The following is a 72,089-nucleotide window of genomic DNA, read 5'->3' as shown; positions in this document are numbered from 1 at the left end:
TATTGCTGAAATCTGTTTACTAATATTTTGTTGAGGATTTTTGCATCTCCATTCTTTAGAGATATTGGCCTATAAATGTCTTTTTTGAAGTGTCTTTGGTTTTGGTAATGTTGGCTTCATAGAATGAATTTGGGAGTGTTCCCTCCTCTTCACATTTTTGGAATGGTTTGACAAGGGTAGGTATTTTCTCTTCTGTATATGTTTGGTAGAATTGACCTGTGAAGCTATCTGGTACTGGACTTTTATTTTTTGGGAATTTTTAAATTATAAATTCAATTTCACTACTAGTGATTGGTCTGGTCAGACTGTCTGTTTCGTCCTGATTCAGTCTTGGAAAGTTGTGTGTTTTTAGAAATTTGTCCATTTCTTCTAGGTTGTCCAATTTTTTGGCATATGATTTTTTGTATCTCTGTGATATCAGTTGTTAGTTCCCTTCTTACAGTTCTTATTTTGCTTTTCTGTGTCCTCTCTCTTTTTCCCTTGAGACTGGCTAAAGGTTTATCAACTTTGTTTATGTTTTCAAAAAAACAGTTCTTTGTTTTACTGAGCTCTTCTACTGTTTTGTGGGTCTCTATTTTATTTATTTTCTCTCTGATCTTTATTTTTTCCTTCCTTCTGCTGACTTTGGGCTTTGTTTGCTCTTCTTTTTCTAATTTATTCAGATGGGAGGTTAGGTTATTACTTGAGGTTTTTCTTGTTTTTTGAAGAAAGCTTGTATTGCTAAAAACATCCCTCTTAGGAATGCTTTTGCTGCATCCCACAGATTTTGGAAAGTTTTGTTTCCATTTTCATTTGTCTGAAAGTATTTTCTGATTTCCTCTTTGATTTCTTCATTGACCTTTTGGTTTTTGAGTAGTGTGCTATTTAGTCTCCACATATTTGTGTTTTTCTCATTTTTCTTCTCATAATTGATTTCTAGGTTCATACCATTGCTGTTGGAAAAAAAATTCTTCATATAATTTCTTTCCTCTTAAATTTGTTGAGATTTGTCTTTTGGCCTAGCAAGTCATCTATCCTGAAGAATGTTCCATGTGTACTTGAAAAGAATGTGTATTCTGCTGTTTTTTGGATGGACTATGCTGTAGATCTCTGTTAAGTCCAACTGGTCTAATGTGCCATTTAAGAGCACTGCTTCCTTAATGATATATTTTTTTTTTTTTTTGGCCTGGATGATCTGTCCATTGATGTAAGTGGGGTGTTAAAGTCCCATACTATTTTTGTGTTATTGTCAATTTCTCTCTTTCTGTCTTTTAATATTTTACATATTTAGGTGCTCCTATATTAGGTGTATATGTATAAAGGAGTGTTATATGTTCTTGTATTGATCCCATTATCAGTATGTAATGTGTTTATTTGTCTTTTATTATAGACTTTGTTTTAAAGTCTATTTTGTCTGATATGTGTATTGCTAGTTCCATTTTCTTGTCATTTTCATTTTCATGAAATATCTTTTTCCATCCCCTCACTTTCAGTCTGTGTGTGTCTTTAGCTCTGAAGTGAATCTCCTATAGGCAGCATGTAGACGGGTCTTGCTTTTTTATCCAATCAGTCACCCTATGTCTTTTGATTGGAGCATTTAGTCCATTGACATCTAAAGTGATTATTGATAGATAGGTACTTATTACCATTTTGTTACTTGTTTTCTGGTTGTTTTTGTAGTTTTCTCTTCTTTTCCCTTTCTTTTAGTTTCTTCCCTGTGGTTTGATGTTTGCTTTAGTGATATGCTTGCATTCTTTTCTCTGTAGCCCTTTTGTATCTATTGTAGGTTTTTGATTTGTGGTTACCATGGGATTAATATATGTTGACCTATAATTATATCTACTTGTTTTAAATATGTAGTCATTTAAGTTCAAACACACTCCAAAAAATCTACATTTTTATGCCTCTCCCCTACATTTTGTGTTTTTGATGTCATATTTTACATATTCCTGTTTATTTCTTTACTGATTATTGTGGTTTTAGTTGATTTTACACATTTTTGTCTCTTAATCTTTATACTAGTTTATTTAAGAGGTTGATCCTCAACTTTTACTATATACTTGCCCTTACTAGTGGTATGTTTTCTTTCTTAGAGATGCTTCCTTTTTGTTATAGCCTTTTTTTTTACACTTAGAAAAGACTTTTAAACATTTTTTAGGGTAGGTTTAGTATTGATGAACACTTAGTTTTTGCTGTCTGAGATGTTCTTTATCTCTCCTTCAATTTTGAATGATAATCTTGCTGGGAAGAGTATCCTAGGTTGCCGGTATTTCCCATTCAGCACTTTGGATATATCATGCCATTTCCTTTTGGCCTGCAAAGTTTCTGCAGAAAAATCAGCTGATAGCTTTATGGGGGTCACCTTGTATATGATTCTTTGTTTTTCTCTGGCTGCCTTTAAAATCCTCTCTTTATGTTTAACTTTTGCTGTTTTAATTATGACTCAGTGTGGGTCTCTGTTGGTTCATCTTGTTTGGTATCCTCTGTGCTTTCTGTGCCTGGATATCTGTTTCCTTCTTCAGGTTCGGAAAGTTTTCAGCCATAATTTCATCAAATACAGTTTTGACCCCTGCCTCTCTCGCTCTCCTTCTTCTGGTAATGTTATAATGCAAATGTTGGTTCGCTTAATGTTGTCATAGAAGTCCCTAAAACTGTTCTCATTTTTTTTAAAATTTGTTTTCGTTTTTGCTGTTCTGATTGGTTGATTTCATTATTCTATCTTCCAGATCACTTATACATTCTTCTGCATCACCTAGTCTGCTGTTAGATTCTTCTAGTGTTTTTTTTTTTTTTTTTTTTTCATTTTAGTTACTGTAATCTTCAGTTCTGGGTTGTTCTTTTTTATATTTCCTGAGTTTTTGTTAACATTCTTACTATGTTTTTCTATTCTTTTCCTTAATTCAGTTAGCATTCATATTAGTAATGTTTTAAACTCTTTTTGTTTTTCTTTTTTTTTTAATATCTTTATTGGAGTATAATTGCTTTACAATGGTGTGATAGTTTCTGCTTTATAACAAAGTGAATCATATATATATATATATATATATATATATATATATATATATATATATATATATATATATCCCCATATCTCTTCCCTCTTGCATCCCCCTCCCTCTCACCCTCCCTAACCCACTCTTCTATGTGGTCACAAAGCACGAAGCTTATCTCCCTGTGCTATGTGGCCGCTTCCCACTAGCTATCTATTTTACATTTGGTAGTGTATATATGTCCATGCCTCTCTCTCACTTTCTCCCAGCTTACCCTTCCACCTCCCCATACCCTCAAGTCCATTCTCTAGTATGTCTGCGTCTTTATTCCCGTCTTGACCCTAGGTGATTCATTACCATTTTTTTGTTTTTGTTTTTTAGATACCATATATATGTGTTAGCACACGGTATTTGTTTTTCTCGTTCTGACTTACTTCACTTTGCATGACAGACTCTATGTCCATTCACCTCACTACAAATAACTCAGTTTCGTTTCTTTTCATGGCTGAGTAATATTCCATTGTATAAATGTGTAACATCTTCTTTATCCATTCACTGTTGATGGACACTTAGGTTGCTTCCATGTCCTGGCTATTGTAAACAGAGCTGCAATGAACATTGTGGTACATGACTCTTTCTGAATTATGGTATTCTCAGGGTATATGCCCAGTAGTGGGATTGCTGGGTCATATGGTAGTTCTATTTATAGTTTTTTAAGGAACCTCCATACTGTTCTCCACAGTGGCTGTATCAATTTACATTCCCACCAACAGTGCAAGAGGGTTTCCTTTTCTCCACCCCCTCTCTAGCACTTATTGTTTGTAGATTTTTTGATGATGGCCATTCTGACCAATGTGACATGATATCTCATTGTAGTTTTGATTTGCATTTCTCTAATGATTAATGATGTTGAGCATGCTTTCATGTGTTTGTTGGCAATCTGTATATCTTCTTTGGAGAAATGTCTATTTAGGTCTTCTGCCCATTTTTGGATTGGGTTGTTTTGTTTTTTTGATATTGAGCTGCATGAGTTGCTTGTAAATTTTGGAGATTAATCCTCTGTCATTTACTTCATTTGCAAATATTTTCCCTGTTCTGAGTCTGTCTTTTCATCTTCTTTATGTTTTCCTTTGCTGTGCAAAACCTTTTAAGTTTCATTAGGTCCCATTTGTTTATTTTTGTTTTTATTTCCATTTCTCTAGGAGGTGGATCATAAAGGATCTTGCTGTGATGTATGTCATAGAGTGTTCTGCCTATATTTTCCTCTAAGAGTTTTATAGCATCTGGCCTTACATTTAGATCTTTAATCCATTTTGAGTTTATTTTTGTTTATGGTGTTAGGGAGTGTTCTAATTTTATTCTTTCACATGTAGCTGTCCAGTTTTACCAACACCACTTATTGAAGAGGCTGTCATTTCTCCATTGTATATTCTTGCCTCCTTTATCAAAGATAAGGAGACCATATGTGTGTGGGTTTATCTATGGGATTTCTAACCTTTTCCATTGATCTATATTTCTGTTTTGTGCCAGTACCATACTGTCTTGATTACTGTAGCTTTGTAGTATAGTCTGAAGTCAGGGAGCCTGATTCTTCCAGCTCCATTTTTTTTCCCAGATTGCTTTGGCTATTCGGAGTCTTCTGCATTTCCATACAAATTGTGAATTTTTTTGTTCTAGTTCTGTGAAAAATGCCATTGGTAGTTTGATAGGGACTGCATTGAATCTGTAGATTGCTTTGGGTAGTAGAGTCATTTTCACAATGTTGATTCTTCCAATCCAAGAACATGATATATCTCTCCATCTGTTTGTATCATCTTTAATTTCTTTCATCATTGTCTTATAGTTTTCTGCATACAGGTCTTTTGTCTCCTTAGGTAGGTTTATTCCTAGATATTTTATTCTTTTGGTTGCAGTGGTAAACGGGAGTGTTTTCTTAATTTCACTTTCAGGTTTCTCATCATTAGTGTATAGGAATGCCAGAGATTTCTGTGCATTAATTTTGTATCCTGCTACTTTACCAAATTCATTGATTATCCCTAGTAGTTTTCAGGTGGCATCTTTAGGATTCTCTATGTATAGTATCATGCCACCTGCAGACAGTGACAACTTTATTTCTTTTCCAATTTGGATTCTTCTCTTTTTTTTTTCTTGATGAGTCTGGCTAATGTTTTATCAATTTTTTTTTTATCTTCTCAAGGAACCAGCTTTTAATTTTATTGACCTTTGTTATTGTTTCTGTCATTTCTTTTTCATTTATATCTGATATGATCTTTCTGATTTCTTTCCTTCTGCTAACTTTGTTTTTTTTTGTTGTTGTTGTTGTTGTTGTTCTTTTTTAATTGCTTTAGGTGCAAAGTTAGGTTGTTTATTTGAGATGTTTCTTGTTTCTTAAGGTAGGATTTTATAGCTATAAACTTCCCTGTTAGAACTGCTTTTGCTGCATCCCATAGGTTTTGGATCATCGTGTCTCCATTGTCATTTGTTTCCAGGTAATTTTTTATTTCCTTTTTGATTTCTTCAGTGATCTCTTGGTTATTAAGTAGTGTATTGCTTAGCCTCCATGTGTTTATAGTTTTTTTCAGATTTTTCCTGTAATTGATATCTTGTCTCATAGCGTTGTGGTTGGAAAAGATACTTGATCCAATTTCAGTTTTCTTAAATTTACCAAGGATTGACTTGTGACCCAAGGTGTGATCTATCCTGGAGAATGTTCCATGAGCACTTGAGAAGAAAGTGTATTCTGTTGTTTTTGGATGGAATGTCCTATAAATTTCAATTAAGTCCATCTTCTTTCATGTATCATTTAAGCCTTGTGTTTCCTTATTTATTTGCATTTTGTTTGATTTGTCCATTGGTGAAAGTGGGGTGTTAAAGCCTCCTAATATGATTGTGTTACCGTTGATTTCCCCTTTTATGGCTGTTAGTATTTGCCTTATGTATTCAGGTGCTTCTATGTTGGGTGCATAAATATTTACAACTGTTATATCTTCTTCTTGGATTGAATTCTTTATCATTATGTAGTGTCCTTGTTTGTCTCTTAAAATAGTCTTTGTTTTAAAGTCTGTTTTGTCTGATATGATAATTGCTAATCCAGCTTTCTTTTGATTTCCATTTGCATAGAATATCTTTTTCCATCCCCTCACTTTCAGTCTGTATGTGTCCCTAGGTCTGAAGTGAGTCTCTTGTAGACAGCATATATATGGGTCTTGTTTTTGTATCCATTCAGCCAGTCTATGTCGTTTGGTAGGAGCATTTAATCCATTTATATATAAAGCAATTATCTATATGTATATTCCTATTACCATTTTCTTAATTGTTTTGGGTTTGTTATTGTACGTCTTTTCCTTCTCTTGTGTTTCCTTCCTAGAGAATTTCCTTTAGCATTTGTTGTACAGCTGGTTTGGTGGTGCTGAATTCTCTCAGCTTTTGCTTGTCTGTAAAGCTTTTAATTTCTCCATCAAATTTGAACGAGATCTTTGCTGGGTAGAGTAATCTTTGTTGTAGATTTTTCCCCTTCATTACTTTAAATATGTCGTGCCACTCCCTTCTGGATTTCAGAGTTTCTGCTGAAAAATCAGCTGTTAACCTTATGGGGATTCCCTTGTATGTTATTTGTTGTTTTGCCTTTGCTGCTTTTATTATATTTTCTTTGTATTTAATTTTTCATAGTTTGATTAATATGTGTCTTTTCATGTTTCTCCTTGGATTTATCCTGTATGGGACTCTCTCTGCTTCCTGGACTTGATTAACTATTTCCTTTCCCATATTAGAGAAGTTTTCATCTATAATCTCTTCAAATATTTTCTCAATCCCTTTCTTTTTCTCTTCTTCTTCTGGGACCCCTATAATTAGAATGTTGTTTCATTTGATGTTGTCCTAGGGGTCTCTGAGACTCTCCTCAATTCTTTTCATTCTTTTTTTCTTTATTCTGCTCTGCAGTAATTATTTTCACTATTTTATCTTCCAGGTCACTTATCCGGTTTTCTGCCTCAGTTATTCTGCTATTGTTCCCTTCTAGAGAATTTTTAATTTCATTTATTGTGTTGGTCATCACTGTTTGTTTGCTCTTTAGTTCTTCTAAGTGCTTGTTAAATGTTTGTTTTATTTTCTCCATTCTATTTCCAAGATTTTGGATCATCTTTACTATCATTATTCTGAATTCTTTTTCAGGTAGACTGCCTATTTCCTCTTCACTTGTTAGGGCTGGTAGGTTTTTACCTTGCTCCTTCATCTGCTGTGTGTTTTTCTGTCTTCTCATTTTGCGTAACTTACTGTGTTTGGGGTCTGCTTTTCGGAGGCTGCAGGTTTGTAGTTCCCAGGTTTTTTGGTGTTTGCCCTCAGTGGCGAAGGTTGGTTCAGTGGGTTGTGTAAGCTTTCAGTTGGAGGGGACTAGTGCCTGTGCTCTGGTGGATGAGGCTGGATCTTGTCCTTCTGGTAGGCAGGTCTACGTCTGGTGGTGTGTTTTGGGGTGTCTGTGGCCTTATTATTATTTTATGCAGCCTCTCTGCTAATGGATGGGGTTGTATTCCTGTCTTGCTAGTTGTTTGGCATAGGGTGTCCAGCTCAGTAGCTTGCTGGTCGTTGAGTGGAGCTGGGTCTTGGTGCTGAGTTGGAGATCTCTGGGAGATTTTCACCATTTGATATTACATGGAGCTTGGAGGTCTCTGGTGGACCAATGTCCTGAAGTTGGCTCTCCCACCTCAGAGGCACAGCCATGACACCTGGCTGGAGCACCAAGAGCCTGTCATCCATATGGCTCAGAATAAAAGGGAGAAAAAAAAAGAAAGAAGAAAAAATTAAATTAAATTAAAAAGTTATTAAAATAAAAAATCATTATTAAAATAGTTTTTTTAAAGTAATAAAAAAATAGAAAAAGAAACGAGGAAAGAAGAGGGCAACCTAACCAAAAAACAAACCCACTAATGATAACAGGCGCCAAAAACTATACAAAACAAACAACAAAAAAAAAACGTACTGACTGAACCCTAGGACAACTGCTAAAAGCAAAGCTATACAAACAATATCACACACAGAAGCATACATATACACACTCACATAAAGAGAAAAAGGGAAAAAAATGTATATATCTTTGCTCCCAAAGTCCACCTCCTCAATTTGCGATGATTCATTGTCTATTCAGGTATTCCACAGATGCAGGGTACATCAAGTTGATTGTGGAGATTTAATCTGCTGCTCCTGAGGCTGCTGGGAGAAATTTCCCTTTCCTTCTTTGTTCGCACAGCTCCTGGGGTTCAGCTTTGTATTTGGCGCCGCCTCTGCGTGTAGGTCGCCTGAGGGCAACTGTTCTTTGTTCAGACACGGTGGGGTTAAAGGAGAAGCTGATTTGGGGGCTCTGGCTCACTCAGGCTGCGGTGAGGGTGGGGTACAGAGTGCGGGGTGAACCTGTGGAAGCAGAGCCCAGTGTAACGGTGCACCAGCCTGAGGCGCACCGTGTGTTCTCCCGGGGAAGTTTGCCCTGGATCACGGGACCCTGGCAGTGGCGGGCTGCACAGGCTCCCGGCAGGGGAGGTGTGGAGAGTGACCTGTGCTTGCACACAGGCTTCTTGGTGGCTGCAGCAGCAGCCTTAGCATCCCATGCCCGTCTCTGTGGTCTGCGCTGATAGCCACAGCTCGCGCCCATCTCTGGAGCTCCTTTAGTGGCGCGCTTAATCCCCTCTCCTCGTGCACCAGGAAACAAAGAGGCAAGAAAAAGTCTCTTGCCTCTTCGGCTGGTCCAGACTTTTTCCCGGACTCCCTCCCGGCTAGCTGTGGCACACTAGCCACCTTCAGGCTGTGTTCAGGCAGCCAACCCCAGTCCTCTCCCTGGGATCTGACCTCTGAAACCGGAGCCTCAGCTCCCATCCCCTACCCGTCCCAGAGGGTGAGTAGACAAGCCTCTCAGGCTGGTTAGTGGTGGCTGGCACCAATCCTCTATGCGAGAATCTCTCCTCTTTGCCCTCCACACCCCTGTTGCTGTGCTGTCCTCCGTGGCTCCGAAGCTTCCCCCCTCTGCCACCCGCAGTCTCTGCCCACAAAGGGGCTTCCTAGTGTGTGGAAACCTTTCCTCCTTCACAGCTCCCCCCAACTGGTGCAGGTCCCATCCCTATTCTTTTGTCTTTGTCTTTTCTTTTTTCCTTTGCCCTACCCTTTGGGAGGTCTGAGGTCTTCTGCCAGCATTCAGTAGGTGTTCTGTAGAAGTTGTTCCACATGTAGATGTATTTCTGATGTATCTGTGGGGAGGAAGGTGATCTCCATGTCTTGAAGCTCCTCTCACTTTGAACCCTTTATCTGGTAAATTATTTATTTCTGTTTAATTAGTTGTTTTTTTCAGGGGTTTTCTCTTGTTTTTTTCGATTGAAACAAATTCCACTGTCAACTCATTTGGCTTAACTTTCTCTGTCTCTATGGAATTAGGTGAAACAGTTACCTATTGTGGTGTTGAAGCAGTGTCCTTGTGTGAGAGCATCCCTACACAGTCTGTGTGTGCCCAGTTGCTTTGATGGGAGAGCTGGATCTGAAGTGAACATAAGTCAGGTCTTTCTCCAGGTTGTGCTAGCAGCTATCACTTGGTAAGAGATGGTAAGAGATGGGGTTGGAGATTGGGTCGGGGGGGCAGTGCTAGAACCAGAGTCAGGTGCAAGCCAGGGCTTCTCCTCTGCTCAGTGGCCAGCACCAGCCTAGTGGGGATGAGGATGAGTCCAAAGTTGCTGGAGCAGAAGCTCTGAGGGTCAGGTCTGAGCTGACTCTATTCCCTTTAAGCTCTCTCCCCATCCCAGCATCAGCACCCTGGTCCCAGAAGGGAAGAGTGCTGGGGCAAAAAAGGCTGGTGTGGGCACTTGGTATGGATCTGGGTGTGGGCTGTGGTGGCCCCAGCTGCAGTCAGATTCCCAGACTCTTTCCCAGTGCTGCGTCCATAACCCCCAGTAATGGCTGCTCCTTCTCTGCTCAGATGTTGCTCTGGTTCTGAGCTGCTTTTGTCCCTCTCAACTGAGCTTTCCCTTGGCAGTGGCAGCCCTTGCCTTAGTGTGGAGCTGTGTCATGAAGCAAGTGGGTCTGGAGTGGGCAATTGGCTCAGGCTGAAGCACGTGTTGGAACAATTGCAGGAAACAAGCCAGCATCCCATATAGTTTCAATCTGCCCTCTCTGCCCTGTTTTGGGAGTAAGCAAACGAGTGTGCACTCCTTATGAGTTGTGTTCAGGCTTCCCACAACCTTCTTGTTAGTCCTCTTGGCTGTCCAACCAGCTAAGGGTACTCATCTTCCTGGTGTTGGACTTCAGGGCTTAGGTGACCATATATGGCTTGAACTGCTCACTCCCCAGGTGGGATCTCCACCAATGCATTCTCCCTCCTCTTCTGAGTCCTCTCCCAAGGGCAAACATCCCAACCTGATCACTTCTCTTCCCTTGCTACCTGATTCTCTGTGGATCTTTCTTACAGCATTGGTTGTACAAGTGTTTTTCTGCCAGTCTCCAATTAGTTTTCAGTGGAAATTGCTCCATGTGTAGATGAGTTTTTGATGTGTTCATGGGGGGTAGGTGAGTTCCACATCCTCCTACTGCACCATCTCCTAGTAAGGGTGGGTCATTCTTGCTCTTGGTTCCCAAAACACCTTCTGCAAGTGATCTCTGAATGGGCAATGAAGGCTGTTTACACTAGTGCCTGTTTGGGACCCTTAACTAAGAGAAAAAGCTAGATAGTTTGGGCACTGTGGAGAGAAGATAGATTAGAGAAGAGAAAGCCATTGAGTTTACAACTCAGAATTTATCAGCTATAGAATAAAAGAGTTATCTCAGCCACTGCTGGTTATCACTGGGGAAACCATGCTGGAATGGAGAGCAAGATGAGGTCAGGAGCCTCCCAGTAGATTACAAGCATGAGGTCAGCTCTCAGGTCTCAAGAGAACTGCTGTAAATGATGAATGCCTTATAGTCACTGACGTGGATAAAAAGAAAATTTGGCTGGCTTCCCCTGTGCTTATCAGTGAGTTTGTATGTCAGAAGCTGGCTGAAAAAGGGGGAGTAGATGAGGAGGAGAGTTACTGAGAGCACCCCTGAGGGAGATGGCACCAGGTAGTCCAATGCCTCTCAGGGTCTTCTCTCTTCCACCCTTCCAAAAAGTTTGGCCTCTCACCAGAAATCTGGTTTCTCTTTTCCCCTGTGTTTGCTCAGAGGGTAAGATTACAAAGTTTGGAAGTCATCAAAAGTAGAAGGGATTAATGGGTATGGTGTACAAGATCATTTGTCTCAGCCAAACAGTTCTTGCCTAAAACGTAGGATTTCCTGACTCAGGCACAGATTGTATTCGTGTATATACATGTGCATGTATCTACTTTTTAATTAACCTAATTCAGAATAAAATAATTTCAGCAATTGCTTTGTCTTATTTATGTATTTATGTTACTTTTCTTCTCACCTACTTCCAATTATATTTATGGTCCAGTAAGTAAAAACCAGAATATACACTCTCTGCTAAATGATGAAAGTCAACCCAGTTAGTGTTTGGTATAGACCATGTATATTCTTATTACTGGACTGCTTTTACTCTCTGAAGTCAAATCCCTCCCACAGGAATCTAATGCTGGGCAAGGGTTTAAGGCATTTGAACATCAGCAAAGTGATGAAAGAATTAGATGAAAACAGGGAACTTCCCAAGCAGTGAGAGGCTGCCTGGTTTCCCACATAGCCCCTCTGTCACACTTATCTCTGGAAGCCTTTGTAATAATAACTGTCACTTTAACCACAAACATCCTCCAGCCACGGAGCCTGACATTTCCCAAGGAAGGTGACCTATTTCACAACCTTGAACTTTTTTAACAAAGTTCACAACCTCAGGCTTTCTCAAGATAGGTTAGATTGAGACTGAAAGAACTAAATTGCACCATGTAATAAAATAAAAGGAATTTTTATAGTTTTCATAGACAACCCATGAGGGAAGAGGGGGTACAGTTCATGAAATGAGGGGACGATAGGATTATTAGAGGGGTCTGGGGCCCAAAGGGTGAGAGATGGATAATTCAGGATGGATGTGAGAATGGTTTGTGCATTTTTAAGAACACAGCTGGCTTATACCAATGTTAAGATGTTTTCTGTTCTGTGTTCCATGATTTCTCCTCTCCTACCATTATCCTCACTCTTTGATACAATTCTAGTACATAAATCCTGCCTCTTATGAGTGACATATTGAGGAAATCGATTAAGTAGATCAGCATTTGGGTCAACATGGGAAAGAATCAAATGGCAGCTGGGGGCCATGAGATAATAGAGTTCGAGAATACATCAGAAGAAGAACACTGGGACAAAAGATGACTAGAAGAAAGATACGCTAATCCACCTCCTGCCCATCTACCATTGCCATGGAGGGATCTTCAAATATATGGAACATGGGGATAAAGGAATTTGAGTTTGGGACATCCTTTTAAAAGTTGTGGATTTGGACATCCTTTTAAAATATTGTGCTACAGGATGACTTCTTGAAGTCTGGCAAAGTTAGGGGATATCCAAGAGGTGATATCAGCTTTATTTTTGTGTTAAGCCATCATTTTCTTTATTTTTGAAGACACAGAATGCACGCATATATAAAATAAACACAATATAAAATAAGCTCTGTTGGCTATGCTTCCAAACAAAGACCATCTAGTGAACTACTTTTGGTAATTCACTTACCTTATATATTTCAAATTCACCTGGATGTTCTGCAAAATGTCAGTTTAGGTATGGATACTGTGGGCTTCTGTCTTCTCAGTTTTTTATTTGCATTTTTTTGTTTTTATTGTTAGAGCAAGAACCAAACCAAGTGAATATTACAAACAGCCTGGTTCATCTTTGGGATTTGTGGATGAGTAATAAAAATGTCTGGGTTAGTTAATTCCAGCTAAAATACCCCAGCTTATGCTCCAAATTGTTTGAGATCCCACAAATCACTCAACGAAACTTAAACAACTTGGGGAGGAATGCTAGAGATTCAGGGCTGGAGAACTGGGGGCAGCAAATGTAGTCATTAGGGACGTTGGCTTTATAGTCAAGTAGGTCATGGTTCAAATCCTAGTTCTTACTAATCGTGTTAATTATGTTGTTTACCTCTGAGTCCCAGTTTCTTCATCTGTAAAGGAGGGTAAGGATGCCTAGGTTGGTCTTGAAAATGTAACGAAATACATTTGGCACATTCCCTAGCTTATAGAATGCACTCAACAATAGTAGCTCTTCTTTGATTATTGATAATGTAATTATTGTGATTTAATTCATGCTCCTCATTTCAAAGTGAGAAAATTTAGGCCCATGCTGGCTTGACGAAGGGTACATAGTTAATTAGTTAGAGTCAGAGCTGGCATTAGATATCCCAAGCTTGAATCCAGCTTTCACTCAATTACTTTGTGAAATTTCTCACAGCGCTTGCCAAGCAATGATTCAGTTCTACCTTGCACATCTGTATGCTTACCTGGGAGATAAGATGATGCAGACAGACGTGGCCAAGTGGGTCTGTGAGCAGTGGATGAACAGGCACATGCTGTGTTGGTGAGCTCACTGGGGAGCCTTTCTTTTTGCCTTTCTGATTCTGCCCTTCCTGTTGAAACCAAACGCTCTCACCTGGAAACTATGCATCACCCTTGGACATGATGTTCATCCCACACTCTCTGTGGCTGAGAGGCTGTTTACCTTCCTCAGACCTCTACCTAGTGCTTTGTAATGAAGGAGAACATGCATTACTGTGATGTAGTGGAAATAACAGTGAGATGAGTTCTGGTATAGACATTCTCCAATGGTTTATTTTTCTAAAAACTGAGGGGATTGGATTACGACATCTCTCTTAAACAAGAATGTATGAATTTATGAAAAGGAAGAAGTGAAGACATGCTAAGTATACAGAACAGATATATTTAAACTGCTGTTTGATATTTCCTTGTTTTATTAAAATGGGGAAAGGCAGTGTAGTGATTTTTTTAAACAAATAGAAATTTGTTATATTGAGGTGAATTTCAAAATTCTATTAAATACATGATTTTTGGCCAGCCTTTAAAAGATAATAGGCATAAGTATATCTTTATTTTGGTAGATTTTTGTGTAGCAAGTAAATAATTTCCTGCATAAAATGAAGGTGCTAGCCCTTCTCTTTAGGCCAGGATTTCTTAACCCCAGCATGATTGAAATTTGGGGCCAGATAATTCTTTGTTGTGGATGCTATCCTGTGCATTGTAGGATACTTGGCAGCATCCCTCTCCTCTGCCCACTAGACATCAGTAGCACATCTCCCCACCCCCAGCTGTGACAACCAAAAATGTATCAGATATTACCAAATATCCCAGGGCAGGAGATACATGTACCCCTTGGCAGAGAAGCACTGCTTTAAGCACATGTATATGGTTATTTGAATGGAATGCTTCTCTTTGCCCTAAATCAATGTATTTTTCAGTTGTATTAGTCAGGGTTATAGTAACAAACTCCACATGTCAATAGCTTAATGGAACAAATTTATTTCTTGTTCCAAGGCAGTTGTCCCCCACGTGGTGATTGAATGGCCCATGTTGCATCCATGTGAGTTCCCTCATCACAACATGAGGCATCTGTGATTGTGGAGACAAAAACACACAGAGAACTCACACCAGCTCTTATATGCTTTGGCCCAGAAGTGACACATCTGCCATCCATCCACAGGTCATGATAAGATCTAGTCACATGGCTCTTCCCAACTGCAAGGGGCCTGCAGAATATCAGGAAGCATATGGACCATTTCGTGAACATTGTGTACCATACCAAACATTCACAGCTTGGAGAGTTGGCTGCAGATGGCAGAAGCCCAGAGGGAATTTTCCGTTTAACTCTTATCTTTCACCTTGGGAGAGGCCAGTCATAGCTAGAACAGAGGATGTCCTCAAATTCTTCTGCATGCTATTTTTTATTCTTCATTAAATAAGTGCTAATGCTTCATCGTGGTGATATTTTATTAATTCATCCCATTTTCTTCAAATGAAAGTCCCCAGAGAATTCCAGAATATAAAGCAATTAAAAGTCCAGCTGGAGTGGTTGAAGTGGGGATGGTACCTTGCTTTCCTTGTCCTCCAAACTCATGCGTAAAGGGACGACAGAACATAGCAAACTTGTGATCTAAAACATTTTAAGAAACTTGCTCTGAATAAATATAACCGATCTGATCTTGTCACAATAGCTGTTACTCTGCTTGGAGAAAGGCAATGTGGGTATATGACATGTCATTTGTTTGCTGTTGAAAACAATAGTTTCTTTTCACTGATATTAAGTCAAAACATCTTAGAATTGGAGGAAGAATTTCTGCACCTCTGCTGAGGTAACATATTATAATGGTGTAAGAATACACATTTCTGGAGCTAGACTGCTTTGGTCCAATACATTGTCTTATAAGCTGCTCAAAATTAAACACATTACTCAAGTCCACCACCTCCATTTCCTCATCTGTAAAATGGGAATAATAATAGTACCTACTTCATTGGGTTACAATGGTTAATATTTGTAAAGCATTTGAAAGAGGGCCTAGGATTTAGTATATACTATGTGCTATTAAATTACAACAAATAAATAGATAAAAAAATATATATCAGTAGGCCCATTATAGCACAAAAGCAATCTGCTATATCCTGGAGAATCCTCTATAAAAGGCCCCATTATTATTCTAGAAAAATAACAGAGGCCAGCCAGAAAATCCTGGTATAACAGGTTAACTACTAAAGCAGATGCCAGGTCATTTGCCAACTCTAACATGTAAAAGTGAATTTGCTAGTTGACATTCTATTGTAAGGAAGAGCTTTCCCTTCTCTAGAATGAAGGAGTCTGACTATCACAATTTTGTAAGACTCATCAGTGGATGCTTTAAGGAAAGGTGAAATCTTGATAAGAAAGAGGACACTTACAGTCTCAAATTATCTCCCTAGATTTTACACATTAATTACAAATGGAAACATAGTAATTTATCAGTGGAAAAACCCTGGTAAATACCATGGTAACTATGTGATTAAAGTTCACATCACTAGCAATAAAACAAACTAACACTAGATATGTCTTGATGGGATGTAGTGAGAAGAACACATCATTTGTGTAGTAACTCTGCAAAATTTTCATAAATTGGCCTAATCCTCGGAAACATCAGATCAACTCAAACTAAGAGACAAGCTATAAAATGACAGTGATATTCATCCAAGGTGTGAATATCATGTCGGCAAAGAAAGACTGAGGAACTTTTCCTAGTTAGTCTCTTAAAGGAAACTAAAACGATATGACTACAAAATGTCACAGGTGATCCTGGACTGGATTCTGTACTTGGTGGGGGGAGGAAAAGAATTGTTATAAAGGACATATTGGGTCAACTGGTGAAATTTGAATATGGATTATGGACTGGCTGGAATATGGATTATGAACTATTTTATCAATGTTATATGTCCTAATTTTGATAACTATGTTGTTATCAAAATTGTTGTAAGAGCATGTCCCTATTCTTAGGAGATACACACAGAAGTATTTAGGGGTAAAGATGAATGTCTGCAACTTATTGTCAAAGTGTTCAGAAAAAAATTACTCTGTGTGTTTGTGTTGTGTGCATGCATTGAGAGAGAATTACAAAGCAAATGTAGCAAAATATTGATGATGGTGTATCTGGGTAAAATATATAAATATCTGGGTATAGAATTTCCTAGTACTACTCTTGCAATTTTTCTGTAAATTTGAAATTAATTAAAATTTTAAAAGTTTGAAAAAGAAAAAAATATAGAAAGATATATTGTCCTTCCACTTCCAAAAAAGAGTGCATTTGTTACTCAACTCCTAAGGCCAGCATGAACTCGGGTGATTAACCTGGAAATTTAGTAGATACCCAGGAACTACCCTGATAGTCAAAGACCTGTGGAGAATTACTAAACTACTAAAGAAGAGAAATGGTTCTCTGATTTGGGTTTACAATCTAAAAAAGGCAAGCATTTTAAGTAATCTCTTGGATACCTGTTGGTATTTGCTGGTGTATTTGTTGGTATTTTCTGATGTACTTTTTTTCTTGCTGAGTTAAAAAATCTTTATGGGATTTTGCTCCATGTATGAGGCTGGTTTGGGGCCCCTCTGGTGGTAGCTATAGATGTGTGTCATACCAGAGGAAGTCATCCCGGGAGAAGAGTACATGGTATTAATTATAGCTAAGGCATTATAATGTTGTACACAAGAATTGATTCTAACTAAGCTCCCGCATTCAGAGGTTTGTCCTCTCAGACTGCTTGTCCTGATGCACTTGCCTCCTCCCTGACTGTGCATGAAATCCAGGCTCTTAGGAGGACACAGAACATCCTCACAGACCACATGTTGACTCAGTAGATGTCCTCAGCAGGTACTCAGGTTAAGTCCTTGTACAAAGAGGAGACAAGACATTTTACTTTATTTTTATAATACCTTCTGCATTCTAAAGGTATGGGAGTGAGGGAGGGTCTCTGTACCTGAAAAGACATTTGTTTCCTGAGCTGGAGCTTGATGACTGTACCCAATTTTGAAGATACAGGCAATTTCTGGGCATAAAAGAAAAAAACCAATTGACTTGGGTGATAGTGGGAGGGGGGTGTTCCTGGGACAAAGAACTACCAACCAGTAAGGCTGGGGTGGTTGTGTGCACAGGTTACATGAGTGTTTACGACTGAGGTCACATGTATTTTCTCCTCACACAGTGCCAGCTGGTTCTACCTTAGATATCTCAAGTGCTTACTCAGTATTTCTCTAGGGAAAAATCTATCCATGTAACATAAATCCCTGGATACTTTCAGAAAAAAAAAAGAAAAAGTTTTTGTCTGTAGATGAAATGCAGTACCTGAAAATAAATTACCCCTCCCCACATACCCTTGTAAGAATTTCATTAAGAAAGCAATTTCAGAAAAAAATTCCAGCAAATACTCCCAAGCTTCCAGGGCATTGTTGGATTTTGCTGGATTTAGGAGTCACTATTTCAGCCTGCTTCATCCATCTGGCGTCCATAAATTCACTTCTAAGCAAAAAGGCACAGTTATCTTCATGCACAATTGTTCCTGCTCCCTCTGACTGGTTCATTTTCTGCTTTATGATTGTCTTGACCTGTTCAAACTTTGCGATCAACATTCACACTTTCCCCTCTGGTCCCCTGATGGCATCTGTTGAGACGTGCTTGGACAAGACTCCATGTTACCACGGGACTACAGGTCAGAGCTACCAGGACTTGTAAAGAGACTTTGTCTGGGTTGCCATCTGTGTAAGTGTCTCCACACAGGCAGAATATCTAGGTGTTGCTTCCTCCATTATCTATTTAACTAAGAGCCTCAGAGGGGCTTTCTCTGTCCCATCCCCACTTCAGCCGGCAGAACATGAAGATTTCTCTAACCATCAGCAAGTGAGCTGTTAAATATTACTGTTAAAAGGAAGGTGATTATTTTGGTCTTCCTATGTAAGACAAAACTAATTATTTATTACCAAACTTCATCAACTTTGCAGTATCGTTCAACATTAAGTACCTACCAGTGAATTGCTATAGAGGAAGAACTATACTACACCTCGGCCTTGGCAGGAGCCACTACATGTGTAATCATGCACCACTTCATAGACTCAGCCTTCCATTATGCCTGATTAACTGCTGTTCAGCTTGTCCCTCAGCTCCTGAGGGGACATAACCTTAAATTAGCTTAGATATTCAGCCAGGCAGCAATTTGATGTGGGTCTAAGAAAAGTTACATTGTCTGTACAGGAAATGACCCTAGCTTTAGAAGCATTTTATCACAAAGTGTGTATGGATGTTTGAAAAATCCCTCATTAACACACATCCTCCAACTCCTTCCTCCTTCTTTTCTTTTAAACACCTCTTCCTACCTCAAATTAGAAAGGGCTTTTTAGCTGGTGAATGCCCTCCACAATCTAAAGCAATTTACCATTACTAGACGATGTTAGTGGGCTGATAAGTAGGCTGTTATTAGTACTGTGCTGATAGCAGGCTTTAGCTATGGTTTTTTTGGGACTGTTGATAACTTAACTTTGGATTTGAACAGAGTGAGTGAAGTCCTTTATGTCTTTTTTTTCAATCCCAAGGGGATTATTTTCTTATCTTTTCTAGTGTTTTCATTCTGTAATTATAACTTCTCTTCCTTCCTTCCTCCTTCCTTCCTTCCTCCCTCCCTCCCCCCCTTCCTTCCTTCTTTCCTTCCTTCCTTCCATCATCAAAGATATTGTAGAACTCCTACTATATACCAGGCGCTATAATAATTGAGAGTTCACTGGTGGATGGAGCCTATACAAACCAGGCAGATTGGAGAGATACATGTAATTATCAAGCATAGGAGGCTCACAGAAGCTCTACTTGGATCCTCATTCTGTCTTAGTCTTCCTGCTTCTATACTTTTACTTATTAATATATAGTTTTCACCAGATGAGAAATTCCCCATGTATCTTCCACCAGTGACTTTCCACATGGTCAAGTTTATCTTCTCCTTGAGGATGACTTTCCAGCTTACACTGAGCTTTTACTCTTGAACCCTAACACTTATTTGGCCATAATGTATTCTCGTGGCAACCTGCCTTAGTATCTTTATTGGAATTTTTCTTTTTCTTTTTTAGGTAGAATTGGAATTCTTCAAAAAAATTTTTTTTCTTTTTTTATTGAAGTATAGTTGCTATACAATATTACGTAAGTTACAGGTGTACAATATAGTGATTCACAACTTTTAAAGGCTATACTCAATTTATAGTTATTATAAAATATTGGCTATATCCCCATGTTGTACAATAATCCTTGTAGCTTATTTTATACCTAATAGTTTGTACCTCTTACTCCCCTACCCCTATATCCCCTATATTGTTTCTACTCCATTCCCTCTCCCCACTGGTAACCACTAGTTTGCTCTTTATATCTGTGAGTCTTGTTTCTTTTTGTCATATTCACTAGTTTGTTTTATTTTTTTAGATTCTACATATAAGCAATGTTTGTATTTGTCTTTCTCTGTTTGATGTATTTCACTTAGCATTATGCCTTCCAAGCCCATCCATGTTGTTGCAAAAGGCAAAATTTCATTCTTTTTTTGGCTGAATAATATTCCATTGGTGTGTGTGGGGGGGTGTGTGTATACACACACCACATCCTTTTTATCCATTCATCTGTTGATGGACACTTATTTTGCTTCCATTTCTTGGCAATTATAAATAATGCTGCTATGAACATTGGGGAGCATACATCTTTTAGAATTAGTGGGGTTTTTTTTTTTCAGATATATACCCAGCAGTGGAATTGTTCTTTGTTGAAATTTGAATTTGTGCCATCATTTATCATTTCATGGTTTTGAATTCTGTTTTCCCATTTAGACTGCAAGTTCCTTTAGGGCAAAGTCTTGTATTTGACTTCCCAAAATTGTATCATGGAAGAAGCACTATTCTAGATTTCTGGAGTTTAAGTTCTAGTCTCAGTTCTACAACTAACTGGCTTTGTGACTACAAGCCAGCAATCTAGTGTCTTGAGTTTTGAATATTCTAATATAGAAAATATGATGTTTGGATGTGATAATTTTCACAGTCCCTTTAATTCTGGAGTGTCTTACACAGCACCCAACTCAGTGCCTAGAACAGTTCCTTAAACATAGCAGGAATTCAATAAACATCTGAATAATCTTTTGAAACATTGTTCATTATTGTCAAGGGCACTCAAATGTGGATCTTTTTAAAGATCCACCATTTTTTAAAAGGAACGCTAAACTTTTGAGAATGTACTTTATACAAAGGTCTTTACTGACATGAATCAATGGTTTTTCTGATAGTGAGAATAACTATGGAATCAATTCCCAAGCCTGTTTTTAATTACTTGCATGACCCTGGATAAATTATTTGGTATCTCTGACCCTCAGTTCTTTCATATGTATTCATAAAATTATGACTAATGCTTGCCTCATAGAGTTGTTTACTATGAAGTAATCTTAGCTTCTACCTTGAGCAGAAGTAGAAGTTAGATATATGTATTATAAATTACTTGTGTTTTAAATTTTTTGTATTTTAACTTGAAGCTTGGAATAATTTATCCATGATTCTTAAGGAAACAGTGACAAAGGATTTAGAGTAAATTCTGAATTTTCCAGATGATATTATTTCAAAATCCCATAGATTCATTAAGACAAGATGGCTGCCTTGACTTTCTTTGGCTGGGCTTGTCACTTTTTAGTAGCATCATTACTTCATAAGGTAGGTCAACAAATGGAAAGGCAGTGGTGTAATCAACCACTATTGTTCCTTAGCAAGAACTTTCCATGGTAAGTTGATGGGCCAAAACACTGGAAATAATGGCCATGTACATAGTCACACAAGGGTTGAAATAATTGGGAATGTAAACTACTGCATTTGTGCTTCCATCCCCTAAAAGCACAATTAGTGGATTCAGATCTGGTTTCATTGCCTAGAATCCTCCTGAGATCTTTTACTTTCTACCCCTCTATGGCCCCTTTCTCAAGTAATCATAATCAGAAAGGCCAATTTACTTGAAATGAATATGTAGCTTATTTCAAAACTAAATAAAATTGGTTATTGGACTGTCAGTCTCTTCCATTTGTGTGGCTGTAATTTTCACTATTAAGGGTATGCTATTAAAATAGCTTCTGTCCATTTATATTAGAATGCAAGGTTCATGTTTAATAATCTTGAGGGAGAATGCCTGGCACTTACTGAATGACCCAGTAGAACCATTCTGGTACTTGGTGTCCTGGATTCATTAAACTGCCTTCTTGGGAAACAGCCAACTATCCCCCAAATAATAGAGAAACCAGATTCCAGGGCTAGTAGCAATAAATGTTTAAAAGTGAAACACGTTATATTTAAGAGGAAAACTATCCTTAGGGATTTTTTCCCTGAAAACTTTAGAAGTAATGACCAAATCACAGCAACAGTCTCACAAACAAACAAGTCCACCTTTGGAGATGTCATTTAAATCAAAGAATACTGGAGAGAACATGTAGATATTAGCCAAACTGATGATTTCTCCTCAAGCAGGCTTGTTCCTTCTGTTTGATAGCAGTAGCTAACACACAGCTCTGAAACCAGGGTTTGTTTTATTGAAGAATGTTTGGAACTAAATGGTTGCTTATTTCCTTAAATTGCCAGCAGGTGATCTTCAAAAGACAAGGGTACTCAATTAAAATAAAATAGCATGCAAGCTAAACAATTCATGTTAAGTCCATTCTAGTCTTCCTTCTATTTGTGCTGCTTCTTTATTGTAGCTTCTTTATGATTCTTTCCCTTTCACACTTTCTGGCTAACTTCACTTCTAACCATTCTTAATTCAATTCATCGAATTTCTACTGGAACAATAGTATTTCAGGTTACAGAGGAAGTCGACTATAAATTGATCATTGGATCTACCTTCAAGATTCTCACTCCTCTGTTTGGGTTGCGAAAAGAAGCATTAGCCCATAACCCAAGACATAGTGACACCTGAATAACTGGCCCATCAAGAATATATTTCCTTGGCCTCTTTTCTTCTGGGATAACTTTTATAATACTATGAAAGGATGCTGAATATATTTATTATTGTTCTTATACTTTCACCAAGAAATGAGCAGTGGAATGAGGAGAACATGAACAGAAGTGAGGAGACATTCCTGGGAACCATAGGAGGTTCCAACAAAGTCAACTTGTCAGATGGCCTTTTAGTATGCCTTCTATGTGACTGCTCATCAAGCTTCATGCTACAGTGAAGGAGGTCCAGGCTCCATTAATATAATTCTGAATGATAGTTGGAAAGGGAGCATCCAGAGCTAACTGTCTAGTTACAGGCAGATCTTAAAGGTTTGGTGGAGGGACTTAAGTCCTCAGAGGGACCCTGAATGAGTCTCAGGGCTTGTTAAATTAATTTAGTTGACTTCGTTCTCTAATCTAAGAGTATAGTTTCTGTTTTTATAAATAGTAAGAAAGAATGTCTCATGGAAGCAATTTCATGATTGCTTTCCATGTTAATGTTAGAACTAAAAACCTGGGCCAACAATCTCTGGTCAACTTAGTAACCTATTGCCAATCTATTATCTATAAATTAATTGCTTCTTGCCCTTCTGACTAAACTCATCTGTTATCAATGAAATAATCTTGTGAAATTATTTATTTTTGTGCATCTCTTGGCATAATAAACTTGAAATGCTTGTTAATCACAGAAAATTTTTATCTATTACTCTTAAATTTTACTTTTTTCAATGTTGAAGGTAAATTGTGGTCTTGCTAGCCAAACATATCATGCTTTTAGACTATATTATTTTAGGGTTTTTGTCTTTCCAAACTGAAGAATACTATTTCTTAGTCTGTTCTTGTAAAGAAATTCCTTGACCAATTTAATAGCTCTTCTCTGGTTGTCTCTATGCCAATTCTGTTTTCTTGAGCTATAATGACCGAATGATACTCATGACTCTAGATGTGGGTAAAACAGATGAGACAGATAAAGTTTTCTGCTCTGTTTCCCATACTCTTCCTAATGATGCTGAGGGTTCTGTAGCCTTCTCAGACACAAGAGCACTTTGTGTTCATTTCTTACAGTCTACAGTATGACTCTTTTCTGAGTCATAATTGTTCAGATTATTTTGAGAGTAAGGTACACTTCTATCCCTCTGTTGCTACTGAAACATTTGGTAATTACCAGGATCTTTGAAATACTGTAGAAAAACCTCAACCTATTGATCCCAGATTTATTTTCTCCTGTATTATGTTCTTATTTTAATTGAATCATTTTTTTCCCATTTCTAGCATTTGGTCTTCTAACAGAGTGAGGTTTCACGGTAGGAAATGCTTTATAGAAGTTAGTATATTAAATGCACTTTTACCTCATTAATGTTTTATTCTCCATAACATAATGTTTACAATGTTTCCATTAAACATATAAATAAACATTGTATGTTTAATGTTCCAATGAAGAGGACAGAAATGAGAGGCAGAAAATATGGGATTTGGTTCAGATAAAGTCTAAACAGGGCAATGTTAAGTTCTTTCTATCTGAAAGTCTCAGCAGCAGCATTTTCAAGTCAAAGAAGGTAATTCTTTATTGACATTGTGAAATTAATAGCATGATGACTGTGGGGTATCTTTGAAAAGAAAGAACTATTTAGATTTAATTGATGACAATATCAAAGGAATGGGTCAAAGGAAGTTTACATACTGGTTAAGGCAGTGTCACATACTAATTAACAAAAGGGCTCCCTGGACTCAAACTTAAGTTAGACTCTGAGTTCACCACATATTGGCTCAGTGACCTTGGGTATGTTGAAATTTTAAAGTCTGCCATCCCATTTGTATCTTGGAGATAATGGTAATATTTATCTCACAGGTTGTCATGAAGATTAAAAAAGGGAATACATGTAAAACACTTAGCATAGTATCTGGCATATAATAACTGCTAAATATACTAGCTATAATAATAATTACTGCTATTACTATTATTGATATAGGACCTCAGGGTTTTTCAGTAGAACTGATTATTGAAATTTATTGACTATGATAGAAGGTAATTGAATTAAATTTTGAATGCTTATAAATTAACCCAAGGAAAAATGTTTCCAATTACTATTTTATATATCAAAGTAATTATAGCCAGTAGAGGAAGACAAACACATAAAATATTACAGTACAATAAGATAAGGACTATCTTAGAGGTATGAACAAATGTCTGGGGTACCCAGTGATTATTGTGGTTATCTATCATTTTCAAGACTTATTTTGGGGGAATAGGGCCTATATGTTCCTCTGAGGATCTTGATTTCACCCTTGACTCCAAAGTTGGGGACTTAACCCTGACCTGGCCAATTAGAGCATTGTATCCTGCTCACCATGGTAATTGTTTCAGAGAGGGGCACATGACTGTGAAAGTCAGGTGTAGGACTTGGTTTAAACTTTTGGGAGAGATCCTTTTTATTCTTTCCTGGACTCTTAACTGTGAGGATGGAAGCCTGGCATTGTTGGCATTCATATCGCTGTGATAAAGCAAGATCTTGTTTGTCAATGGAAATAATACAAAGGACTATGGAACAGATGGAGAGACCAGGTCCTGATGACACTGAAAATTACAGCTGTAAATGTCTTTATGCTTAAGCCAGCATGAGTTGGGTTTTTCTGTTTTGTTTTGTTTTGTTTTGTTTTTGCGGTACGCGGGCCTCTCACTGCTGTGGCCTCTCCCGTTGCGGAGCACAGGCTCCGGACGCGCAGGCCCAGCGGCCATGGCTCACGTGCCCAGCCACTCCGCGGCATGTGGGATCTTCCCGGACCGGTGCACGAACCCGTGTCCCCTGCATCGGCAGGCAGACTGTCAACCACTGCACCACCAGGGAAGCCCGTGAGTTGGGTTTTTGATTGCTTGCAATCAATAAAGTCTTGGCATGTGTAATAACTAATTTTACGTGGACAATTAAGAAATGTTCTGTATGGATTGATTCTAATGTCACCAGAGGAGATGGAATAGAGGAAATTCAGAAATAGGCAGTCTTCTAAGGCAGAGAGAATAGCAGGGCCAAGGTACATATGTATGAAAAGGCTTTTGGACAATGTATTGTCATCACGGCCAAAGCTTCTAACTTTCTGACAGTAATGCTTGGACCAGCCAGTTTAGTTATATTCATGGATGTCATGATACGGTTTAAAGAAAATGTGCTTGAGAGAAAGTCTAGGATATGTCAAATCCAGGATATGTCAATAATTAAGTGGTGACCCTAGGCTGTTACCTACACTCATTGAAACTCACTTTTCCATTCTTTGCTATGAGTATAAAACTACCTATGTTTTATAGATTTTTTGAAGATTAAATTAAAATTAAATATGGTGAGCTCCTAAAACAGCTCCTGCCTGCCCCAAGGGAGAGGTGCTCCATGAACGTATGATTTATACTGACTTCTAATTCTAGTCACTGGAGGAATGACATCTTCTGATTAACTTAATGTTAAACAAAAACCCCTTTGTGCTTTGACATTTTTGCTGGAAACCTTTATAGATTATGTTGGTTCAACTTCTTGTCTTACAGTTGAGTATGTTAAACATTAGCAAATAACTCTTTGAAGAGTAAGGATCTGTCACTGTGCCCCAGCATGACTGCTTTCAGAAGCAGATGATAATCCTTATAGTGTCATAGATGTGGATTATTGGGCAAAAATCTCTCATGACTCCTGTATTCCAAAACCATGGAATATTTCTAAACTAAAATTTCAATAGGACTTGTTATTAGTGTGTCTTGCTTGCTTCTGATGAAAGCAAATAATAAAGTAGAATTTTGGTAGAGGGCCCAGAACCAGTTGGGTACTATTTAACCCATGTTTTGCTATTAGTTCATTCTCTTTTCATCTAAGACTAGGAATATCCCACAAATGTTTCATATCAGTAAAATGCTAACCTTTGAAAGTCAAGACTTTTCCCCAAATCTTTACTTGACTAGATTTGCAACTTCTACTCAACTTCAATTCTTTAGTATTTATTGAGCACATAGTATGTGCAGACCATGTTCTGGACAATGTCTGCCAGAAGTGGGGTGCAGGTTTATTGGATGAAGCTGTTGTTAGTTGAAAATATAGGAAAATGTATCAGATGTCACAGTGTAGGAGAAAATTTAAAAAATATATTTAGATCAGTGATTTTCAAAATTTCTGTGATTGTAATCTAGAATTAAAAATTCATTATATATTTATATATACATATGTGTGTATATTAATGCAATATGTAATATATTATATATATGTGTGTGTGTGTGTGTGTGGTATGTGTATGCACATATACGTGTGTGTGTGTGTGTATAAACTGAAACAAAAGTTTCTTGAGTTAATGTTCATCTTACTCCTTGAATACAATCTGACACTTTCTGTTCTGTTCTATGCAATACTATTTCATTTTTAAAAAGCTGTAAATGCTGGTCAGCAACCCTTTAAATTTATTTTGAAACTCGTGAATAAGTGGCAAACTGATATAGACAAGCTAAGAATCATCATTCAGGTGACAATTATGTACAGAGAACTACTCTTTCTTGATTGACTTTATTACATTCAGCTAGGAAAGACCTTCCTTGGAGGAGCAATTGACCTAACAGATGTAGATCACCTCAGATTGACTAAGGATAATATTTGGACCCATGTTTGGGCATAAACTGGATTAGTTAGGAACTAACTAACAGGAACCAAGATTCTAATGTAACTCCTGGCCACTTATCACTATTTAGTTGAATGTGGGCCTTGAAGGCATAAAAGAAATCATCAAAATTAAATATAGCACTGCTCAACAAAGTGAAAAGAAGATGAAATTATGTAATAATTGAGAAAATGTTGGGACATGAGTCTTACAGTAAAGAGAAATAACTCACTGGTTTGCAGTGCTAATATATGAATCTTGGTGCTTTGGTTGCAGTATGCTAACAATCCTGAAATTTCATGTTTAGCTGGATAATCAAATCTAACAGGTGGATTCTGCTTCCCTTGTAATATTGTTCTTCTTAACCTTCTCTTCTATGCAGGTGCTCGAGTTTCCCCTTGCAGCCCCACAGGCAAAGGGGGACTCTAATGAACTGGCCCTGAAGATAGAGCACATTCTACTTGGGCTCTTGTCTCTTACAAGTGAAAAGCTAAGCAAATCCCCACAGTGTATTGCAATTCTAATAGGACTATTAGATGCCATGCCCTGACATCCAGAGGGGCTCCTTGTGCCACTTACTCCTGGTCTGTTAGAACTGACTGCCTCGGCGTACAGGGGAGGTGAACCATGAGGTGAACAATTGTAATCCACAGAATGCCTACATAGTTAACATTTTCCTGGTTTTAAACAGTCAAATGTCATAGGATATACAAATTTCTCAGTACAACATTTTTCAGGTCCCTGTTTATAGGAAAAATTATACTTACATTCCCAAAGCCCAATACAACATTAACAATACATTAGACAAGAGAAGTTTTGAATTATATTCCAGATGCAATTGGTAGAATGCCAGAAGCACATGTGGGCATTTTAGAAATTGTACCAAATGTCCATAGATACGATGGAGGTGCTAGATCTAGGAGAAGCTGGGCCATTCCAGGAACAGAAACTGCTTGCTAACAACCACATGAATTGTTTTGAGATTGCGAAGCCATTTTTTAAGCATGTCCATCTTAACATGACAATTTGCTACATATATCTTGACATTTTACTATGTTTTACTATGCTTGGGGATTTCAGGTTGACATTAACATAAATTGTTACCATTTAAATATTTGCACAGAATATCTGATTTTTGGAAACATATAACAAGAGTTGCCTGTAATTATAAGAGTAAATTAATAATAAGTTACAGTAACTAAAACTTTAATTTGAGTTGTGATAAAATGTTAATGCCTAGAGTTCTCACTTCTGTGAAGTCTGTAACCATTTGAATTTCTCTGAAATTTATTTTGGTATGTGATATAAAGTTACACTTGTTTAAAATGGTTAAGCTCTAACTCTCTCTAATGTCTTTTGTTGAAGAGGCCATTTATATATATCATGGATTTATGCTGTTTCTTAATCATATTTTCAGTTAATGCACATTTTCTCAACCTTGGCATTATTGACATTTTAGCCTGGATCATTTTTTATTGCGCGTTGTAGGATGTTTGGCAGCTTCCGTGGGCTCTACCACTGGAAGCCAATAGCATCCCCCAAGCTGTGATAAGCAAAGATGTCTCCAGACATTGCCAAATGTGCCCTGAGGCCTCAGTTAATAAGTATTAAGTCACTGCATCAGTTAGGGTCCTGACAGGAAACAGATGGTGCACTTTCATGGCGTAAATGAAGTGTGTAATAAGGGAACTGTCTGTAAAGGTACAGACAGGCATAAGGAAATTCAGTAAGGGGCAATGGAGCACCTTGGGGCTGGTAAGAGTGAGGAAGGTTACCATATCTGGGCCTGAAGGGCAAGGGATGGGAGAAACTACAGAACACAGCGGAGTATAAGACAGGACTACATGACAGAAGCTGTGCCTTCTGTAAAGTGACAAACTGGCCACTAAAAATTTGGCAAGGAGATAGCTGGGAGAAAAAAATGCCCCAACTTGAATCTCCAGTGGTGCCTCCCATTTCTTGAACTTAACCATAAACCAGAGGAAAAGGGAGCCTTTGATGCAATGCTGAAAGATCAGTCCCTTGAGGCCCCTAGCAAGATGGAGAAGGGCGAAGATTAGATCTGGTACAAAGGAAGAATATTCAACACATTTTCATATTAATACTATGTTGATTATTGCCTCTGCTCCAAACTATTGCCATTACTTATAGCTTTATAATACATTTTAATACCTTATAGACAAATTTCACCACCACCAGTTCTCCTCCTCCTTTTCTTCCTCCTCCTCCTTCTTCTTCAAATGCTGCCTCCTATTTATGAAAAAATATTATATTGATTTTCCTAATATTTTTTGCAGTCTTTTCTTCTGGATTCATTTTCTGTCTTCCTAGGATAGAAGGTCTGTTGGTAGTAGATGTTCTATGTATCATTTAAGATAGGTGAAGCTATGCCACAGTCAGAAAAACCCTGTAAATTTCAATTCCTTAACACAAAGTTTATTCTTTGACTTACAAAGTCCAATGTGAATCAGGTGACTCCATGACTGCTGCTTCATGTGGAGGTGTTTTTGATAAAAGGCTTATTTGAAAACACTTCTAGGTTGGCAGATATTTTGTCTCAGCAGTCTGAAGATAAAAGTCTTCTGCTTTGCATTTCTGTTGCTGCTGTTGAAAAACCAGGTAGGAGTGTAATTGTCATTTCTTTGTAGATGAGCTGTCTTTCCCACTCACAGTACACCCCACCCACCCCCAGTTGCTTTAAAGTCTTTAATTTTAGTGACCTGCAATTTAACTCTGATAGATCTGAGTGTGTATTTCATTTAATTATTCCTCTTGGGATACTCTCAGCTTCATGAAGCTGAGGTCGTGTGTCTTTCACTTATTTTGGAAATGCATCAGATTTTATTTCTTGAATATTAACTCTTTCTCACTCTTTCTATCATATCTTTCTAGATCTTGGATCAAATGTATGTTAGATTCTTCATTATAGTTTCCCTGGGTCCTAGCAGTTCTTTCCATTTTCTGACCATTTATCTCTCTGTACTGCATTCTTGGTGATTTTTTTTTTTTTAGGTCTATGTTTTAGTTAATTTATTCTATTCAGTTAATGTGTCCTTTGGATTTCTAATTTGAGTGATAATATTTTTTATTTTTACAACTCTCTTGGTTCTTCTTCAACTTCAACTGGTCACTCACTCCAGATCATAATTTTGATACAAACTTATATTTCTCTAAGCATTTAAAAAATATATACATACTTTTTCTTTCCTGATAATTCCAACATCCTTCATCTTTATGGGCCAGATTTTGTTTGTGTATGTAAGTGTGTGTGTGTTTCCCTTGCTAACTCTCTGCTTGGGGTGGTTTATTTCATTATGTGTTTTGTGATTTTTGATTGTGATTTCATAATACTTGAAGCTCTATCTATGGAAATTCTTGATGCCTTTTGGAATATCAGCTCCCTTCAGAGTTCTCCATCTGACTTAGCACATTGCGGAGGCCATTGACTTTACCTTCCTTCCCAAAGCCCACAAAACCAGATAACAGGAGACAACCAGGAACTGGAAGATGCCCTCAAAATAGCCATCAACATGTGTCTGCGTTCATGATGTCATGCACTATTCTTTGAATTTTTCTGTAGGTTTGACATTTTCAAATAAAAATTTGGAAAATGTAATTAAATTACTTTAAAAAGATTAAATTGACTCTAGATATCCCTTAACTAAAAAAAATAAAAATAAAAAAGGAGATGGATGTTTTATAGAATAGGAATAATCTGCTTACTTTTTCAAAGAAGGAGCTTTTGTAGTTATTAATTCTACTGCTTCTCTTTCTTTAATTCTATCTTTTAACTTGTGATTTCTGCTTCATCTTTATTTATTTTTTTCTCTTGCTGTTTTGGTAGGGCTTGTTCTTTTTATAAATACTGATTTTAATTTTTTAATTTATTTTAAAAATAAGTAATCTTACACAATTTTCTCCAAATCAAACTTTGGCTACTTCTTAGAAGTTTTGATAGTATTGTAATGATTTTCATCTTTTCTAAATAGTATTTTATTTGTAAATTTTTAACTGATAAAATCATAATAAAAGTATATGCATTTGGAAACTTTGGTGTATATATAGATAAATATGAAAATGCACATACCATAATATACTGTATATATGGGTAAATATAAAATATAGAAAATATGAAAATAAACATTAATTATTATTCCAGCCCTTTCTCCATTTTGAGAATTACCATTGACATTTTTATGTATATCCTTCTAGTCTTTTTATCCACAAAACATAAACTTTTATGTTTGTTTTAAATAAAATTGAGATCTCATTAAGGTTTTGTATTCTGATTTACATCATATTTTTCTATGTCATCATATATTCTTCTAGAAAATGGTATTAATAGCTATATATCTGTCTATCATGCGCATGTATTTTATTAAATCAATCCCCTCTTTTCAGTTATCTAGATTGTTTTAATTTTTTTGCTATGATGAATTACATAATAATATGTCTTTATACATAAATCTTAGTATACACCTAGGATTATTTTCTTAAAATGAATTTCTAGACACAAATTGTCAGACAAAATTAGATAAACATTTTTCAGGCTTTTGATATATAAGATTAAATTGTCCTATAGAAAAGTTGTACAAATCATGCTACCACCAGCTGTCCATGTTAGAATGTACATTTCATATCCAGGAGAACAGTTTAAAGAAAATCTTTGCCAGCTTGGTTGGTGTCATGTGGTACCATCTTGTCTTGATTTGAATTTAATTTTTAGTACTAGTGATTTTTGTTATGTTTTTCTTATGTTTGTTGATTATTGATTTTTCTTTTTATGTCTGTGCCTGTTTTTATGTGCTTTCTTTTGGGGCGTTCATGTTTTTCTTGCAAATTTATATGATATTTTATATATAAAGGATGTTAACTCTGTCATTATGTTACAAATATATTAAAGAAATTTTTAAAATTTTGTTAAAATGTGAAGAAATTAAAAATTTTTGAACAATAAAAATAATCAATTTTAAAATTGTTTCTTCCTTTTTCTTTTCTGCTTGAAGAAATCTTCCCCACTTTGTGAGGAACTAAATATTCACTAATATCTTCCACCATTTCTTTCATATTAATCCTGCATTTAAATTTTAATCATTCTGAAATAAATTTTAGTATATATTATAAGGTAGTAATCCAAATTTATATGTTTCCATACAGTTAATTAATGACATTAATTTCCTCCACTAATTTAAACTCCCACTTTTATCATATTGTAAATTATAGTTTTGTTAGCCTTCATTGACCAGGATTTAAATAGGAAGGTGCTTTTGAATTTCTAAACTTTAGTAAAAAACTTGCTGTATCCAGAGACTATGGCGTCTGCAATTTCCATATTTTGTCATTTGTTGAGTTTGTCTATTATAACTCAATATTAACTAAAGTTTAGTCAATGTTCAATATATTCTTACATAGAAGATACAAACTATACCTATATAGTTTAAAGACACTACTATTCATTCAATTCTATTTATTTTATTGTTCAACTTATCTATAATAATAAATCCAATCTTTCCTTATTAAAGGAAGTTTAATGGTTAAGTTTAATAAACTTTAAAAAATTACTTGGTAAGATTTTTATTTAGGGATAGTATCCGAGGTTCTTTCTAGTGTAATGCACCTTATTAGCACAAGGCTAGTGTTAATGGTATCCACTAATCAAATTGTAATGAAATGTATACAGTTCTTGTCTCACTGTGATTTCTCTGGGGGCAAAAGTCATGCCTTCATTGACCTTATCCTGGTACATTATTTGCAGGCAATAAACACTTTTACAATGCAGTTGAATTTTACCCAAGTTAAACTCAGTGTGATCCTGCAAGAGGAAATTCCTAAAGAGAGTATAACCCAGAAATAGTAAAGAAAATCATTGTGTCCTTGATGCTAGATTAATGGTCATTGAGTAGAAAACGACAGGCCTTCAGAGATAGTTCTGGTCACTGTTTCTTACCCCAAACACACGCAGGTCTTCTGTCTACACCCATAAGGTTGCCCTATGATGAACTCAGTCTTAACAGTGGGTTGAATATGGTTGGCCTCGGATATGGAATTTCTCTTCCTAGAAAGATAGATGTTTATCAAATCAACTATAGTACTGTTATTGAGGTAACCTTCCCAGAAAACTGTACATTAACCAAGAAGTAGAGCCAAGAGCCTTCTCAACTCCAGAAAATAAAGATCACTGCTGACGTCCTCATCTGGACAAGCCCTCATGGGACTTGAAAGATACACTTCTGCCCCTTCTGTAATAAATTTAAGCATATAATTCTTTTTTTTAAAATTAATTAATTTTTGGCTGTGCTGGGTCTTTGTTGCTGTACACGGGCTTTCTCTAGTTGCAGTGAGCGGGGCTACTCTTTGTTGCGGTGTGTGGGCTTCTCATTGCGGTGGCTTCTCTTGTCGAGGAGCACAGGCTCTAGGCACACAGGCTTCAGTAGTTGTGGCTTGCAGGCTCTAGAGTGCAGGCTCAGTAGTTGTGGCGCATGGGCTTAGTTGCTCTGCGACATGTGAGGTCCTCCCAGACCAGGTCTCGAACTCGTGTTCCCTGCATTGGCAGGTGGATTCTTAACCACTGTGCCACCAGGGAAGCTCAGCATATAATTCTTTACCCACATTAGTAACCCCCAATATCCAGCTTCAGCCTTTCTAGATAAGCAGCCATTCTTCTCTGAGGTCCTCCCATGATGCTCTCAGCATGTTGGTAATGTGGACCACTCCTGTCACCCACCGACTAGCTCCCTTTCCCAGTCTGGGGAAGGGTTTCCTCCTCCACTCCTTTTGTGTCTCTCTTATTTAGGAACTCTCTCTTCTCTCCTCTTCTCTGTGTACTGAACGTCTAGCATTATTACCTCAAGAATTTATGTTTTATAAGGATAATTAGAAAGATGATCTGGAAGAAATTTTTTTTTCAGCTGCCACATAAACCTAAACATCCCTGAAGGCAAGATAGTAGAAAGGACTTGGTCAAATAGAAAGGGATGTGTGTGTGTGTGTGTGTGTGTGTGTGTGTGTGTGCACTCATGCATTGAGAGAGCAGGAGAGAAAGAGGGAGAGAGAAAGAATGGGAAACACAAATGAGTATCTCAATGAATTATCTTAAATGTGCTAGATTCTCTCAGTTCTTTCTAGAAACAATCTGAATTAGCTCTTTCCGGGCCCATGAGTGCTACAGACACAGTGAGTTCTCTCTGACGACCCAGATGGCGGGCTTTCAGGGCAGAGCTAGAGAAGCCCAGCTGAGGTTGTGGAAGGTCAAGGAATCTGTTGGGCTGCTGACGAGATTCAGATCCAGACTCTCTCTGCCCTACAGGAAGCCTCCGATTTCCTCTCCCCAGACCTTCCATCTTCATTCCTTGCCTACGTGAGTTTGACCCTTCCTTGCTTTCTTTAATCTTGACTCATTCTTATTTTTCCCTCCCTCTGTCCTAGGAACCCCAAAGGAAACAAAATGTTGTCCCACATGTGATTTCAGCCTGCAGATGTACTTGTCTGGCCTGTGCTATGGGGAAGGCTTTACAGTTTATGTTTAATATGGATTAGTGGGAAACACTGGAAAAATTCATGTTAAGAATCCAGATTTCCAACTTCGCTCAAAATTTGGAAGATCTGGCCACATTGGGCCCATATCTGTGGCAAAAATGGGTTGAAGTCCTTGAAAACATTATGCTAAATAAAAGAAACCATTCATGGAAGATCACATATTGTATGATCCCATTTATGTGAAACGTCCAGAATAGGCAAATCTATAGACACAACCTTAGTGGTTGTCCAGGGCTAGGGGGGTTGGAGAGAAATGGGGAGTGATTTTAAAGGGTACAGGGTTTCTTTGTGGGGATGAAAATATTCCAAAAGCTATTGAGGTAATGTTTGCATAAATCTGTGATTATATTAAAAAAATCATTGAGTTGTGCACATTAAATATGTGTAATACATACTATATGAATTATATCTCAATACAGGTGTTATTTTTTAAAATGGGTTGGTGCTGGATAGCATAGACCTTCTTTAGATGGAGTATATTAACTCCAATTTGCCACGTGGTCCTAAATATTCTGCACTGATTCCACCACCCTAGGGCCCACCTGGATTCTCTCATTTAGGTTATATCACTGTCCTCTGTTGGCATGTGACTTCTTAGCCTCAGTTTAACATCATGAGCATTTTTCTTTTTCTAGTATCTTTCTCATAAGTTCCTTTCTCTCATTCTATTTCTCATGAAAATTACCTTCATCTGTCTAGCTTGGAGCACAGCTTCTATGGTACTGAATACCATAGAAGAATAAAGAAATGTGTTTCCTTATTAGTAACAATATTGCTGTAATACTAAACCCTATCAAACCAAACTTAAATACAATCTGGATTCTGGATTTATTAAACAAATACTGTGTACTGTGCCAACAGAAGAATAACAGAAAATGGTTTATAATGGCAAATCATCTAAGTATTCTCCCCTGAACAGCCCTGCAGTATGAGCAAAGCAAGAGATGCTGCAAGTTTGGAAACTGAGCTGGAATAGCTGGCATTTTAAACAGTTTGTTGATGGACTGGCTTGTGAGAAAACCAACATTACATTGAAACTCTTCGGGATACTTTAAATTGGTGGATTATATGGTCGCTTGATTAAGTTTGGGTTATGTAAACAGTGGAGTGTTTAGATTTAGGTTTGGTTGTTGGAGTCCAGGCAGCTGTTTGTACTTAAGTCCAGCAAGAAACCTTGTTAATCAAAGAACTGACTGAACTTCTTTCTTTCTCCCACCTCCCGCCCGCTGCTTTTTTTTTGTACCTGTGTTGTTTTTCCTCCTGTCCAAACCCTTTGGGCTCAGGACTGTTGGGAGGCAAGGCAGAGCGTTTTGAATTCTCCTCTGAGGATCAGGAACTTATTTTTTTGATTACGTGGATGTGCCCCACAGATTTCCCTCACTGTGAGGTAATCACTTCATTTATCCAAGTTCTACAAAGACTTTATTATTCCGGTTAGTCCATATTTTTGAAGCTAAGTCATCAATTTGATGCCTTTGTTGTAAAATGTGGTTTAACAGCTTGTTAGCACATTTATTTTTTTAATGGAACCCAAAGATATTTCATGCATGAGCAGCAGTGGATTTAAGAGCCGATGAAAAGCTCGGCGAGCTGTGTGCATTCAGCTCAAAACAATGGTGTGAGGACGTGGTGGAGTGAGGCATGGGGCTGGGAGCAGCGGGGATGCGGGCTTCTCCAGGAGCTCTAGGTAGTTGTTTTCCTGACAGTGTCTTATAAATAACCAGTGTCGCATGATGCTTGTTGGTTTCAGGTTGTCTGGGATGCACTGGATCATTTGAGTAGTCTGAGCCCATGTGGTTTATCTACCCTCTGAGATGATTCTATGTTATTTTGTCCATAGTGCAAAGGGGAAAGTTGGACTGTTGTTTTCTGTCTTCCGCATGCAGCTTTGTAAAGTTGTATCAGAACTAATGGGTTGGAACTGAGAGCCATTGTGGAGCTGGGTGAGTATCAGAGCCTTTGAAAAGTGAAAGTGGGGAAGCCACAGTTCTTTCCATGGCTTCATCACAAATACAAACTAGGTCATTTTCCCGGGAGGCAGCAAAAGTGAACATTCTATGTTTGATCAAAGCTAACAATTTTGCTGAGATTTTGATAATTTGGGGGTGAAACAGAGGCACACAATCTCTTTTGCCTAAATCTAGAACTATCTTTGTACCAGATAAGTGTTGTTGGAGAAACCTCATCAAAGTGAAATTGGTAAAAATGCACTTTCTGATTTAGCTAAAATGTGTTACCTTATCTGTCTCCCCTTTTGCACTACTATGCAGTCAGTGCATAAACAAGACAACAGTGATTTTTTTTTCACCATTCAAGTCAGAGCTCATATTCCCTTTTCATTCAAGCAATTTAGAGAGTAAGGAATAGTATTAAGAAGAGAAAGAAGGCAAGTTTCTTATATAAAGGTTCTTAAATTAGGTAATATGTAATGCCAATTTAGTGCTTAGAGTATATATATATATATATATATATATATATAGAGAGAGAGAGAGAGAGAGAGAGAGAGAGAGAGATGCATATATACTATACTATATATATTTTATATACATATGGAGAGAGACAAAGAGACAGAGGTTGATTTTTTGAAGCACTTGCATGAGGGAAGAAGAGGCAACCGTATGAGAAAAATTACTAACTACTCTGCCTAGTGATTACCTAATAATGGATGAGATTCATCTTTCCAGTCTGCCCACACCTCCAATGTTTCTTTGAGGTTGAGAACATGAAATGGAACTCTTGTATGAGGCAATCTTACTTTCCTAAAATAAAGAAAAAAACAACTGTTGTTAATGGCAATGGTGCTAACTCATACAATGATGACAAATGCTAGACCTGGAAAGGGACCTTTCATACAAACTGCTCCAAATGTCTGATTTTCTAGACAAAGAAAATGAAACAAAGTTGCCTAGGTTTCTGTCACTTTCCTTCTGACCTCAATGCATACCCTTTAATTCTGGCTGTTTCATAGAAATGGAATCATACGATTGGCCTTTGTGTCTAGCTTCTTTCTATTAGCATAATGTTTTCAGGATTCATCCATGTTGTAGTATGTATCTGTATTCATTCCCTTTTATGGCTGGATAATATTCCATTGTATGAATATTACGTTTTGTTTATCCATTCATTGGTTGATGGACATTTAGGTTGTTTTCACCTTTTGGCTATTGTGGGTAGTGCTGTTGTTAACATTCATATACAAGTTTTTGTTTGATCATCTGTTTTCAATTCTTTTGAAGTAGAATGGCTGAGTCATATGATAATTCTATGTTTAACTTATTGATGAACCACCAAACTGTTTTCACAGCATGCACACCATTTTACATTCCCACTGGCAAATGTACGAGGGTTCCAATTCCCCACATTCTCACTAACACTTGCTGTTGTCTGTCTTTTTTATTCTAGCTATCCTAATGCATTGGAAATGGTACATCATTGTGGATTTGATTGGCATTTTCCTCCTGACTAATAACTTTGAACATTTTTTTCATGCATTATTGGCCATTTGTATATCTTCTCTGAAGAAATGTCTAAAGTCTTTTGCTCACTTTAAAATTAAGTTATTTGACTTTTTTTGTTATTGCTGAGTTGTAAGAGTTCTTTATATTCTCTGAGTACTATACTCTTATCACATATATTGTTTTAAAATATTTTCTCTAATTCTGTGTGTTTATATTTTCTTGGTAATGTCTTTAGATGCACAAACATTGTTATTTTTGATGAAGTTCAATTTATTTTTTTCTTTTCTTGCCTGTGTTTTTGATATCATATCTAAGAAACCATTGCCAAATCCATAGTCTTGAAGATTGACCCTATGTTTTCTTCTAAGAATTTTATAATTTTGGCTTTTATATATAGGTCTTTGATACACTTTGAGTTAATTTTTGTATATACTGTGAGGTAAGGAATTTGTTTTTTTGAATTTGAATATCTAGTTATTCCAGAGCTATTTGTTGAAAAGAATATTCTTTCCCCCACTGAATGGTCTTGGCATCCTTGTAGCAAATCAATTGACCATAGATGTATAGGTTTATTTCTTGAATATAAATTCCATTCTATAAATCATTGTCTATCCTTATACCAGTACCTAGAAATTCAGTTATGAGTTCCTTTTTATCCTGTTATTTAGAAATTATTTAAAAATTTTTAAATTGAAGGGTTTTACAAGTAATACCTTTATTTTTAAACTACATTTTTCTTTCACTTGGTTTAGAGAATGTGGATGTCCATATTATCGTTTCATTTTCCTTGAAGTTCATTAACTATTCCAGGTATGACTGTTGATGCTTGTATCAGTTTTCCCTGGAACATGACATGTCTTTTTTGAACAGCAAATTCACATCTAATTTATTTCAGTCCAGTTTTATTCTATTATATCTCTGCTTATTTTTTTTATTTTTATTTTTTTTGTGTGTGTGAGGTACGTGGGCCTCTCACTGTTGTGGCCTCTCCCATTGCGGAGCACAGGCTCCGGACGCACAGACTCAGCGGCCATGGCTCACGGGCCCAGCTGCTCCGCGGCATGTGGGATCTTCCCAGACCAGGGCACGAACTCGTGTCCCCTGCATCGGCAGGTGGACTCTCAACCACTGCACCACCAGGGAAGCCCTCTGCTTATTTTTTATTTGATTTTTTTTCATATTATCTTCTTCAGATAATTCAATTATGTATGTATAATAGACCTCTTGTCTTTCTTCTACTTCTATTAATTTTTTTAAAATTTATTTTATTTTTGGCTGCGTTGGGTCTTTGTTGTTGCACACGAGCTTTCTCTAGTTGCGGCGAGTGGGGGCTACTCTTCCTGGCAGTGTGTGGGCTTTTTATTGCAGTGACTTCTCTCGTTGCGGAGCATGGGCTCTAGGTGCTCGGGCTTCAGTAGTTGTGGCTTGCAAGGCTCAGTAGTTGTGGCTCATGGGCTCTAGAGTACAGGCTCAGTAGTTGTGGCGCATGGGCTTAGTTGCTCTGCAGCATGTGGGATCTTCCTGGACCAGGGATTGAACCCATGCCCCCTGCATTGGCAGGTGGGTTCCCAACCACTGTGCCACCAGGGAAGCCCTAATTTTTAACCTTTGTTCTTTTTCTCTTCATTTAGTGTGATTTTATCAGGTTGTCCTGTACATCCGTAGTATTTTAAACATTATGATTTTTTGGCATTGTTTCTTGTCTCAAGTGTGGCTTTCAACACTGTAATGCACATTTTAAAATCTTCATATACATATTAATATATTATATATATTTTAAACATATTTATGAAAACTTTTGAAGTCTTTGTTAAGTCAGACATCTGGACCCTTTTACATGCAGCTTCTGTTGCCTTTTTTTCCCCTTTTGTTTGAGGTACATACAAAGAAACTTTCCTGTTTCTTTGCATGTTTCATAAGTTTTTGATAAAAACCTGGCATTTTAGATAATATATTTTAGCAACTTTGGATATTGATTCCCCTCCAGAGTTTGTTGTTGTTTCAGTGTTCATTTATTTAGTGACTTGGCTGGGCAATTTTGGTGAAGTTTATTCCCCCTACTCCCAGTGTGAAGCCTCTGGTGTTAAAGGTACAGCCTCAGGTATGCACACAGTTACCCTCTGATGACAGGTGGTTTTAGGAGGGCTGTTTTCAACTATGTCTCTTTGTTAAGCTAATCTGTTTAAACTATTGTTGTCATGCACCATTGTTAGGCTCCTCTAATTGCTGAGGGATTGCCATATTATTTTCAATAATGCCCTGGGGCACAAATTGCACACAGTCTTATTCAATTAATTTTGGACTCCACTTCAGGAGTAAGTTTTAGGCCAGTCTCTGAGGTTGTTCTGACTGCAGGAGGGCTCTTCTTAGCTGTCTATTTCCTTGGTTCTCTCTGGTGATCCAGCTGATCTACAGTTTGACCTGTTGCTCTCATGAAGCTATCAGCCTCCCCCAAATTGTCTACTACTAAAATTTCCACTGTTTTTGAGAGTGACCTTAGGCTTGAATTTTCCCATACTCTCTTTCAAGAAGCTCTCTGTTTTTATAGCCTGTCTCTCCCCTGTGGAAACTCTCTGAGACACTGCTCCAGAACAGGTAGTGGGAACAGTGTCTTTCTTTTCTTAGAGTGATTTATCAGTGGCACACCAGGTAGAGCAGTAGCATCTGGTCTTCTCAGCTTGCTTCCCTGGAACCTCCACTCTATGAGTGAACTGGGAAGAGAGTCATCAGGGTCCCAGTACTCTCAGCCTGCTGTCCCTAGTATAGAGCCTCTGTCCTATGATTGGTGGCTAAATTCTCTACTCAGGGAAGAGTCAAGGGAAGCCCCTGACTCCTTGGCTGAAATCACCTGCAGTTTAGCCTCTGATATGTGAAATTGGGAGGGGATGAGAAATATTGATGGGCTGGCCATCAATATTTCAATATTTCTGAGAGATACTGTAGTTCTTGACTGTGAGCTGGAGTGGAGCTTCAGTCACATTGAACAGGGGGGTCATGGTTCAAGTGCCACAAATTCTCACTGTGATTATCAGTATTTAGATTTTCTTGAATAAATGTTTTGCCATTTGCTGTATGCCTGTAGGATAATTTCCAAAGAATTTAATTAAAACAATTTTTTTTTCAGTTTCAGTTATATAGAGCTGGGGAGTGGTTCCATTTTCTTTTATTCTATTTCTTTTCTCTTTATCTTTTTTTGGAAGGTTTTCTTCTTTCTTCCTCCTATTATTTGAGTACCTGTGTGTATAATTTGTGCCTTTCTGAATTTTTGAAATTATGTTTATAATCTTCTTGAGTATGGAGATCTATTTGTCTGATTCCTTAAATAGTTTCTCTTGGGCTGTGTGTTCTTCCTCTGTCTTTTATTTATATTCCTTTCCTTTTGTTCTCTACAGTTTCTATTCATAAGTCCATAGCTGGTTCTTTTCTCCTTATTACTTCTCTCTGAAATAGTGAGGCTATTTTCAAATGTGTTTTGAGGGTGGGCAGGAAGGTAGAAGAGCCTTACATTTCTATTTAGATTTATTTTCCTGAATATCTCTTCACTGGATCTTTTTAAAAAAATCTTTTGCTGGGGAGCACATCTCAGTTTCTGTGTGGCTCAGAGAAATGTCCATCAAGTCACACTCCCTGTTCGGTAACCTGGGGATGACTTTCTCTTTTCCTTCTTGGCTGGGCCTTACCTCCAAAAGTCTCCCCAGACTCCCAGGATAGGTCATACACAATTAGAAATGGCTATTTCTCCTTCAACTTCACTTCTCCTGCTGTTCTTTGGTTTCAGGTTGGGTCTCTTGAGGGATATTATCTGCCTTTTCCCAGGCCCAGTCCACAGACTTCAATTTCATTGCTAACAAAGAATCACTGGACAAGCCTTTCAATATTGTGCCATAATAAGCAAGAAACCTGTTTCCTGATCAGTGTCTGAGGGGTTCTGTGTTCCCCTCACCGATGTTCTGCCTTAAAATCCAAATATCACTGTTTGGGAGTATATCTGCTTTGTAGTTTTCATTTCTGGTAGTGTCCTTTTTCTTATTATATTAAAGATAAAGTAGTTTTTAAAAACATGTTTTATTGTTCCTTGTTTTGAGCATATATCAAGAAGTAAAAATGTCTTTCATCTTCCATATTTAACCAGATATCAATAGATATCACATCTATGTTTATAACTGATATATTTGATCACTTTTCTAACACCTTGTTTGTAGTTTTAAAATTTGCTCTCTTTCCTTGATAGTTCTATACTATCTTTAACAGCTGATTCAGTATTTTGTTTAGTGTTTGAGATCTTTCTGTTTCTTTTGTCTTAGACATTGCTCTTAAGTTGCTTAACACTTTTCCTATTGATCTTAGGTTAATCAGTATTAATTACATCTCTGAAGAGACAAGGCTTCTAGCAGTCTTACATTATCCTCCTTCCCTTAAGATCTTGCCATGCTTCCCATATTTAATTGCAGTCACCTGTAGTTAACATCTAGATCTATCTTAGAGCAAACCTCACAGACAGCTGTTCTGAGACTGGATTCTACTGTATCTAATATGCTTCTTTAATTAATGATTCCCACCAACTGCACCAGGCTAAATACTCATGACTCTTTGTTTTTTGAGTTAAAAATTGGAATGCTTCAAAGAAAGTTGTGTTCATGAAATCTGAGTCCTCAGATGCTTCTGGATACTAAAGTGCAAGGAGTTCAATCTCCATTCAGGGTATATCTAGAAATTTCAGAGACATGCTGCTTTATATCTGGCTGCTTCTTCACAAGGATTCACCTTATAGGCGGTATGTGTTGAAAAATGAATAAAAAATGTTAAACGAATTACCTAGGACATTTAAGTCAATAAGAATTAAGTGCTCACTTCCTGCATTTCTCAGTGCTATAGGACATAATTTTAAGTTCCTGCTTATGTTTGGTTATTGTTCTCCATTTTTATACATGGACCTTTTTGTTGTTTTTCTTGATATTGGGTAAAATCTATGAAAACTTTCTGTTTTGGCTAATGGGCTTGAGCTAACTAAGGCAGGTGGACAAGACGGCAGTTGAACATAAATATATATAATCACCCTTGCAATATTGACCCTGAAAGGGAAATTTAACCTGTTGCAGGAAGGGTTACTGGAGGGGGAGATAACAAGGAAATAGCCCTTGAATCAGAATCAGGTGATTTGTGTTGGGGTCCTAAATCTGTTATTTCCTAGCCTTATAGCCTTGGACAAGTTCTTTTATCATGCTAAACCTCTGTGTTTAATCTGTAAATTGATAGTAATAATATCTAGTATGCAGAACTATTTTAATTTAATGATTATGTGAGATAATGTATGTAAAAGCCACTGAACTAGAGACAAGTCACTGAATGATATTTGATTCTGAAACTTAAGGTCTAAGCACATATCGGCACATATAATTTTCAAAAACTATAATGTAACACAGTAAGGTTTATTTCTACATCTGTAACTAATTTTGTGGTGTATAGATGGGTGAACTTTCATCTGCCTAAACATATTAATTTTCCCTTTCCTTTTGAGTAATAGAAACTTTATATTATTGATGGTGGAAATGTACCCAGAAAATTCTGTGTTTTACGGCCTCACTTGCAGACAAGGGTGACAAATAAAATACAAAATGGTAGCTGGTGGTGAGGATTCTGAAAAAAATAGTTGAGTGAGACAAGTGACTCTGGATGAAGCAGAAACAATACATGAAATAGATAAGAACTGGAAGAGAAAATTTTAAATGTTCTGTAAGACCTAAGAAAAATGGATTTTTTGGATATAGACTGCCATAACTAAACTATAATTCAAGTGTGACAGGAAGTGCAATTCCATTGTATTTAAGATCTCAGAACATGTATTACTGTTCGGTCACTTAAAGGAGAATATTTTCAACATCAAGCTCAAATATATTTTATTTAATTAATTAAAATGACCCACTTAAAATTTTCTTAATATTGTGATAATTATTTTATTATTGTGTTTTGTTTTTCTTGTAGCTTCTAAATTCCTTTATTATTTTTTGAGAAGAACGTGTCTTTATAATATCTTCAAGTTAATGTAAACTTTTAATCATACAGGATATTTGGATATTATAGACTCTCTTTCTCTCTCTTCTTTTGTCTTTCTCCCCTCTCTTCTCCTTTTTTTTATTCCCTTTTTCTTTCTCCGTTTTTTAAAAACAAAATCTTTCTAGATCTGCTCAGAGATTTCATCATATTACCTTTCTTCTTCTCTCCAGGATTGTCCTGTATTTCCTTGGATCCTGTCTATTCTTTCTAGGTTTTCTGGCCCTTAAGTAACCCCTAAGAAAGGAACATGGAAGCTATTTGCTTCCTGAGTCTTTATATGTTCAAAATGTCCTTGTTCTGATCTCACACTCAATTGAGAATAAAATTGGCTGTAGAATTACAGATCAAAGTCATTTTACTTGGGGCTTGAAGGCACTGTTTATTGGATGTTTATTGCAGTTATGGGCGATGTTTATTGCAGTTATGGGTGATCTGGGCATTGTTTCCCACTTACAAGATTTTAGGATCTTGTTTTCATTGATGTGCTGAAATTTCTTGAAAATATAATTTAGTCAGGGCTTGTTGTGTGGGGTTTTGCTCATTTGTTTTTCTGGGGGTTTATTGGAATCTCTTAATCTTCATTTTTTTCAACCCAGAGGATTTTCCTATTGTTTATTTGAAAATTTCCTTTTACTATTTTCTCTGTCTCTATTGGACTCATTTGTTGGCCATTGGACCTCTATATCTCATTTCTTTTCACTCATAACTTTGACTTTTATTTTGTTCTTCATTCTTTGAAATTTTCTCAACCTTATCTTCAACTTCTTCCATTGTTTCTATTTTTAAAAGTCACAATTTTATTCCTAAGCATTTTTCTTTGCTTTTGATCATTTCTTCTCCATAGCATTTGTTCTTATCTTATGGCCAAACTATCTATCTATCAATATCAACTCAATTGTTGCTGATAAATTCTGCTTTGTTCTTATAGTAACATCTGGTTCCCCAGGGCTATAATTTCTGTGTTTTGTCTTGGTCTTTGTTATTTGTGATGTTGATTTTCACTTTGTAAAGTGAAAGCCTGGGATTATGATTCTAGGCTTGGATGTAAGCATCCTCTGTATGCCCCTTGAGTGGAGAGACTAAGTTGGAGCATTCTACATCTATCTGTAGGTTATGTTAATTTTGTGGTTCTGTCCTCGTGTGAGGGGACAGCCAGCTCTCAAGCTCCTAACAACCAAAATTCCAGAATAAGTGTGCATGGGAGATTTTTCATCTTGGGCAACAATATCCACAAGAGAAGGCCAAGCTCTCCCCAGGGCATCCATTCAATTTCTATAGAGAACCCTTCCCCTTTATTTCAGTGGGATTAAATACTGAGTTTTCTGCCTGTGATTGGCTGACAATATGTGCAGCTTTATGCATACAGAATTATAGTAATCACATTAATTCCTTTGTTTTCAGTATACTTCTTGACCCAAGTACTGATTCTGCATTTGGGGTTTCTCTCGGATCCCTTGACGGACTGTCTTCCACTTTCAGGCAGCCCTTTCATAGCCTGTTCTGTACCACTTGCTCCCATCCTAATTTTTAAAAAATTTTGATAAAATACACATGACGTAAAATTTACCATCTTAAACATTTAAGAATATACAACTCTGTAGTGTAAAGTGCATTAACATTGTTGTATAACCAATTTCCAGAACCTTTTCATCTTACAAAACTAAAACTGTATACTCATTAGACAACTCCCCATTTCTCCTCCTCCAACTCCCTGGAAACCACCATTCATTTTCTGTTTCTATGAATTTGATTACTCAAATTACCTCATATGCGTGGAATCATACAATATTTGTCTTTCTGTGACTGGCTTATTGCACTTAGCATAATGTTCTCAAGGTTCATTCATATTGTAGCATGTGTCAGAATTTCCTTCTTTTCAAAGGTTGAATAATATTCCAGTGTATGTATATATTGCAGTTAATATGTTATTCATCCGTTGATGGAGACTTGGGCTGTTTCAACCCTTTAGCTGTTGTAAATAATGCTGCTACAAATATGGGTGTGCAAATATCTCTTTGAGACCTTACTTTTAACTCTTCTGAATATATACCCAGAGGTGGAATTGCTGAATCGTATATTAATTCCATTTTTAATTTTTGAGGGACTGCCATACTCTTCTCTATAGCTGTTGTACCATTTTATGTTCCCATAAACAGTGCACAAGGCTTCTAATTTTTCCACATTCTTGTCAACATTTTTCCTCTCCCTCCCTTCCCCTCCACTTTCTTCCTCACTTTCTTCCTTCTCTCCCCCATTCTTTCTCTCTCTCTCTTTCTTTCTTATCTTAATGGGGCTGAAGTGATATCTCATTGTGGTTTTGATTTGCATTTCACTGATGATTAGTAATGTTGAGCATCTTTTCATATGCTTGTTAGTCATTTGTATATCATCTTTCAAGAAATGTCTATTCAAGTCCTTTGCCCATTTTATTTTTTGTTTTTCAGTTGCAGAGTTCTTTATATATTCTCTATATTACTCCTTTATTAGATACATGATTTGCAAATATTTTCTCCCATTCTGTAAGCTGCCTTTTCACTCTGTTGATCATGCCATTTGATGCACAGAAATTATAAATTTTGATGTAATCCAATTTATCTATTTTTACTTTTGTTGCCTGTGTTTTTGGTGTCATATCCAAGAAATCATTGCCAAATCCAATGTCATAAAGTATTTATCCTGTGTTTTCTTCTAAAACTTTGATAGTTTTAGGCTTTACATTTAGGTTCTTAATCTAATTTAATTTTTGTATATGATATAAGGAAAGGGTCAAACTTTATTCTTTTGCAGGTGTATACCTAGTTTTCCCAACACCATTTTTGAAGAGACTGTTCTTTCTCCATTGAATGATCTTGGAGCCCTTGTCAAAAATCATTTGACAGATATTGGGTTGGCAAAAAAGTTTGTTCAGATTTTCTGTAAGATGTTATGGAAAAACCCAAAAAAATTTTTGGCCAGCCCAATATATGAGGGTTTATTTCTGGGTTTTCTATTCTATTCCATTGTCTATACATGTCTTTGGGACAGTACCACACTATTTTGATTACTGTAGCTTCTTAATAAGTTTTGAAATCAGGAAATGTGAGACCTCCACTTTGTTCCTCTTTTTCAAGACTATTTTGGCTATTTAGTGTTTTTTTGAGATTCCATATGCATTTTGGCATGAATATTCTGTTTCTGCAAAAATGCCATTGGATTTTGATAGGAATTGCATTACATCTGTAGTTCACTTTGGATAGTATTGACATCATAACAATATTATGCCTTCCAATTCATGAACACAGGATGTCTTTACATTTATTTGTGTCTTCTTTCAGTGATGTTTTGTAGTTTTCAATGTGTAAGTTTTTACTACCTTGGTTAAGTTGCTCCCATTCTAATTTGTCTTAAACTTGTTTTTGTCTGCTTTCCTTCCAGAAATTTGTTGAAATCTATCTTTTAATGACTGCCCCACTCACTCATTTCCATTTCTCCTTATTGTTTTAGATTTGTTCTACATTACATGTCTACAGTCTTATTTCCCTGGAGACTTGGGAGTGATGAGAGGTAAATATATATACCCAGCCTGCCATCATATCAGGATATGGTATGACAGGGTAAGTATCTGTACAGTTTACCCTTGAACAACATGGGTTTGAGCTGTTTGGGTCCACTTATACTCATGGATTTTTTCCACTAAATAGATATTCCAACATTACATGATCTGCAGCTGGTTGAATCTGTGGATGCAGAACCATGACTGTGGAGGGCTGAGTCTAAAGTCATACACAGATTTTTGACTGCATGGAAGGTTGACTCCTCTAACCCCCACATTGTTCAAGGGTCAAGTGAATTCACATATGTCCATACAGAATACATTTGGCAGTTAAGTGTGAGATATGTAATGTACATCTATAACTGTAGTATACATATGTTAACATACATATGCATATACTGTCATATATACATGTGATATATAAATTTATCATTATACGTGACATATATGTATCATATATCATCATATATTTGGTGTACATATATACATCATACACACATCATCATAAAGTATGCATATACGTGCATCAGCAAAGAGTGAGATATATGAGTTCACATATACAACATGGATGAATCTTGAAAACATCATGTTAAAGGAAAGAAGTCAGTCACAAAACACCACATATTGTATGAGTCCGTTTTTATGGAAGTCCAGAATAAGCAAATCAATAAAGACAGAAAGTTGATTAGTTGTGTTACCAAAGGCTTGGGAAGGGGGTTTGGGGAGTGATTGCCCATGGGCATGGGGTTTCTTTTTTGGAGTGATGAAGTGTTCTAAAATTAGATTGTGCTGATATTTGCACAACTTTGTGAATGTACTAAAAACACTTAATTTTATGCTTTAAATGAATGATTTTTTATGGTATGTGAATTATATCTCCAAGCTGTTAGAAGGTAAAATATAGACTTGAGGGAAAATGTAGAGGGATGGGATGAGATCCAGAGGACAGAGGTTTATTCTTGGTTAGGAACAGACACAGTTCTTTCACTATAATCAGTTAAAAGACATCTCTCAGGCTTATTTTGCATTATTCCTTTTCCCCTATGAAGACAGTCACTGCTGTTGATTTTAACTAGATTTCATTTGTATAAAAATATCCTGTGAATCCCACACCATGTAATTTGCTCTTATGCTCTATTTCCCTGAGTGATAACTTCTGCTGGTGGTCATTAGCATTTTGGACATGAAGTTCCAGACTCAGTCTCATAGATGACCATACTCTTTCTCAGTCTACAGACAGATCCCAGGATCTACTTCATTATCTTTTCCATCTTTTCTTTCTGCCTGAAATAATTTTGAGACATTCCTGCCCACAGTCTAGGGTATCCAGCTGCATGGACTTTTAGGTGAACCTGTCTTTTCTTGGAGCTGCACACATGCTGTTTCCATAATCTAGCAGCTGGAGGTTAAGATGAGATAGATCTAGGTCTAGAGGCACAGCCACTACATCATCTTCCTGAGTTATAAATGTGTCACACAATTACTTTCTAGTCAGTAGGAAGGTATGAAAACCTGGAAAATTCTAGGTCACTCACTGCATAATCCTCTCTTATTTAAAGAAGGCATTTTAAATATTGCCCAGTCTTTTTTTTTTTTTTTTTTGGTCAACTCCTAGTTTCTGTTTTATTCAGAAATTTGGGGTAAAATACTGTGGAAGAGAAAGGAGATTATTTTCAGAAATGAAGGTTAAATAAAGACTCTATCAGACATGTAAAAGCTGAAATAATTCAACACAACAGACCCATCACTAAGAGAAATGGTGACGTCTTTAAATCAGAAGGAAAATGATAACAGAAGTGGTAGCTGCATAGGTAAATATCTAAGAATTTCTTTATTGTTAGTGGCCCTCCATTTGCTTTACTCTTGTTACCATAGCACCTGACTGGTGATGAAATCAACAATTTATGTGAAAGAAACACAAATGAGGAACAACCTGGTACAGCCATTGCTATGAAATGAACCTAGATTCACTGCAACAAAACATCAATTATCTTACAAGTTCATACTGAAGTAATGCTTTCTATTGAAATATTACAGAAAAGTGCACAAATAATAATAATGGTAAATACAACTCACTGAATTTTCACAAGGAGAGCACACATGTGTAACCAGCACCCAGATCAAGAAACAGAATATTATTAATACTCTAGAGACTCCTCTTGCACTTCCTTCTAGGAACTACTTCCTCCCAACCTCTAAAACTATAAATTAGTTTTGCCTGTTTTTGAATTTTATATAATTGGATCATACAGTATGAACTTAAAATATGCCTTCTTTCATTCAATCTTATGCTTATAAGATTCATCCATGCTGTCCTGTGTAGCAATTGTTTGTTCATTTTCATTGCTGTGTTGTAGTCCATGGTACAATTATACAATTTATTTATCTATTCTACTATGATGGGTATTTGGTTGTTTTCATATTTTGGCTGTTGTGAATGGAACTTCTGTAAATATTCTTATATGTGTCTTTTGATGAACACATGTATGCATTTCTATTGAACAGAAACTCCTTGCAATGGAGTTGTTGGATAATAGACATATATATGTTCAGTTTTCCTAAATGATTGTACCATGAACCATATCAGCAGTATATAAAATTTACATATATACATAAAGTATATATATATATACATATTATATATATATATATATATATATATAATTTATGCTTTGTCCCATTCTGTTATTTGCTTTTTCATTTTCTTAATAGAGTCTTTTGACAAGCAGATGTTTTAAATATTAATGCAGTCTCATTTATTAATTTTTCCTTTACTCTTAAAATTTCATGAGCCAATATGAGTAAATATTTTGATGTGGTTGCTAAAATAGCTAATGCTATTCAAAGCATCCATACTAATAATGTTATTACAAAGTGAATGACAGTCCCACTCCTCTCTATGATGTTTATACCTTACAGAGAGAAATTAATTTCTTTTTGAGCAATACATTGTATGAAAGGTTTGGAACACCTAGAGTGTGTTCAGGAAAGGACATCCAGGATGTTAACAGATTTTCAAAGCTTGACATTTGAGAAAGATTTAAAGGATATGGGGAGACTTAGGTTGAAAACCCTACACAACAGGTTTGAGGAAGTATTGCTTTGAAAGAAAACTTCATTGTGTTTTTTATCACTGCGAGAGGAAAAACAGGTCATAAGGGCTGAAATTGTCAGGGATATCAATTTCAACTTGTCAGGGAGCATTCAGTCTCGTCACAGTTGTCCAGTGATGGAAGGTAAATGGAGATGTTTCCACCCAAGAGTAGTGTTAAAAGGGATTCTGGTGTTGGCTGGAAAATGACCTAAAGGAAATTATCCTTTACTGAGCACTGATCTTCCTAGGTCCTGCCATAGGTTAGGTTCTCCAGGAAGCAGACATTGTTATTGGCAGTGAAGGAAGCAGGAATGGGCAGAGGGAGGAGTCAAGAGTAATGCAGACCCAGCAACAGCCTTGGCCAACTCTTTAGGGAACTCTGGAGCTGGAGAGCCCATTCAGAGTTGTACCAAACTGAACTGAGATGGCCAGGCCTTTATTCCCCCATATTGCTTACTCACTGGGTGTGAGCTGCCCTGAGAAGGACTGTGACCTTGGACAGGGCAGTTTTCTCAACTGAGGCAATTCCTAAAGGTCCAGAGAGCTGAAGACCCTCTGATGACTACATTCCTAGGAGCTGGACAACAAGTCTTTCCTTGAAGGGGGGGCCGCATTATCTACAACAGTAGGTTATAAATCTTTTCATAACTTTTCTTTTTTGTACATCTTTTTAAATTTATGAGCTTCATTTGCTTTGTCATATCCATATAGTTTAACTTTATCTTCTCCAAATATCAACCTGACCACCATTCCAAGAATAGTAGCAATGGCTCCAGAAGCCACCCCTATCTAGTACCTCTCCTTGGGATAAGGAATCTCCCTCAGTGGACTCTTAGGCTGCCCTACAACCATATATATCACCCACCCCAAAAGTCCTGGCCATCACTCATCACTGTGGAAGCCCACCTGTGCTCTGGCTTATGAGTAAGGAATTGGGGCTCTGTGTGCTTTTTGTCCAGAAGCAATGTGCAGCCTATTATCTAATTTCATTTGATAAATGATAAGCAAGTTTCATGCCAACTGGGATGTGGTCTTCCAGGACCCCCAAGGCTGCTTCCACAAAAAATGAAATGTCTATCTACAGAATTCTCTGCTGTTACCTGGAACTCTTATTCCCAGAAGCAGCAAGAGCCAGATGTTGAAAAGATTCCTGGAAAATAAGAAAACTAAATATTTAAGTAAAAATTTATTTCATATTTAAGCTGCTATTTCAAATATCAGGATATCCTTGGATATGACTACTTCTTTATTTACAAAGGGGAGTGGGGGAGTGGGGGACATGTGTCCTGAGGCTGAACCTCCAGAGCACATACTGGATCAATTTATAGGTTATTGGTAAGACGAATTGGGAGCTGACGGTAAAAAAATAAGATGTATATATTTTTAACATTACTGTTCATTTAAATATTTTACTTATTTGAATAGTTGTATGGTATTTAGGGAGAGCCTAGATCACAAATAGATGCGCTTTGGTAGCAGGTGTTTCACGAGGGCCTGGCAGCCCGTGGGCAGTCAGGTTGTATGGTGGTACATTTTCTCTGGGGTCTCTTCAGCATGCCCAGGCACTCTGAATCACTGCTACCAAGCTCACCACTAAAAACAGGATTGATCTGTTTTTCTATAAGTTCTATTTGCTTGGCTTGATCATGTTGATCCTGGTCAGTAGTTCTTGGGGAAGTCATCTCTAGGTTAACTGCTGGGATGTGGTTACCTTAGAACAAACCTGGTGTGAATGTTGTGATTCTCCCCAAATAACCCCCTTCAGGAATGGGGAATTTACTCCTTGGCTGCTGGGATATAGCAAAAAAAGTCCCTTAGGTATCTCTCCCAAGGTCTGGTCCCCATCCAAAGGCAGCCGGCATCCAATGACTGATCACTGTGAGGGGAATAAGGGCCTAGACCCCTCACCCTAACAAAAGGGTCACCCCAACTCCTGAGATCCCCAAAGGTTGAGACCTCTGTCAGAGCATCATTGCAGCTCAGTTTCTCCTTCTGTCCAATCCTGCTTCCTTCTCCTCCTTCTACATGTGTGGATCCCAAGAGTTATCCAAAAGTTTCCTTAAGGTGAAAACAAAACAATGATGCTTATTTGTAAAGTATCCGAAAACACCCCGTCTAGTAGCCTTGGTTTGGTAATGATGCTTTTGTGGCTATAGGCTTGGAAGTAAAACCTTTCTGGCTTCAAATCCTGGTTCTCTCATCTGTTCACTATAGGACTTTGGGAGATAACATCTCACGAGGTATTAGTTTACTCATCTGTAAAATGGGTATATTATGTGCAACCAACCTCATGGGTGTGCCTTAGACGGGGTCCCACAAGAAGCAGACTGACATGAAGTTTAATGTGTAGGAGGCTATTAAGGAGGAAATTGAAATCTAGGACAGATAAATTCTAATGGGTTGGGGGGTAGATAAAGAGAAAAAGATCCAGATCATGGCATAGTGTCAAAGAAGAACTAGGCCTTGTGAACTTCCAGCACGATGGAGAAAATGTTATAAAGATATGGTCACAGGAAAAGTCAGGAACAAAACAGATGTGAAAAGGTATAGATGATCCTATTCAGTGGGGGAAAACATGTATTTTTATTCTTTATTATACTCCATCCACTTCCAAAACTAAGTGGATGTGGCTTATGAATTAGAGCAAAATACGTGGCAAAGACAATTTTTTCTAAGGGAAGAAAATTTCAAGAAGCCAAAGTATAGATATTTCAGGTACCAGAAATGAAAACTCATTTTATTTCATCTGTTTAATAAAGTATACCATTTTCTGGAAAAAATAAAATTTTTCCTGGGATTTAATCTAAGGAAAAATGTATCATGTGTGTTATTTTATATCTTCAAGGTGTTAGAAAACATCTATAGCAGAAATATTATTTGACTGGATGTTTTTATTTATTCTCCATTAAACCTGAGGACATAACATTGCATATTTATTCTCTAAAGGCATTTTTATGTGAATATTAGGAAATATGGTCCATTTACTTTGCTTAAGCTTACATTGCTAACATAACTAAGGGATAATATTTAGAGACTATAGAGCAGTGATTCTCAACCCTGGCTGTATGTTACAGTCATTGGGGAACTTTAAAATCCCTGATGCCCATACCACATCCTGGACCAATTAAATCAGGATTTCTCTGGGAGACCAGGCATTTTCTTAAAGCTCCCTGGGTGATTCTAATGTGAAGTCATGGTTGAAAACCACCAATATAAAGGACTGAGTAGTTACTGTCTTCATTAGTCTGCCCTTTTTAAATACCATTTTTTCTCAGTGGAACTTTTGATAAGTGCTGAGTTGCAATCAAATAATATACCAATAAATATGTAAAGTGCTAGTATTATGGGAAATTGATTAAATATCTGAAGTCAGCAAAGTGGGCCCAGGAGTGACTAAAACCAATAGGCTGTGTGATAAATTAGTGAGGAATTTAATTATTATTTCTAGGTTTACAAAGAAGTCAATCAATTGCTTGTATTTTCAGGGGTCAAAGCCTGTAACCAAGTTACTTTCCTCAGTAGTTTGCCATAGAACTGCAGGTTGATGAAGGGTGAAAAAAATTCCATGGGGTTGATGGCCTTAAATATCTGGGAACACTAGGCTGATTCAGGAGATGTTCTAGGTTCCAACACTGCAATTCTCCCAAATGAGTGGAGACTGGTTGAAGTTCCCAGGAATTCTTCACTAGTGTAAGGTGGTAGCCTTACATCTTATCATAAGATCTAAGACCCAAATGGAAGTGCAAATCTTTCCAAGGGCTTTCATTCTTTTCCCCTGTGGAGGAGAGAGCTCTGAAAGGCTTATAGCTCAGCTCCTTTATTTCTGGCCTTTCTGAGTCATTTTAGGTCCTACAATTCAACTTGGGTGCAAGCCACTACTCTTTTCTCCCCATGCACTATTTGGGGTGATGCACAGGAAAGCTCAGCTGACAAACAGACTAAAGTTTTGACCCTCAGCCTGTTCCTAGCTCTGAGACCCTAAGCAAGTTGCCAAATTTTTGTGAACCCATTTCCTAGTGTTTAATATAAGGATAATCTATCATCAGAATGTTTAATAAGATGCTATATATTCAAGAAGTTATATGTAAAATAATTGATGAAATGTTCAACAAAAACAATTTAGGGAAAGAAAAATCATGGCACCAAGTAGGATAACTAGAGTTTTTCTAATCGGTGTTCAACTAAAAATATGATAGCGTTTAGTAAAATAGATAGAAGGCTCTGACAGATCCACTGACTAGAGGATAAAAGGGTGCTTATTTTCCAGTTCTGTGCAACATGGAAGCCACCCTCCACTTGAAATGTGACTAGGCTGAATTATAACGTGCTGTAGGTAAATATACACTGGATTTCAAAGAGTATGGAAATGAGAATGTAAAATATCTTGTTATTCATTTTATGTTGATTACATGATTTATTTGGGACTCATAGGATTAAATGAAATATACTGGTAAAACTAATTTTACATATCTCTTTTTACTTTTTTTAAACAAAGTGTGGCTCATAGAAAACAAAATTGAATATGTCTCACATTTGTGCCTTGTGTTATAATTCTGTTTGATAGTGCTGTTCTAGAGCTTCATCTTAAATACAATTTAATAGGAAAAATTAAACCTCATAAAAATTACATTTTCTGGAAACCACCTTGTCTTTTGCTTTTTCATACATTTGCCCTGGTGACACTATGATGTGGGATTCCTCTCTTGGACTTCTTCCATCTTATAATTGTGTTGGTTTGGGGCTATAGAAATTAAACATCCTTGAATAAAGACCATCATGGTTCTTTCATAAAATAAAACTCCTCTTTATTGTGATCAATATAATTGATAGATTTTACAAGGCAGATTGTTCTCCAATTTTTTTTCTTCTTTCACTGAAGATACTTTTTAAAGACCCTTGATTGCTCTCTGGATCACTTGAGATATTACCTATAATTTATTGGATACTTGAGGGAGAGCGAGTGGTTCTGTGTCTGTGTGGGATTTGGATGACTACAGCCAGGATGGCAACAATCTAATTTTACAAGGGAAAAAAAGGCACCAAGTAGAATACAATAGCTTTCTGGAAGTGCAAGTCTGAAGTGCATCTGGATCTTGCTAGCAGTGTGTTTTTTTGGTGATTGCTTTATACTCAAGAGCTCTTCAAGGTTATGGAATAATAAAGTCAGATGTCATAGAGAGGCCTGATGCACAGCCACCTTACAAATACCTGGTGGAAACAACTGTGAAATCATTAGAGTACAATAGTTGGGCTAAAGATCTGAATCATGCTAACTGATATGTGTGCTTGCTATATGTCAGCTATGCTCAAATCTACAAAACTGCTTCTATTTTGGAGTGTGTCCGCTGAGAGCCATTAGCTGAAACAATTTGTCTCCACCTGTGGTTTTCCATGATATATTTGTAAAACAATCATGCTGCATGGTCACGCTCAGAGAGGCAGTCAAAAGACCTGTAAGCGTACTTAGAGTCTTGGATCCCACATTTCATATTTTCATGTAGAACAACGTTGTCCAATAGAAATATAATGTGAGCCATATGTAATTTAAAATTTTCTCATAGCCACATTAAGAAAAGGGAAAGAAAAAAGTGAAATTGATTTTTTTTTTTGCGGTATGCAGGCCTTTCACTATTGTGGCCTCTCCCGTTGCGGAGCACAGGCTTCGGACATGCAGGCTCAGTGGCCATGGCTCACGGGCCCAGCTGCTCCATGGCATGTGGTATCTTCCCGGACCGGAGCACGAACCCGTGTCCCCTGCATCAGCAGGCGGACTCTCAACCACTGCGCCACCAGGGAAGCCCTGAAATTGACTTTAATGATATATTTTAGTTAATCTATCTGAAATATTGCCATTTTAACATGTAATCACTATTAAATATTATTCGTATATTTTACTTTTTTTTGTACTGTCTTAAATCTGGTGTGTATTTTCCCCTTACAGCACATGTCAATTTAGTCTAGTGACGTTTCAAGTGTGCAATAGTGACATATAGCTAGTGGCTCTTGCTTGAACAGTGTAGACCTAGAAGCATCTGTGTGTCCGTGAGTGATCTATCTACCTTTGTATCCCAGGAGGGTCCAGGTTGGCTGCATTTGATGTGGAGCAGGTTGGACCAGTGAGAGGTGCTGAGCCTTAATAAGGGTCTTATGGGCTGAGATACTCCTGGTCATTCTTGAGACAGGGCTTAGGATGACCCTAGGAGCATAGTCTAGTGGCTTTTGCAGACACCTCTGGACTTCTGGGGAACTATCTGCACTAATGGGCTCTGGAATAAGGAGTATGCCATGGAGCCAGGGAGAAGATGTGACATCCTGTGCCATAAAGGGTCAACTCAGCAGACTTGGATTATCCAAACCCTGCATATTCCAAGGGTCTGCACACTGGCCCTTGACAAGGTCCTAGGAAATAACCTCTGAGTCCCTGGAGTATCCTGCCTGATAAGAATGTCTTTGCATATCTCAGGCTTTGGGCCATGCTAGATAGTTTATGCTAGTGATGTGATTTATTGTGAATGGTTTTCATATGCCTGGAGCTTTGAGCCATACTGTACCAGTTTGATCTCTTGGGGGCTGGAGTTTGGAATAGCTAAGTTCAACTCTATGCCTATGTGATTGACTCCCCCCCCCAAAAAAAAAAAAAAAAACATGGACACCAAGGCTTGGGTGAGCTTCCCTGGTTAGCAACATTTCTCACATGTTGCCACACTTCATTGCTGGGAGAATTAAGCGCTGTCCATATGACTCCATTGGGAGAGGACAACTGGAAGCTTGTGACTAGTTTCTTCTGGACTCTGCCCTATGTGCCTTCTTCCTGTGCCTATTTTAATCTGTATTCGTTCACCATAGTAAACCATAACCGTGAGTATAATAGCTTTTCTGAGTTCTGTGAATCTTCCTCATGAATTTATCAAACAAGAGTGGTTGGGGACCTCTGACACAAACCACTTGAAATGATTTGGGGAGAGTGACACCCAAATAGGTGCACTGTCTATTATGCATCAACAGTGCTACTGATAAAGGAAAGGGAACACAGAAATAGGAGTGGGAAAATGAGGATATGACCTGAAAGTCTTTGGTGAATTTATTATGTCAGGCTCTTTTCTAGATGCTTTTCACGCAGCCTTTATCTGATTTAATCCTTGCAATAAATCTCTCATGTCTCTCTTGCAGAAGAGAGAATGGATATCCAGGCTCCAGCCCGCAAGAGGCCAAACTGATAAAGTGTGGCCCAAAGCTCCAGGCATACAAAAATCTTTCACCATAAATGAATGGTAGCAAGAGATCCCAAACCCTAGTTCCAGCATATGACAGAAAAAATGTAGCCACGTTCCCGGGGACACATTGGCCATTGCATATGTGGCAGAGTCTGTGGTTTTCCTGCCCACATCTCCTCAACTCATACCGCATTCACTGTCATGAGCTCCTAGGCAGGCCTGTGTCTTCCTGCATTTCTATGCCTGATGGCAGTTTGCCATGTTTGGACTGCACGTGGGGAGATGAGGCCCTCAAATAATGAGGCAAAGTAATTGGTGACTAAATACCTGCCTTTTCTGTCCCCTCTTTGGAGGCATTGGAGGCACAGAGCCTTTCACGATTGCCAGTGAAATTGAACCCCAGTTGCCCACAGCTGTGTCCACTCCATCACACACCCTTTACTGGCAGTCTTTCTTACCCATCTACTTCCCCACTCCTTTTCTGTGTGACCTGTGATCCCCTCCCAAATCAACTGCCTGAACCAAAATCCTAAACTGAGCATCGATTTTTGGTGGGGACCCAGACCAAGAAAAGAGATAGGATCATACCTGAATGAGAATATACAAAGCAGAAGGTTTGAAGGACAGTGACACTGTAGTTATGGCCTGTATTCTGTATTTGTGTTACTTTCTTAGCACACATATAGTTCTTTGTCCCATATTTGAATTAAGTTGAATCCCTGCACACAATTCTAGCATGAAATATGTACGTGCTGCAAGTTGCCACACATGGTTCTGTATTACAGTGTGTTCCTTGTACTTTAGTTTACAAAGTACACTAATTCTGGCTAATTCTTCTTGTTTTCCACCCTTAATACCATTAAAGTATGAACCATCATTTGTAAAGCTGAAAGCCGATATTTACTTAATCAAAATTAGACTTCCTAATTTCTATTAAAGGAATTGGGGGAAAATATAAGGGGGCAAACCCATTGGGGGAAAAAAAACAGAGGATAATGCTCATATTATTTTTCAGAGAATAAACAACCTTGTATAATCCTATTATGAACATTAGCATACATTTCACAGCCCATCTGGCAAACGATAGAGGTCGTGACTCTGTGCATTTGAAATGCTATCCAGGGCATTGTAGTAAGAAAATGGCAAAACCTACAGCTGTGTCAATGGGTCAAAGAGCAGTCATAGGACATTTCTCAGACACCACGGATTACTCAGAGAGACTTTTGTGAAGACAAGCTGTGTGTTAGGAAACGTTTTTCACAGCTAAACAGGTCTGAAGGAATGGTTTATGTGATAAGCAGGGGTGGAAGCTGGGGGAGAACGTTAACCTGTTTTTAGTGATTCGTGGTTAAGTTAAACTGTGACAAAACTCCAGTGTCTTATGAAATGCAAATTGTTATTATAACAGTCTCCTTCAAGGGATGCAGAAAATACAGTATCTGCTTCCAGTTAAAGAATTCTTTTTCAGAACTTCAATAGAAGTCACTCAAATGTAATTAGTTTTACTGAGAATTTCTAACCTGGAAGACTATAAAAGATTTTGGACTTTTTTTCTAACTCAGGTCCCCTTCCAAGTAGATTTTTTTCAGTAGTAAATACTACAGAGCTCCACAATCCTAGTTTGGTTGAATCTGTGGATGTGCAAGAACCGTGCATATGGGGTGGAGGGGGTCCCACTGTAAAGTTGTGTGGATTTTGGACTGGATGGAGGATCAGCACCCTTAACGCCTGCATTTTCAAAGGTCAGCTGTAGTAGCTTATTTTATTGATATATTTTAGAACCCAATAGAAATATTAAAAGTAATGTAGGAATTGAGATCCATTGGACTCAGGATCGCCAATTCTTCATGTGCATATTTCATACTCCAGTTATATGCACTGGCTTGGTTTCTTTGATTTATTTCCTTTCTCTGTGCCTATCTCTTTCTGGATGAAATATGAAATTCACATGAGGATTGAATATAAGATATGAAATTATATCACCAAGGATTATAAGTGTTACATAGTATGTTTTGACTGCATTTCCATCTGAGCTAAACCTGGAAAAAGATGCCACCTCCATTAAATGCTGTTGTATTAGAGTGAGCATATATGACAGGTATAGTCTATTCTTTAAAATTAATATTTACGGATAGATTGACATTACATTTAATTACTCACAAACTTTATAAATGTGAAACATTTGTCATTCTAAGCTATTTCTAATTATTTTTCTTGCATGCAATTTACTTAGCTTGTACCTGAGCTTGAAGGCAACTTTGTCACATTCCTTTCTCTGAACGATAGGGATGAATTGCTGTGAATTTGAAAGGAACTTTAAAACTCTATATCAAGTCTGACAGAATGATACTATTCACTGCTTGTCAACATGGTCAGTGCAATAGTGAGTGTGAAATTGATAAACTGTCAAATCCCTGAGCTAATTCTTTCTCTGCAAGTATCATGGACCGAATGCATCTCTCTAAGTGGCCATGCATTTTTAGTAGGATCCACAAATAAGAAGTAACACTTCTTGCCAAAATACTAGAGGATAACACCCTCCCTCCCCTCGACAGTCTCCCAATATCCTCTCCTTATTCAAGAGAACTTGGAGTCAGAACACAGAAGCCATTATCTTGGTATCATAAAGCATTATGAGTCTACACAAACAGAGCAATGCATGCCTGGTTAACCCCAAGGCTGGCAACAGGAATTTGTAGGGTATCAGAGAAAGTGAAGCCTTCTTAACATGCCATAGATATAGTCATTCTTTTTATCACAAAATGTGAACAACCATACATAGGACATAGAATTTTCTGCAACTTAAAATGTAATACAAGGAAGTAACCAGTCCATGGCAAAACTCTAGGAAATGCACAGAAGAAAGTGAGCAAAATCCAAGATCCCACTGGAAAAGAAATACTATTGCATCATAAGAGAAACTAGTTTCATCTGGCAAAATGATTTTTGTTAATTTCTTAATGATGAGGAATATTAGTTAAGATATTGATGTGACAAATGCAGGCTTAAATTCAATAGAATGTATAAAGGCTCACATCTAAGGTTCTAATTAGCAGCTGTTTCTTCTCAACACAGAGAATGGAGAACAAAGTTCCCTCTACTTTGTAGCTCTGAATTTCCATAGGGCAGTTGAGGGAAATGGGAAAGAAAGCATGGAAGAGGCACGTTTATTTCTAACTGCCTTGGCCTGGAAATCACTGCCACGTATTTCTCATTGATGAGAATTCATCACGTGGCCATACCCAGCGGCAAGGAAGGGGAGGGATGTGGCCTGCAGCTGGGCAGCCTCCCCCGGGTTACAACTGTGTTCTATGGAAAAGGAGAAATGATAGAAGAGGGTAACTAGCCACTGCCGTAGGAGGAATTGCAAATACCAGAATTTCATGCGTGATGTCTGTGATGTTTACCGTCCAACGTCAAAAGAACAAGGAAGAAACTGTCCAAATAGATCTCTGCCTACTGAAGTTTTACTTATCCATCAAGACTCACTTTTAAGTGTTCCTTTTTCCATGGAGCCTTCCCTAGCCCCAACAGGTATTTCCCATCCTGCTTGTTGGGGAATAGTGACTGTGCGTGTGCTGTGTATTCCCCGCTCAGATTGCCCTCACCAGGCTGTGCCCATCCCCCAGTTGCTGTGAGTACTGGCAGCTAAAGGCTCATTGCTCTTCCCTTCTCTGGAACTGCCCTCAGTCAAATTGAGACACCTTACCTTAGAGGTTACAGGGAACAGCTGGGAACAGCTGACAGCCAATGACTGATGGACATGTGAGTAAAAGAGGCCATTCCCAAGGCAGGACAAACCCTTCTGTTTAGTTCACACTCAAGAGCTCCCCATGGGCTTAGGTTGAGTCTAAACTCCAGCTCAACTCCTTTCTTGCCCTGTCCTGCTTCTCTCGTTCTCCTTCTCTGAGCACATCCTCCCCCACCCTGCAAGAAACTCTGTGCACTGGAATCCCTGCTTTAGGTTCTGCTTCTCAAGAACCTGGCCCAAAAGCATGAGTCACCTTACTTTCTAAAGTTGAGAGACGGTCTGTAATCTTCGTGCATTCCCTTCTACTGCATTTCATTTTTTCAGGAGTGAAAAAATGGACCATAAATGCAATTTCATCAAAAAATAAAATACCAGAGTTCTCCTCACATCAGTTAAACTCTTTAATTTACTAAATCTTCCACATTTCAGGACTTTACACTAAGAAGGACCTAGGAGCCTTTTGTGATCCTCCATTGTCAGCGGTAGTTTTTTTTTTTTTTTTCTTCCACATACTAAGCAGGAGGGAGGTGGACAAATATTTTTACATTTTTAACCATCAGGGAAGCCTCCTTAACCAAAAAATACAAATGAGCCATAGCATCCCATCCATGAGCAATTATCACAAGGTGAACTGAGGATCAAATGAAATATGGTCCTCAGCAGGAGGTTAGTTCAGTGTCCAGGACATAGCAAAGTGGTCATAACTGTTCGTGTTCTTCTTACTGTCATTCTAAAGTATTCCCACTATGATTTTGTTGTTTCCATATAACCCCTGAGATAGGAAAGGAGAGCCATCGTTGGCCCCATTTCTCAGAAGTAAGATTGAAAACATCAGAGTCAGCTTCAAATCATGACTCCCCACAGCAGCAATCTGGGATGCCATTGATTTGGTCTGAATATCCCCCAATTTGCTACAGGAAACTCTAGAGTGCAGTCAGAAAGGGAATCTCTGTTTGTTTTTTATAACGTTCATTCTTGGCTTATGACAATGAGAACACTTTAGGTTCTGGAATGAATTAATGCTTCATTAATATATTTAATAAGAATCAGACATAACATCATTGGTGTGTTTTAATTAATTCCTGTGGATATATCTACATGGAACTATTTCTTGAGGTGAAACATTTAGAAACATAGTTTAGAACTACCCTGATTGTGAAGGTTAATGAGTCTTTTGCCTGTCTTCAGACAAAATTCTCATAATTTTCTAGATTAATGTGTAAATGTGGGAGTTCAGTTTCTCACGCAGACATTCAAACATCCCTATAATCTTTCCATCAGCAGGTAAATGGATTTCCCTCTCCTAATCAAATTTTTGCCTATCAAACTATTTCTCTCTTGAAGTAACTTGACTTTTCCATTTTGCAATCCACATACTTTTCTGTCTTTCCAGCCAAACATTCACCATGAAAACTTTTCCAAAAACTCTGCAATTATGTTGTTATTTTCTGACTACTCAAAGTGTATCTTGGTTGTGCAGTTTTTTATTGGATTATTCAAGTTATCACTTAATTTCTATTACCAGTTGACAAACTTATCTAGATCACACCCTTGCTTGAGGATCATACTGCTTGAGGATATAGATCATGTTTCATATACTGCAGTGTAGCCTTCATTGTGCCAGGCACACAGCAGAGCATACAGAAGATGCTCAATATACACTTGAATGTGTGAATAAATGCACATCTCATTTTCCTCGATGCCATCATTACTGGGTCTCTGAGATGAAAGGAGGTCAGGAATGTCATATGCTTCCTCAGCTCACTTCCTTGACCCAGTATGACCCAAGGGTGTTGGACAGCCAAGTGTGGAAAGGAATTCTCTCCCTTGCCCCCCTCTTCCAGCACATCCTGCCTAGAGTCAGCTTTAGACATTGTTGGCAAGAGAATGTCTGTAATCGGGTAAGATGAAAAGGTCATTCCTACCTTAGAAAAGGTCTGTGATATCTTTCCCTCAACAAGGAGCAAGACCCCATTAAGTGTCCATCAAATCACAGATAGTGTATGGGTATCGAAGAAAAGACACACAATCAGGGTTGTGTGTTGTTACATATGGGAAATGTGAATATTTGATATATTTTTCATGGTTATTTTCTAAGGATGCAACTATAAAGTGTGTACATAACATATTACAAGTGGTATAATTCTAAGAAGATTAATATATACTTATGTCACTGTCGATGTTTGACTGTAGATCACTGTGGATATTTGGAGTTTTACAGCATAGCACTGAGAACCAGGGAGAGACATCTGCTTCCCTTTATGCTGAGTGTGGAGTTCTATGATTCATGTTTCTTACACTCACATACTCCTCTAGAAATGTGCTTCATTTGGTCTTGCTTTATGTGTCACCCTGTTTGTGAGGACAGCCTTGACATTCAACCTTTCAATTCAAATGAGGGTGAAGAGACTTGAAGAACATGGGCCATGGTGTCAGCCTCCAGCTTTTGCTAGTTTAGTGAATTTTGGGATGTGACTTGATTTCTCTGCTATTCAGTTTCCCTGTCTATACAGTGAAGATAGAAGTGTCTACATGTTAAAATTGTTTTGAGCATTAAATGAGATGTGTACAAGTCACTTATCACAGTGTTTGGAAAAAAATATCCAGTCATTTATCCATGCATTTAACAAATATTTATCATGTACCTACTATGTGTCTGCTTACATTCTAGTAGAAAGAGACAATTTAAATAAAGTATACAGTATGTTTTTCATATTCTATGGTGAAGACTAAAGCTGGAGAGGGAGGGGATGGGAAATTCTGGAGTGAGATTTTTTGTGAAGGCCTCACTGATAATGTAAATTTGATTAAAAAAAATACCTTAATGGGGCAAGGTGTGAAGATAAGGAAAGAGAATAGAGGAAACAACAGATGCAAAAGTCCTGGGGTTGGAGCACGTTTAATGAGTTTGATGAACTCTCTAAAGGTCAGTTAGCAAGGAGGGGCAAAGATTAGATGTACAAGGTGATGGGGAGCTTGATCAAGTAGTCTTTTGCAGCCAATTCAAAAGGTGTGAGCACAGTGATATGGAGGGATACCTCCAGGTCCATATTCCACCACCTGCCAAGACTTTCAAGTAGGGTAGAGAGGCATCTTAGACAATCACATGCTTTCCCTCAGCAGGTGGGTTGAGAAAAGCAGTCCATAAATTTTGAAACTTATTATAACTGTTTCCTTGCTCAGAGAAGACACAGTTGCCCAGTTTGGCAATCTTCAAAAGAATTTTATGATTTACTTTCGTTTTTAGTTTTGGAAAAGAAAATGAAATAAGAGGCATTTCTTATCAGCAACAGATGATGTTAGAGGATAATGGGGTAATATATTCAAAGTGCTAAAAAAAATTAACTGTTAACCTTGGATTCTACTTGGAGCACAACTCTTATTCAAGATGAGGGTAAAACAGAGACTAACATTCATAAAAATCCACAGGCCTTGCTGAACAGACTTAAAGGATACATTTTGGTTAAAAAAAACCACATTTGGTTAAACATTATTGCTGAGTATATCTGTGAAGGTGTTTTTGGATGAGATTGACATTTGAATCAGTATACTGAGGAAAGCAGATTGCCCTTCCCAATGGGGGTGGGCCTCATCTAATCTGTTGAAGGCATAAATCAAACAATGAGGCTGAGGAAGGGAGAGTTTGCTCTCTTTGCTTGACTGTCTTCAAACTGGGACATTGGTCTTCTGTTGCCTTTGAGCTTGTGCTTGGACTGGAACTATACCGTCAGGTCTCCTGGATCTCCAGCCTGCCAACTGCAGATCTTGGGATTTCTCAGCATCTATAACCATATGAGAACCAACTCTTTATTATCTATCTGTCTATCTATCTATCCATCTATTTTTCTATCTTCCTATTGGTTCTGTTTTTATGGAGAACCCAGACTAACACAAGCCTAAATTTAAATGTCACCTCCTCTAAGAAACCTTCTTGTCTTTATTCTCTGGCTCAACCACTTGTTTCTTTCATAGTACTTGTGACAAACAGAAATTATCTCAGTTGTCTGTTTTCTTACTTTTTATGTGTCTCTCCAAGTATGATATGCTTCTCAAGGAAGAGAACAAATGAGACCTATTTATTCCCTAAGCCTTGGCCAAAGCCCGATACAAAGTAGGCTCTCAGTAAATATATGTAGAATAAATGAGTCGATCATTAAACAAATGCTTGAGAGATGGTCATTTTGCCTGGGTAATTGTACTTTTTTCTACTGGATTGAAATACTGTCTCTATATTTCTGACTTCCAAACCATAATCTTCAGTCTTGAATTTTCATCCCTGGAACTCAAGATTACAATTTCCAAGTGTATTTCACATATGTATTGCAAATATCCAAAACTAAACTCAATTTCTTTTACCCTCCAAAGTTCCCCGTTGTTACCCAATTTTTTTTGTTTATAATAGTACAAGCATTCACCAAAGTCACTCAAGCCCAAGACCAGGAAGTCATCATTCATTCATTCATGTATTCATTCATTTGTTAATGGAGCAATTCCACACTATATCACAGCATACATAATGGTGAACAAAACAGACATAGTACATGTCCTCATGGAGTTTATTCTATCATCTTTCTCACAATTTTAATTATATTGACTGCCAAGACTTGTATGTTCATTCTGCTTTAAGAATGTCTCTTGAGCTGGTACCTACCTTTCTCTCTTTCACTCCTTTTCTAGATCAAGCTGACATTATCTCTTATCTGAACTTTTGTAACAGCTTTCAAATTGGTTTCCTTGCCTCTAGTCTCATTTCACACAAAATAACACTAAGAATTGTTTTTCCTAAATCAAAAATTTAACTACCTGATGGCCCTACAAAACCTTTCACAACTCACCATCACTTACAAAAGACAGTTCAAACTCTTTAGCATGACATGCCATGTCCTTTATGATTCAGCTCGGTCAAGACATACAGATCTATGAACGCGACCTCATGCCTTTGCATATATTCTTCCCTTATCCTGGAACCTTCCCTCTGTTTCTACATATTATCTTGACAAACTCCTTCAACCCTCTTCCTTCTTGTTGAAGCTTTCCTGACTCCTATGACCAACTAGGCAGATGCAAGAGTTTTGGAACCATATTCTCATAACCCCTCATAGGAATTTATGCCATCAGACTTCATTATGAATGTCAGACATGTTTACAGGTCTGAATTCCTCACTAGTGGGCAACTTGCAAGTGGAGGGCATGGTTTAGACAAACTTCTAACTGTATAAAGCTGACAACATTGGAAATATTACTGAATTTTTGCTTAATAAAGGAATGTTGACTGAATGAAGGGCATATGTTCAGTCATTTGCGTAAAAGTGATAGTTATCAGTGGCAGAGCTGACCCAAATCTCCAAATTCCCACTCTAGTGTTTTTTCACTAGACTAAAGCAATTTTGTCATTTATCCAGTGATTGTTTATTTGGTTCAGGGGAGAAGAAAACAGTAAGGCATGCCCTGGATTACAGGTTGGTTCAGAATCACCTTGGGTTTTTCTGAATCTATATATGCTTGGCTTAGAAATTCTGAAATATACTCCATGAAAAAAAATCACAAATTGGGAAAAAAATCACCAATGCTGGCAACTGTGAGTTTGAACATCTATTTCTTCCTTGATCAGCCTTGTTTATAGATGAGAAAACCAAGGCACAGACTTGTGTCATCTAACTGTTCTGTGCCTCAGTTTCCTCACCTGAAAACAAGGCACCATGTTTTGAACGTTATTATGGAAATTATACCAGATGAATGACCCTTGACAAAAAATTAGAATATTGCCTGGCACATACTAGGTGTTCTAAAATTTAGTTCCTTTTTCTCATTTTTTTCCCCTTGGGCTTTAATCAGAAATCTAAAGACACCAAAATGGCTTTTCCATTTTTGTGGGGAGAAGATGATCACTCTGCTGATGAATTGTCTGCATTTCACACACACTTTAACAGCCATGGGATGTCTCCACCGAGACTCCTTGTCACTCATTAGCACCATTGCAGGAAAGCTGATAAACCTCACCTCTTACTCGGCCTCTAACACAACGGGGGGAACCTCCATTTTCTTTTATCATCTGAATTCTGACCTTAAAGCTTTCACTCTAACCTGAGTGCTTAATTTATCTTCTGTGAAAAGCAGTCGTTTTTCCCTTACATGGAAACTGCCATGCCCTGAGTATTCACAGTGAGACCAAGAAACAGTCCTGCCTGGTTCATCTCAGACACAAGGGAAAAGTCCCTCCACCCTCCCCTTCCATTGCAGGTAGAAGGGGCTTTGATTACAGGGCAGCATATGAAAACCTCAGGCTGCTATTGTACACACCATGCTGTAAAGGTTTAAAAGTTGACAAAATGCCATGAATGCCATTGTATGAAGTCAACCTCATGTTTGTTTTACCTACTGTACATCACAGTACACTTCCTGATAGCTGAAAGTTTGTGTTGTTTTGACTAAATCTGGACAAATATGCATAAAATGTGTATTCAACAGATATTTCACTTAAAAACAAAGAAAGGTTTGTGTCTTTAGATTGCCCCAGAACCTGAGGGCTACTGAGAATTATAAATAAATTTGGCTTCACAGGCCTGCAGTCATAAATGACATTTCTTTAAATGATGGAAGGGGGGAGAATTGAGTCGTACAGGAACCTTCCGTTTAACTCCCTTCCTCCAAAATATGTCCAAAATTTAAAGAAAGCTCCTCTAAATATAACCCTCAGTTGAAAAGGAGCTTTTGATTCCTAGTTATTGGGGAAAGACCTGTTTAACTATTTATACATTGCTTTGTTTTCTTAAAATTGATGCAGAAGGATCATGGGTCCAGCTCCTTTAAAACCTTATGTTTTATCACTCTCCAGTTGATGGGCGCAATCCAGCATGAGGAAATTAGAAACAGCTGGAGTAGACACAATAACTTCTTTTGAAAAGACAGCTCAAAATTACTTGAGAAAAATAGAGATGGCACCAGAACAGCATATCTCAAAATGTGGTTTCTGGACCGGCAGCATCAGCATCACCTGGGAACTTGTTTGAAATGCAAATTTGGGGGCCTCACTTGACCTACTGAATTAGAAATTCTGAGAGTAGGACCCAGAAATCTGGGTGTTTTTTCAGTCCCGAGGGATTCTGATACACATGAAGGGGGTAAACATCAGACCTAGACCATGAGAAAGTAGCAAGAGAGAAGGAAAAGCTGGGATTTTCTCTCTTGAAAAGCCAGAGAGGAGTGATTTGGGGACAGTTCATAATCAAAAGTGACTATGCAAGGTGCTAATCAAATGCTTAACACCTAACACACCTAACACCTAACACAATGTGCATCTGTGTCTAAGTCTGAAATTTAAAGACAGACTATAAACTGCTTCTAAAGACAGTGGAAAATATCAATACAAACCTAACCAAACAAGCCAGAGTTAGAAAATATGTTGGTCACAGAGTAACAATAATAGTCATGTCACTTGGACTCAGATTTTTTTCTTGTAATACTAGTCTATATAGTTATTTTCACATTAATAAACAGGTATGAAATTAAATAAATGTATATAAGGAGATTATTAAAATATACTAATATACACTTTTGCTTCCTGTATGAGAGTAACTTGTAGTAGACAAATGCTCCTGCCCAGAAAAACTGGAAAAGCTATATAAAATACAAAAAAACCAAACAAGCATGTTTTAAGGTCTCTGAGGGTTGTCTACGCAGTCAGATCCTGGAAAGAAGGGAGCTCATTGATGGAAGCCTAACTTTTGCATCCAAGTTTCCCCTGAAAGTGAACATACACATGACTCAGCAATTTCACTCTTATATACATACCTAACAACAATGCATTCACACATGCACCAAGACATGTACAAAGGGTTTCATAAATTTACTATTTGCAAGAGCCTCAAGCTGAAAACTACCCAAATGTCCATAAATCACAGAGTGGATGAGTAAATTGTGGTATATTCACACATGAGATGATGAGAATGAATTAATCATAGCTGCAGGGAACAACATGGATGAACCTCACAAACAGAGTGTGATGTATGCCACTTACATAAAGTCTGAAATCCTGCAAAGGTAACCTATGGTGTTAGAAGTCAAGATAGTGGTTACCTCTGAGGGCAATGGAAAATAGGAGGAGGAAAGAGCGGTCTTACTGGGTCTGGTCTTGTCCTTGTTGCCAAAGCCTGAACTGTGTGTTTGCTTTGTGGCAATTCATCTTGCTGGACACTTGTGATTTGGGCAGTTTTCTTTATGTAAACAGTTTTATAAAACCTCTTACTTTTAAAGAAGTATTAAGAAGAATATTTCTTTTATTGTTTCTCTGTCATCTTTGTTTGGAGTCAGTCCATCAAATGTGTCTATGCCATCCCACAAAGGCACTGTGAATTCTCTGTGAGTAACTGGAGAAAGGAGAATGTTGTCACTAAGAATCTCAGATCAGGGAGTAGACAGGCTTGAAGGTGAATTGATAGGTGGCTTTTTCCTCATATCTGAATTGAGATGATCACTACAGTGGCAGTTAACTTATAGAATTGAGTGAGGGTTAATAAGGGACTCCATCTGAAGTACTTAGCCCATACTTGTGAGTTCTCATGGAGGTGCAGGTGGACTTTTGGTCAAGAATAAAGTTGTGTATCTAAGAGAAATTGAAAATAGCCTTCCTCAGGCCCCTGTCTCTGTGACTGCACCCTTTTTGAGTTACAGAAATATTGTGATTACTCACTTGGCAGAGTGGATATTCCTAAGAAATCAAATTATATCTGTTTTGGGTGAGGCAGGGCAGGAAGAGAGAGAAAGTGTTGGGTGAAGAAGAAGGCATGCCACCATGACTGGGAACTCTGGCCTGGGGTCATAGGAGCTTGATAAAAATATCACCTGTGCAAAGCAGAGCAAAAGTGCTGAGAAATCAAAACTCTCTAGGAGAATCCTTCAACCAAAAATTGATGGGAGTTTGTGGATACTCTCTTGCCGCTCAAGCAAGATAACACTAAGACCTGTGTTCTGCACTGTATCCCAGAGATGCCCAGTGGAATTGAGCTCCAGTTGCCCACAGAGGTAACTGGCCTGACAGTACCACACTGACCACCTTCCCTTCCTGTATCACTTTCCTCTCCTTTATCACTGTTTTCTGAGGTCATCTTCAAAATAAATTACTTGTACTCAATTACTTGTTCTCATTACCAGTTTCTGAGGAAATCTAAACTCAGACAGTCTTTGCCCTTGCACAACTCACAGTGCATTCACAGTTGTGCTTTTCTGGGAACTTCTATCAGCCAATGCACTATGGCTGCTTCCTTTGAACACTGTAATTACCACCATGCTGCTGAGGAGGCTACACTGTGCCCCACTGATCTGAAAAAGACTTCTGTTGGTACCTTCCCAGGTCCACTGTGCAGCCCCTGCCCCTTGCCTGTACCAGGTGGCAGGAATGGGACAACTGTTCCTCTGCTACCTAGGTCAGTGGCTCCATCTCTTTACTCTTTTTATTTGTACCAAGAAGATCTAGTGGAACCAGAAAGAAACAATCTTGCTATCTTCTAGTGACTAAGACCTCCTGCTCTTTCTCCCTGAAACTCTTTGCTTGGCCAAAAATCTTTTAATCCATCTGGTAGTAGCTCCTGTCACTATTCACCTCTTTTGAGAAGTTTTGTTCCCCCGTCCTCTCCCCTAAAGTTGGACTTCCCCATGCTGAATCTGCATACTCTTATTGCTCCCTCTTCACCAGAGTCTTTATGTTAGCCTATACAGATAGCCCTTTTGCTTTTGGATCCTGGGCCACACGTGGAATGAGAGAGTTCCCAGGGAATTCTCCCTTGAAGACACTGGGATGTTTCAATACATGACTTAATGCCAAATCTATAATAATCTCTCCAAAAGAAAGAATCTCCTGTGTTCTTAATTTTTCAGGATTTAATTTATTCTCTCCTTGTGCAGCATCTTAACACAAACTAGAATGAAGTTGATTATAATGATCCACGGTCATGAATAAAAAGAATGATCTAAAAGTACTAATTAGCCTAATTGGCACCCACAAAAATACCCCAAATTTTACTTCACCTCTGATCACAGGATTTATCAGGTGCTTTTTCAGCAGCAACACAATGACTCCTAGAGTCTGACTTCCTCTCTCTCTGTGGCATGCTAATCCAGCACAAAAACACTGGTACAGATGTTGACCAGTGGGGGAGGAAAGGCCAAGAGAGCATGTCTTGGCATCCTTAGAAGGGAGTCAAGGGCCTGTTGTTGAACCTGCACTCCCTGGTGTAAGGAATTTTGTCTCCTAAAAGGTAGGGGAAATTTGCCTGTGGTGGTGTGGGTTGCATTCTCCAGGGATGTTTCTAAGAATCATATTATTAAAATAGCTGCTGAGCAAAAGGCTGCGATTCCCAAAGCCGCTTTGAACACAAGTAATAAGAGGCAGAGATGAGATCATCTCCCTAAAGGTC

Source organism: Pseudorca crassidens, chromosome 15, assembly GCF_039906515.1.
Source record: "Pseudorca crassidens isolate mPseCra1 chromosome 15, mPseCra1.hap1, whole genome shotgun sequence".
Classification (NCBI taxonomy): Eukaryota; Metazoa; Chordata; class Mammalia; order Artiodactyla; family Delphinidae; genus Pseudorca; species Pseudorca crassidens.
Note: the sequence above shows the minus strand (reverse complement) of the source record.